Raw genomic sequence first — 62151 nt, 5'->3', positions numbered from 1 at the left:
AATCCATGCATGTGTATGAGGTCCCAAAGCAGGAAAGTGTATTGAGTGAGAATGATAGAGAACGGAGCAGAGACAGGTAAGGTATGGGAGGAGAAAGAAGAATCTACCAATGAGTCTCAAAAAAGACATCCAGAGGAAAAAGGGGAAACCAAAGGAGTTGCATAAATGAAAACAAAGAAGTAGGGAGTTTTCAGAAAGTGGGAGTGGTTAGAAGGAGATAAGATAATAAGGGCTTCAGTGATATGGTAGATGCATTGGGTTGAAGAATGAATAGGCAGTAAAGAATTGGGGGTAGATAGCAACAATCAGAAATCGTTCTTTCAGGAAGTTTGACTGTGCATGAGAGAGAATTATAGGATTTGTATTTTTATTTGTCCATTGTTGTCATAGAAGATTATCTGAATATAATAGTCCCTTGATACATACATACGCTGTTCTGATTGATTGAGCATCTTAAATTGGGCTACAGGTGAAGCTAGCAACAGATCCTTAATTGTACTGAGATTGCTTGCAGCCAGGCCATAATTTCTCTTGCCTGGGAGACCACAAATAGTATATATCTGCTGGTTCCATGGAAAGCAGGGCCACTGTACCTGTTCTGTGGTGGATCAGGTCAGTTGATGCCAGGGAATTTTACAGTCCATTAGTCAAGGGCAAATTTGTCTGGTCCTATTGAGTGGAGGGGTGATAATATACCTATTAAAAGTTAAGGGTTGTCACAACCCATCCCTGCTGAAAAATGTGAAGGTAGAGTAAGGCAATATGATAGACTAGGTTATAGCCTGGAGTCTGAGCTATCCTCAGGTTTATGAGTTTTTCGAGGGTCTAAAAGCATATTTGAGACCTCAAAGCAACCAAACACCTCTAAAATACCCAGTTCCCCATTGCCAAATTCCTGCAAAATCAAAGTAAATAACTGTTTAATTAAATGTCAACATAACATGCCACTTAGCCAATTATAATTCAATTCATGTATAAACTTAATGTTATTATACATATAAATATAGGCAATTGATGTGTATAGAAGGGTCCCCTGTATTGTCTATATTTAATTTTTTCTGTATATTATGTTTTGACACCTTAAAACAACATTTCTGGTTGGGGAGAGGCTGACTCTCCTGCGGCTAGCCAATTCTTAGTGAGAGCAAGGACTCAGCATGCCCTTGATATGTAAACTAACCAATCCAGAGCCATCCCTCCTCCGTTTGGCCTGTACACCCCCAAGAGTCAATATTCCTCTCCCTTAATCATCCCAGGTACAGGGGCCATCCCTATAGGTTAGAGCTCAGTGAAATTATTTAAACTAGCTAATCTTAAACTGTTTACCCTTTCTCCCTAGAAACCCCAATAAAGGTTGTGGCCTAAACCTTCTGCTCCCTCCTATCTTCTGCCTCCTGACTACTCTTCCACATGCTCCTGTGTGGCATGCTTCCTGTCTCTAGGACCTGGGAATATAATAAACTTTTTCTGCGTCTGTCTGTCTCCTTTTGTGGCTACACTTGACTGATCATCTCATAAAATAATATAACCCTCCTTCTCCCAAGGAAGGATTACCTCAGGCCTATAGGTCTTCAGGCCAACAGGTCTCCAAATAGTCCCTAGCTGTCTCCATGATCCATCACTCCAGATTTTATCATACATGTCTCTTTCCTAAGGCCATGAGTGCATTTAGTTAGTGAACCTAAGAATGCCTTCACCTGTCACCCAGGTCATACACTGCCCTGAGTATTCCTTTTAACCCTTGATAGGGTCTCTTCTTTTATCAAAGATAAAGAACTCTTGTCATTCTCAGGTTTAACATTTTCTGGTTGAAAGGGAGCAAAATATCCCTCTTCAAAATATGCCACTTTGACGTATTGATTCTTTTGAATTAAAGGTACTTGAGAACCAGCCAGTACAAAACAGACACTCTGACCCTCCCTTGTCTCCCTGAATGCAGGAGATAAATCTCCCATGTGAAAGCTATCCTCCCTGTACCAGGAGAATTCCATGTCACCAGACACGGAATGTAGTGTCCAGAAAGTTGTATTGTTGCGGAAGAATGACAAGGACCTAGAGACTCAAGCAGCACACAGAGATCAGGGAGAACACAGCTTTATTACGCCAGTGGGCTCAGTGGGATTGTTCCCAAAGAACTGAGCACTAACTGGGGTTGGCCACTTTGTTTTATATGTTTAGGCCTCCGGGTTGGGTGGGAAATCTGGTCGGGGTGCTAGGGAGGTCCGTCTCTAGCAGATGTGATCGCTCAACATTGTTTTGACAGGGAGGCCTCTAACCATAGTGCCGCGGGAGACATCTCCGATAAGGGGATGGAGGGAGACATCTCCGATAAGGAGATGGAGGGAGGCAGCTCCAATAAGGGTATGGAGCTCTTGGGGGGCGGGGAGGAGGCTGCAGGAAAAAACCGTCCCAACAGTATAAACAAACCTTGTTACTTCTTCACCAATTTATTCCCCAATCCCAAATCCCTTTTATTTTGTCAATTATTCACAAATTTATTGTTTCTTCATCTTAAAGATTTAAAAGCCTCCTTTGAGTCACACGTTTTTATGAGGCTCCCATACGTATGAAATTTGTTTTTCTCCTACTTATCTGTCTTACGTCAATTTAATTATTAGGCCAGCCATAGAATCTAGAAAGGAAGAAGGGAAAATTTTTCCACTTCTACATGGTTTTATTATTTCCTTAGAAGACTAAATATCTATGATATGTAATGCTTTTTATTTTGTTTGTGCATAAATTTTTAGGCTGGTGTAAAGGAAGCTTACAGCACAGAAACTATATTTCAGTATTATTTTATCGTTCTTTATTCATCATATAGGGGGTAACTTCTGTTTATTTGTGGAAAAAAGTACTTAAATGATATATAAAACTTTACTAAAGGTTGAAAAGTGTATTACTTTGTGGTATGAGGATATTCATTGACTCTCTGTGAAATGTGATTTGGGGTACAGCTAGGAAATTGCACAAACATTTTCATATTCAGGGACTTGGGTATTCAGGCAGATATAGGGTAATTTTTCTTATATTTTAAGACATATTATTTTATCTCTACTGCTTACCTGAATATATAATCTAACATAAAGCAGCCCTTTTATACCATCATTCTAGATAGCACTGTTCAAGTCCTCTACTTGATGACCAGTGAAAATCTGAGAGAATATTTCTGGCATTTATCCGTCAAAGAATATGGCTGACCCACCAACACTGCCTTTACAGAAATCACATAGTATAATTCACCCCTCTGCCAAGAGTATACCATACTGCAGCAGCTATGGCTTTATCCTAGCAACTTGCTCATATGTACTATCACAAGCCCAGAAGAGCTGCAGACCATCCACCAGCTTTTTTCTAAGGTACTTGGTAAATTATAGCATAAAGTGAATATGTCATATACCAAGAGACAACCCAAGCTAGAGATATTGACTGGTTTGCTTCCTGATATGTCTCTCCTACCTCCAGTCCAAACTGGAAGATTACCTTCCCCCATTTTTTTTTTAAAGCTACTTAGGGTGATAGAGTTAATAAACCCTTTAGATTATCATCTCCAACAACACCTCTCTATTCAGATATACCCTTCTTGGATCTTCTAGCTCACAAATCAGCATCCAGCCCCAATAAAAATGGAAAAAAGGTAGATGTTTCAGAGAGTACTGGCCTTCTTCTAACTCCTTAACCATCTCTAATATTTGCTGCAGTGGGAAGGGCATGGGACCCAAAGACAGGTTCTGGGTAACTCTGGGTACTCCATCGTTGGGTATACAAGAGTTGTACCTAGGTTCCATTCCATACAGGTGTCCAAGTTGAAGGGTGTATGATTTGTTCCTGGCTCTGTAAGCCATAGCAACTCACAAACACATGCATCCACATGCCAGTCCACAAAGATCATCATTAAATATAGCCAATGCCTCCAAAAGCTGGGAAGAGTAAGAATGTATTTCCTATAGATTTCATAAAAACATTTAGAATTCTGGCAGGAACAGATGACACAATTTAACTATTTACAAAGTGAGGATAAGGCTTAAGGGAGCCAAAAAAAAAAAAAAAAAAGTGAAGTGTTGTGGGGCTAGTAACAGCTCAGAAGCTGTCCCATCTTTAGGCCAAGAGGCCAGGGGCGGGTATGATTTCCAGGATCTGGGACAGCTCAAAACAAAACTTGTCTGAAGTCACACATCATCAGGGAGGTAGGCACAAAGGCTGGCTAACTTGATGCGTAGCAAACTGTTCTAGTCCTTGAACCATGAAATCTGCACAGCACAAACAACCACCTCTGAGTGTTAATCAAATAAAATCTATCCTCAGGGTTTTAAAGCTGCCGTGGTCCATGAAATTTGGTTTCTTTTTCCTTCTAATTTATATCTCATGGGGACTTCATGTACTTTTTATTATAAATGGGATCAAAATCCAAAATTAAGTCAAGAGAGAAAAAGTATATTGAAATCAATAATCTACAGAAGTTTGTGAAGGCCTTCATAAAAACTGGTGAAGTTCAACTAGAGTCTTAAAAACACAAAATCAGTCCATGGTAGAATAATAAAACTAGACGGAACCTGTGGTGATAACCTACTTGGAATACAAAATTCCACACTTTTTGTCCTAAGAAATTTTCAGTGGCTATTTATTCATAATGAAATGTTTTAATATAAACATTGGTTTATACAAAGATGACATTTCATAAGCATATACTGCAAAGTAAATATGCCAACAACGTATATAGCCATGGAAACTTGAGCTCAGAGTTCCATCCTGTGTCTCAGGATGGCACAGCTGTCCCATAATTTCAATTTATTCAAGTTCATGTGAATTGTTTTTTGGCACAGTTCCTGGTGCTTTCATTCAGGCTTCTCTTGACATTGACAATTCTCGGTTATAAAACAGTTACTTAAAATGATCCAGTATATTCTTACATGAAAGGTTGTGATTATCTCTGATAGTTTAAGAACCTAAGTTTGAGAAACACTGTCTTGGCCAGTTTCAGAGGATGCCAGTTCTCAGCAAGCATAGGGTCTCAGTGAAGCGAAGTGACTGTCATTTACACTGAAAGCATGAATAGAATTAGATTGTGGACAGGTCAAAATTCATCATCCAGGTCTGTACACAGGTAGACACATCTGTGTGTTCACTAGCTCTGAGTGCTGGGACAAGGAGTTTATTAGCTCAAGTTTGTTTGTTCCTCTGTCTCCAGCTTTCTCTCTGACTCCCGTGTGCCTGTTTAATCTTTAATAACAATTTCATTAGGCAATGAAGCAGGGCTGTCCGTGCCCACAGGAACTGTTCTGTCTCAGAAAACTCATTTTATGTCTAAAATGAGGACTATGTCTTTCATGATAAAAGATCAGATGTTTAAAACATTAGATAAGAAAACAAGTCACCATTAGGATTCTGATACCACATGTAATGAAAGGACATATTGTTTTATTAACTAGCAGAATAAGGGTCCACAGCTTACTTCCTCCAGAGGATGTTTCCAAATTGTAAAATCTGGAGGGAAATAAATCTGATATGAAAAGAAAGTTGTAAGAAATACTCTTTTGTCACAAACAACCACTTCCTCTTGGTGAGGCAGCATAGTGGTGTGACGAGCTTAAACTCTGGAGGCAGAGTGGTTTAAAACACAGTAGTTATGTGACCTTGGTCAAAGCATTTGAATCCTCTATGCCCCAGTTTTCTCATTTATAAACTGGGGAAATAATAGTATTTACTTGGTGGGGCAGTTAAGGTTAAATGAGTTCACATATATGAACCACTTCTAACAGAACCTGATACATAATGAGTAGTACCGTATATGTTTCCTTTTTATTATTTCTCCCAATTCAACCCATTCATGTAATCAAGTACATATAAAATTTGATTGCCCCATTTGTTTACAAGGATGCTCCTACTAATTATACTGAACCTTGTAGATTTCCCAAGCATCCCTGGTATATTTGGAGGAAAAACCACTTAATCTAAAACTTTGGAGCTGAAGAAAAACAGAATCAGGATTAGAGACATAGTTGTGGAATGACGAATAATAATAGCTATCATTTACTGAGTGCTGAGTACATTGTATCCAAGCTGTTTTAAATACTTCACATCTTTACATGTGTTATCTCCTTTGATTCTCGTAATAACCCTATGCATTAGGTACTTTGTTATCCCCATTTTACAGAAGAGGGAACTGAAGCACAAACAGATGAAGTAACTTGCCCCAGGTCACACAGTAGGAAGTAACAGAACTAGAATTTGAACAGTTTGGAGGTTCTAGTCTGTTCTCTTAACTACCAGAAATCAAATTATCATATACAACCATTTATATATTATATGTTGGGCAGATATTTAGCCAGTACAAGGGAGGGTAGCCAGACTCGTTGTCTGTTTGCTGCCCTGCTCTGATTTCATTAGTGCTTGAGGATATCAGCTGTTGATATATTATGACTATCACTCCTGATTACACGTGGTAGTTGAAGCCATGGAAATGGACGAGATCTCCTGGAAAGTGTCTTTATAAAGTATGAGAAAATGAGTATTTGAGCACCATGAAGGCAAACATATATTAATTTCTATATTCCCAGATTGGTTTTACTCAATCTATTGAATGAATAAATGAATGAATGAATGAATGATAATCTTGTAAAACACTGATATTTCAGGGGTGGACAGAATAAGAAAAGCCTAAGAAGAAAACTGAGGAGGGATCCAGGAGACAATCAATATGTCACTGATGTGAAAGAGTTCCTAGAATAATGTGGTCAAATACATGAAAACTGCAAATAGGTAAAGAAAGATAAAGATGGAAGAGAATCCATCAGTGTCCTTAGCAAAGGTTTTCCAAAGAGTTGGGGAGCAGAAGATAAGGAAATAGAATGATAAGTATACACCATTATGAACCTTGACTGGGAAGAAATGGTCACATGAGAGTTAACACATAATTGGTGAGTAAAGGGAGGGTCACCTTTCTTATCCGGCACGTAAAGTTTCATTAATGACACTTTGAAAATTCTGATAAATTTTTAGGAACTCCACAAAATTATTCTAAAGTTCATCAACTACAAGAAACATGAGAACACCACGAAAATTCTGAAAAAGAAGACCAATGGGGCTTACCTCTTAGTTACATCACCTCCTCCTTTCTACTTTTCTACTCTAACTCAGCCAGGCTCTCTTGGTCACACCCTCGGTGATGTTATAGCTATTTTTATTTCAAAATAGTTAATCCATCCTGTTTCTGACCATAACATACTATTCTTCAAGCTTGATTGTTTAAATACACCCACTACATCTATTTAATGATCTTATCAAGATTTCCAGTTCATTGGCTTTCTGACTTTACCCAACCCACAAACCCCCTCCTTTTTTCATTTTCTTTCTTAACCACCTCACAGATTTATACTCATCTGAAGCTTTTTTGCCTCTCATTCTTTTTATTGCTCCCATCTGCTAAAACCCTAAACATAGCTAACCCTAACCAACAGCACTCTCCATGCCTGCACCTTAGCAGCTCAGTGCAAATTAAGAATGCCACACAAGAGGGCAGATTAAAGACTATAAATGTATAAACACCATCCCAAATGGGCCCTTATAACCCTATAGTATTGTGAGTCTACGCTATTTCTCTTGTCAACTCACTCTCCCCACCTTGAGTGAGGAGGAGGTGGAGACACATGAATATATTTATACTCTGGTAGAGAGAAAAGTCTTTCTAAGCATTGTCAAATGACAAAAACGAGACAATTTAGTAACAAGTTTGATGTCCGCTATTCAAGGGAAAACAATTTATGGATTGGGGAGTACAGTGCCTGACAAGCAGTGAAGCATTTTTTCCGAGGGATGTTTGAGCAAGAACAAGTTTTACAGTGCTAAAAGCAGCAACATGAAAACAGGGCATGATTCCTAGGAGATCTGGGATTTCCTCTAGGAAAAGCCTATCAGGTTTTATTTTCAAAGTAAGCTAGAGCTGAATGGGAGGGTTGTGATTGGTGTATGTTATAATAGATTTCTTTGACAGTGAGGCATTTCCCATAAGTACAGGCTGACTTAGGTTTTGACTTTGTGATGTGGGCAAGCCTGCATTTTGTGGGTCTCTGAATTAGATTCTGGACCCAATTCTGCGGTGGGGTCTAGTTTCTCCCCCATACCACCAAGTAATGCTTGGGACACCAGCAGGGTATCCCACAATTCAGCACAATTCAAACACTGTCTACCTGGAGATAGCATCAGATTCCACAGGTTAAGGGTTCAGTCCCATAAAACTGTCACCCCTGCCCCACCTTCAAACACTGATCACAAGCACAGGTTATTACCTGTGCCTCTGACTAACCAGCTACAAATGGAGATTCCAATTACCCCTCCAACTTAAGATGCCAATCGCAAGTCCAGGTTGTCACCTGCATTTCTGACCACCTGGCTATAAATCAGAGGTTCACACAACCACCTCCTCAGGATTGAATCATTTTCTAGAACAACTCACAGAACTCAGAGAAATATTTTACTTACTAGATCACTGGTTTAATTTTAAAAGGTATGACGCAGGTACAGCCAGATGGAAGAGAGACAAAGGGCAAGGTATGGGGAAAGGGCGTGAAGCTTTCATGCCCTTTCCAGGTGTGCAACTCTCTCTGCATCTCCACGTATTCACCAACCCAGAAGCTCTCTGAACCCCACCATGTTAGATTTTTGCGGAGCCCTCATTACATAGGCATGATTGATTATCATTAGCCATTGGCAACTGATTCAACCTCCAACTCTTCTATTCTCCTAGGAGGTTGAGGGCTGAGACTGAAAGTTCCAACCCTCCAATCACAGGGTTGGTTTCCCCAAGCAACAAGCCCCCTTCCCTGGGTAACATAGGGGTGTTCCAAAAATTACCAGCAAGTCATATGGTGGAGTAGGAAGAACCTGGGCTCACCTCCTCCTTCAAACACACCAAAACTACAACTAAATATAAAGCAGCTACCTCTAGAATGATCTGAAGACTAGCAGAGCAGATTCTATACAACTAAGTATATAAAGAAAAAAACACATCAAGACAGGTAAGAGAGGTAGAGGTGTGGCATCTCACAAATGGGAGAGATATCACAACTGCAGGGAGACCCCCGAGAGCAAGGCCTTGGAGACCCAACTCAGGCTCCCCTGCCTGGGGGACCTGCATTGGGAAGAGGAGCCCCCACAACATCTGGCTGTGAGAACCAGTGTGGCTTACCCCCCAGAGAACTGAAGAGCTATGGGAAACCAAGAATCACCCCTTAAAGGGCCCACATTCAAACTCACTCACTCCGAGTCCCAGCACAGAGCAGCAGCTTGAAAGGTGCCTGGGTCATACGTGAGGGATATATATTGACTAATTTTAGGCCATGTGCCAGAAGGATCTATTGAGGCTTTCTCTGAGGCACTGGCAGTTGCCAATTTTTCTTTGTTTGCTTTGCCTTCCCTCCACCCAGCCAGCCCAAACTGGCAGGTATCGGGTCTGACACTTTCCACTAAGTTGCTAATTATTTACCTTCCCAGTGTTCCCCTGAGGACCTACCTAACCCAATCTCTTTGCCTAGGTCAGCATTCACCCCCCAAAACTACTCCCTACCCTCTACCATCCAGCAGGCATCCTGGTCATCCTCCAAAGTGGCACCCCACCCTCCAGTACCACACAGGTGTGCCAGCAGGCCTTTAAAGTGGTACCTTGTTCCCCAGTACCCAGTGGGTGGCACCAGAGTGCCCCCAACATGGGGTTGGGGGCCAGCTCCCACCCACAAGTGTACCTGCCACAGTGGCAGCCAGGCCTTACAGCCAGGAGAACAGGGGCCAGCCAGGTCCAATATTGTACTCACACTCTTGGCCCAACCACTACAGGAAGGTATACACATCCCACACTGGGGACACCTCTAGAATACCTAGCCCTGGAGACCAGGGAGGGTTGTGGTACTGGGCCCCACAGGATGCCTTGTGCATAACGCCACTTTTTCAATACTGTGAGATGTAGCTGACCTGCCTAATACATAGAAACAAACACAGAGCCTTAGGCAAAATAAGGAGATATAAGAATATGTTCTAAATAAAAGAATGAGGCAAAACCCCAGTAAAAGAACTAAATGAGATGGAGAGAAACAGTCTACCCGATAAAGAGTTCAAAGTAATGGTCATAAGGATGCTTGAACTCAGAAGTATGGATGAACACAGGGAGAAGTTCAACAAAGAGATATAAAATATTTTTAAAAATCAGAACTGAGGAATGCAATAAATAAAATTTAAAATACAGTAGAGGGAATCCACAGCAGATTAGATGATGCAGAAAAATGGATCAATGACGTGGAAAACAAGGTAGTAGAAACTACCCAGTTGGAATAGCAAAAAGAAAAAACGTGAGAAAAGTTTAATAGACCTCTGGGACAACATCAAGTGCACAAACATTTGCATTATAGAGATACCAGAAGAGAGAGCCAGAAAGGGAATACCTGTTTAAAAAAATAATGACTGAAAACTTCCCTAACCTGGAGAAGGAAATAGATATAAAGGTTTAGGAAGCACAGAGAGTCCTAAAAAAGGTGAATTCAAAGAGACCCATACCAAGAAACCACATTATAATTAAAAGGCCAAAACTCATGGTTGCCAGAGGAGAAGGAGGTGATGGGACGGGCAAAAAAGGCAAGGAGAATAAGAGGTACAAATTTCCAGTTATAAAATAAACAAGTCACGGGAATGTAATGTACAGCATAGAAAATACTGTAAGTAATATTTTAATAACCTTCTATGGTGACAGATGGTTATTAGACTTAGCATCGTGATCATTTTATAAGGTATATAAATGTTGAATAACTACCGTATGTTGTACACCTGAAACTAATACAATATTGTATATTGACTATATATTTTTTAATTTTTAAAAACCACAATAATTGCCTCATTAACATAACAAAAGACATCTTTATCTCTCTCTTACCACTTAGGAAATTCCAAGTGTTTTAGAAGCTCTACAAATGGAGATGAAGATCAAATATATATTTCTTATTATAATTCAAATTTTAATTCACAATATCACAATTCTGATATATGAGTTACCTTTATCAGCATGATATAGGAACTAGAAATCATATATTTAATTACAGAAAAATTTTAAATTTCTGTTAAGAAAAAAAATCATAAAGTCAAAAGACTGGGGAAAATACCTATGATGGGAATGGATGTTTTCTCTGATGCACAAAGCTCTCTTACAAATTAATAGAGGAAAGATGACAAACCAATAGAAAAATGTGCAAAGGATAAATAGTAAAAGACAATTCCCAGAAGAGCTGTAATTAGTTAATGAACACACAAAATGCTGAATACAGCAAATTAAAGAATTTGAAATTAAAATAAAATGCCATTGTTCAGCCATCAGATTGCCAAAGATTTAAGAGATTGATCATACGCCATGTGACATTGTGACTTATAATAAGAAATATGTATTTGGTTATTTGGTCTTTATCCCATTCCAGTCATAGAGATCCTAAAACCCTTGGAATTTCCTAAGTAATGAGAGCTATTAAGGTATCTTTTGTTATGTTAATGAGGTGACTTTTGGAATGCCCTTAGGTAACTTAAGGTTAGAGGCTAGTTGTCAGGGGGATCCACCACATGAAGAAGGTTGGAACTTTCAGTCCCAACCCCCGCCCACCCCCATCTCAGGGAAGAAGGGAGCGATTGGAGAAAATTGAGTTCAGTCACCAATGGCCAATGATTTAATCAACCATGCCTATGTAATTAAACCTTCATTAAAACTCAGAAAAACGGGGTTCAGAGAGCTTCTATGTTGGTGAACCAGAATTATCCATGTCCCAGGATACATGGAGACAGAAGTTTCTGTATTTGGGACCCTACCAGATCTTGCCCTATGTATCACTTCATCTGGCAGTTCATGTGTCACTTAATATCCTTTGTAATAAGCTCGTTATCTAGTAAGAAAATTGTTTTTTTGGATTCTGTGAGTTGCTTTTAGCAAATTAAACAAACCCCAGTAGTGGGTCATGGGGTTTGTTTATAGCCAGTCAATCTGAAGCACAACTAACAACCAAGATTTTCAATTGGCATCTGAAATGGGGGCAGTTTTGTGGGACTGAGCCTTTAAACTGTTAGATCTGACACAAAATAGTGTCAGAATTGAGTTCATTTTGTGAGATGCCTGGTCAGTGTCCACTGAGAATTGATGAATTGCTTGATGTGTGGAAAACCCATACATCTGGTACCTGAAGTGAAGTAGCATGGTAGAGCAGTGTGAGAGGAAAGGAGAGACACAGGTATCTCCAGTGTTGGCAAGGATATGGGAAAATGGAAAGTTTACATTTTTTTCTTAGATACATTCTTTCTGAATCTCTTTACCCTCTTGCTCCAAACTAGATAATTACTTACTGAAACTACTATTGTCCTGGGATCTCTCTTTGCTATCAGCCTGTGGATTTTTTCTTTTATCTTCTGTGTTGAATTACTTGTGCTCTGGATTCCAAGCATTCTTCCTTTAAGGTTTAGTCCCTCATTTTGGTGTAATAAACCCTTCAGTTGCTTGCTGAGAAGGCATGGGAAATAATTCTTTTTTCTTTTTAATATTTTACATGTTGAAAATGTCTTTATTTCCTATTCACCCTAGATGGTTTGGCTGCGTATAAAAGTAAGCTGAGAAACATTTTACTTTGAGAACTTTAAATGCATGGGTCAAATGTCTTCTAGATTTCAATGTTGATCTTGAGAAATCTGACTGATATTTTTATATTTTGTATGTAAGATTTCTTTCCCCTCTCAGGAAGCTTTTAGGATTTTATTTTTAAACCTGTGTTTGAAATTTCATGTGGATGATGGGCATTAGTATGACTTTTTTCATCTAATAAGCTGGACACTAAATGTATACTCACACTCAGTCTGTAAAAACATTTGCAGCTTTTGTTAGTATTTCAAATATGCATCATTTCTGCAGGAAGTGTATTTTCTTAGGTTTTTTAATTTTCTTACAGATGTTCTTCATTTCTCAAACTGTGTTTGATGGAATTCTATTTTCTCATGAGTTTTTAATACCTGTACCTTTTAAAATTATCTTTAATTCGTAAGTTGGGAAATTCTGCACAGAATCTCTGTAAAGTTCCTAATGTGTACTTAAAAAACTAATGTCCATGATGAATCTTTAACAGAGTCTAGTCACCATAGAATACAATTTAGCAATTACAGATTTAGAAATAACTTTTTTTTTTTTTTAAAGATTTTATTGGGGGAAGCGAACAGGACTTTATTGGGGAACAGTGTGTACTTCCAGGCCTTTTTTCCAAGACAAGTTGTTGTCCTTTCGATCTTAGTTGTGGAGGGTGCCGTTCAGCTTCAAGTTGTTGTCCTTTCAGTCTTAGTTGTGGAGGGCCCAGCTCAGCTCCAGGTCCAGTTGCTGTTGCTAGTTGCAGGGGACACAGCCCACCATCCCTTGAGGAGTCGAAACCGGCAACCTTGTGGTTGAGAGGATGCGCGCCAACCAACTGAGCCATCCGGGAGGCAGCTCAGCTGAAGGTGCTGTGTTTAATCTTAGTTGCAGGGGTGGAGCCCACCATCCCTTGCGAGACTCGAGGAATTGAACTGGCAACCTTGTGGTTGAGAGCCCACTGGCCCATGTGGGAATCGAACCGGCAGCCTTCGGAGTTAGGAGCATGGAGCTCTAACTGCCTGAGCCACCCGGCCGGCCCCCTAGAAATGACTTTTTTATATTTTATATTTATTTGATAGGAATATCAAATATTTATTTGATAAAGATATCAAATAAATAGAATGTCAAATAAATATTTATCTATATTCACCATATGCCTTATATTAGTGAACATCACGGTGATTTCACTAATATTTCAATTGCAGAATACAAGAGTCATCTTGGAAACCTCCTCCTGCAATCCCCATGTTCAATCCATTTCTCTCCTTTAGTTTTACATCTTAACAACTCTTTTGATTCCATCCCTTTCTCTCTATATCCACTACCTTAGTTTACTATCATCTCTTGACCGCCCTACAATGGAGGGAAGGCAGGACATGAGAAGGAAAGAGAAATTTCTAGACAGCTCAGTTTTTTTGTTTACCAAGTAGATAGTGAAGTCATTTTATAGAATCCAGAATATTTACTTTTTAAAAATTGGTTGTGAGTTGCTTGGGCCTATATGAGTGCAGATGTTTCTCAGGAAAGAGGCCTAACTAAAAGTACATATTTAGAAGATGTCAACATAAAGATGGTAGTGAAATATAAAGGTGTAGACAAGAATTCCTAGTGAAAACACGAGGTCAGACAACTAAGTTCGCGAACTTGTTACAACGATGTTGCTAACCGTTTTTGATATCAGAGGGATTATTCATTATGAATTTGCACTAACTGGACAAACAGTTAATCAAGTTTACTATTTGGAAATGCTGAAAAGGCTATGTGCAAAAGTTAGACAACCTGAACTTTTCTCCAACAATTTATGGCTCTTGCATCACAACAATGCACCAGCTCACACAGTAGTATCTGTGAGGGAGTTTTTAGCCAGTAAACAAGTAACTGTATTGGAACACCCTCCCTACTCACCTGATCTGGCCCCCAATGACTTCTTTCTTTACCCAAAGATAAAGGAAATATTGAAAGGAAGACATTTTGATAACATTGAGGACATCAAGGGTAATACAATGACAACTCCGAAGGCCATTCCAGAGAAAGTTCCAAAATTGCTTTGAAGGATGGACTAGGCATTGGCATTGGTACACAGCTTCCCAAGCAGAGTACTTCGAAGGTGACCATAGTGATATTCAGCAATGAGGTATGCAGCACGTTTTCTAGGATGAATTTGCTAACATACTTGTCCGATCTGGTATACTGCAGTTAGCTGTCATGTTATGAAGACACTTGGGCAACCTGTGAAGAGGTCTGCATGACAAGGAACCTAGTCATCTTTCCAACAGCAATGTGAGTGAGGGAGCTTGGAAGCAGATCCTTAGCCTCAGTTCCGCCTTCAGATGAGCACAGCCCCTCTGAATCCTCTCATGTGACTACATGAGAGGCCCAGAACAAGCACCACCCAGCTAAACGACTCCCAAATTCCTAACACAGAAACTATGAGATAATAAATGTGTCTTGACTCAGCCATGAGATTTTGGGGTAATTTTTCATACAGCAATAGGTAGCTAATATAATAGAAAGAAATAGAAATTTCTGGCTTCAATTTTCCCTTTCCATAAGCTATCTATCATCATAATCTTTTCCCTTTCTTTAAGTCAGAATCATAAAAATTTTGATGATAGATGAGTAAATTAAGGCCCAGACAAGTTAGTGTGCTTGTCCAAAGTTATAATGTTGTTAAGGTGATAGAGCTATGAACATTTTTAAGTTTTCTGACAAATAAACAGTGCTCCTTATACCTTCTCATGTTGCTTTTCATAATTCTAAATAATTAATTTATATAATTAAGTGACTACTATGGGCAAGCTGTTCTTATAGCTACTAATCCATGCACTGAGGATATAAATGTGAATGAGGCAAATCAAGTGGATTTAGTACAAAGCAGAACTGTGGGATAATGGAATACTGGAGGGATAAGTCTGATGAGAGTAGTGGATATGAGAAGGATCAGATACAAAATGACATAAAGTAAAGGCATCAGAATGAGTCTACTTTGGCAAGAGGGAAGTTTTAAGATTGAGAAGATTTGTATCTACCTCAGAGATTAGTCAAGAGTCAACTCAGACTTATCCTTCTTCTAGAAATATGTTGATCATAGGCATATAATACTTAATATGTGATCTATTTATTTAAATTTTTAGGTCCTTACTATATGGTTTCATAACTTTATTACATAGTTTTTATATTGCTTACCATTTACATTTTTATGACATATCTATACTAACTTCCCAAATCACAAATATGATCGTTCAAATTAGCAAAAAATCTTTAAAGCAAGGATAAAATGACTAGAGTTAAGTAACTGGGGTGTGGACTATGCAGGAATAGGCTCAGTATATAAGACAAAGTAACAAATGTGTATAAAACTTAGCTCTCAGCTTCCTGAAAACCAAAACATATGAGACTTTTAAAAATTAGTGCTTTACACTATTCTTCTTGTATAATAAAAGAAAATCATGTATCAGTTCATGTGAGAAACTGTCTCCTATCTTTAAGAGGTATTTTTCCTAATATAAATTTTTATAGTAATTAATAAATGGTACCTTTCACAATAGGTTAAAAGTGCACAGATACTCTTCATATAGACATCTAATAAGTTCCCAGCCTATATGCCCCAGAAAGAGACTGCCTTATTCTCATGCCAATCCAGGAAGGCAAGCCGTGATCACTAAGCTAGTCTGACTCCATTATGAAAGTTGGTGATATGTTGGTTACTGTCATATCTTGAATGCCTCAGGGGACCAAAAAAAGGCACATTGATTTTTCATTCCACTTCTGCCATGATACTCCCTATCTGACCCTGGTCAAGTTGCATAATGTCATAGTGTCTTAGTTTCCTCATTGTGGCAGGCACTTGATGTGTTATCAAACCCCATTTTTATTTCTTCTTGGGCACAGAGCTGAACTGAGTTTCTCAGCCTCCTTTACAGTTAGGTAGAACCACATGACTGATTTTGGGTTAGTCAAATGGGGGTAGAAGCGATGCTTGCCATATCTAGTCCTTGATTCTAAAAACATTCTTTCATACTATTTAATGTTCTCTCTCTCTCTCTCTCTCTCTCTCTCTCTCTCTCTCTCTCTCTCTCTCTCCCCCCCCCTCCCCTGTGTGCTAGATGAATATAGGGAATTCAGTAGAGGACTCCAAGGCCATGGGAGATGGTGGAGTCACCAGATAAAAAGAATTTCAGTCCCTGAATAACGCCACAGAGCAATTACATTCCCACCCAACTTGCCTTTAGGCTGCAATTGATCAAAAAATAACCTTTTTGTGTATGTGTGTTTAGCTACTCAAGTTTTGGGTGTTGTTAATTACAACAACAAATCATTCTATAAATTCTGACTAATAAATCATCTATTAAATCTCATGCTTCTGATTCAGAAACAAATAAAAATAGATGCTACTTTGCTCTTTGTTTCCCTTTAGCTCCTTCTTAGAAATTGGCTTCATGTAATTATTTGTTCTAAAAACACAGTGGAAGTCCTTACATGTAAAATCCAAGATGGCCTCCAATGATTGTCATCTCTGGGATTCAAGTCCTTGTGTAGTCCCCTTCCACATTGAATCATGGCTGGTCAGTGTGACCAATAGAATACTCCAGAAGAAATAATGTATGACTCTAAGACTAAGTCATTAAAGACACGGCAATTTCAACCTTGGTCTCTTTAAGACCACTTACTCTGTAGAAGCTTGTTGCAACGTCATGAAGACATTTAAGCAGCCCTGTGGAGAGGACTACATGGCAAGAAACTGAGACTTTTCACCACCCACTAGCATCCATTTGCCAGCCATCTGAGTGTACCACCTGGGAAGCACATTCTCTAGCATCAGTCAAACCTTGAGATGACTGCAGCCCTGGCTGACTGTTGGACTGTAACTTAATGAGAGGTCCTGAACCACAAATACACTAAATTGCTCCTGAATTCCTGACCCAGAAAAACTGTGACATAAGAAATATTTATTGTTGTTTTGAAGCCACAAAGTATTGGGGGTAATTTGTGAAACAGCAGTAGATAATACAATCCATGATATTGCTGTTTGTAAAAATTTCTAGATTCATTTGTTTTAATTTCTCTCCCCTCCAGCTTTATTGAGATATGATTGACATATAACATTGTGTAAGTTTATGGTGTACAACATAATGATTTGATATATCTATATATCTATATATCTATATATCTATATCTATCTATATCTATATCTATATCTATCTATCTATCTATCTATCTATCTATCTATCTATATATATATATATATATCAAAATGATAAGGTGAGTTAACACAGTCATCACCTCATATACTTACAATTTATTTTTTTTGGTAAGAACATTTAAGATCTACTCTCTTAGCAAATTGCAAGTATACAATACAGTATTATCAACTATAATCACCATGCTATACAATACATCCCCAAAACTTATTCATCGTAAAACTGAAAATTTGTGTACTTGGACTACCTTCACCCCTGCCTCTGGCAACCACTAATCTTCTATTTCTGAGTTGGGTTTTTTCCACATAAAAGTGAGATCATACAGTATTTCTCTCTCTCTCTCTGTCTGACTTATTTCAAATAGCATAATGCCCTCAAGGTGCATGCATGTTTTTGCAAATGGCACGATTTCCTTTTTTTGGCTATATAACATTCCATTTTGTGGCTCTATCTACCACATCTTCTTTACCCATTCACCCATTGGTGGAAATTTATGTTGTTTTCATGTCTTAACTATTATAAATACTGTAATGAACACAGGAGTGAAAATATCTCTTCAAACAGTGGTCTTGGGGATATAGGGAATAGTATAAGGAATATAGTCAATAACATTGTAATAACTAGGTATGGTGCCAGAGAGGTACTAGCTCTATCAGGGTGATATGTGGGAATGGGGCTGGGAGCAGGGTAAGAAAGTTAAAGTTATTAAGAAATACAAATTGGTAGTTAATACAGTATGGGAAATAGAATCAACAATGTTATAAAGATCATGTAAGGTGCCAGATGGGCACTGGACTTATCAGGGAGATCACTTTCATAGACTGTGTGATGCCTGACCAATGCGCTATACACCTGAAGCTGTAGAATAATATTGAATGTCAACTATAACTAAATATATATGCATATATAGTCACAGGATGTGGAGTACAACTTCAGGAAGATAGTCAATGGTATTGTAACAGCTATATAAGATGTGAGAGAGGTAGTAGCTTGGGGTGATCACTTTATGAGGGGTTTAAATGTCTAACTATTACGTTGCTTTGTACACCTGAAATTAATTTTTTTTAAATGTGAAAAAATAAAAAGATACCTTTTCAAGATAGTGATTTCCTTTTCTTCAGATATATATCCAGAAGTAAAATTGCTAAATCATGTGGTAGTTCTATTTTAATTTTTTGAGGAACCTCCATACTGTATTCCATAGTGACTATACCAATTTACATTCCCACCAACTGTATACAAGTGTTCTCTTTTCTCCACATCCTTGCAATACTTATGTCTTGTCTTTTTGGTGATAGAAATTATAACTGTGAGGTACTATCTCATTACAGTTTTGATTTGCATTTTTCTGATGATTAGTGATGTTGACCAAATTTTCCTGTAGCTATATGCCCATTTGAATCTTCTTTGGAAAAAATGTCTATGCAGGTCCTTTGCCCATTTTTAAATCTGATTATTTGGTAGGTTTTTTTTGCTATTGAGTTGTGTGAGTTCATTATGTATTATGAATATTTGCTCCTTATTACACAGGTGGTTTACAAATATTTTCTCCCATTCCATAGTTTCCCTTTTCATTTTGTTGATTGTTTCTTTTGCTATGCAGAAGCTTTTTAATTTGATGTAGTCCCATTTGATTATTTTTGTTTTTGTTGCTTGTACTTTTGGTGTAATGTTTACAAAATTATTGCCAAGACTAAAGCCAAAAAGCTTTTTCTTTATGTTTTTATCTAGGAGTTTTAAGTTTTCACGTCTTACATTTAAGTCTTTAAACCATTTTGAATTAATTACTGTGCGTGGTATAAAATAGGGGTCCCATTTCATTCATTTTCATGTGAGTATCAGGTTTCCATCACCGTTATTGAAGGGACTACCTTTTCCCCATTGACTATTCTTGCTTCTTTGTCAAATATTAGTTGACCATGTATGAATGGATTTATTTCTGGGCTTTCTATGGTGCCCCACTTGTCTGTTTTTATGCTGATTCCATACTGTTTTGATTACTATAGTTTGTAATATAGTTTGAGATGCAGAAATGTGATGCATCCAGCTTTGGTCTTCTTCCTCAGGATTGCTTCCATTATTTGGGGTCTTTTCTTGTTCCAAATGAATTCTAGAATTGTTGAGGGGGGTGGTTCTTTGTGAAAAATACCTTTGGAATCTTGAAAGGTATTGCATTAGATCTATAGATGGCTTTGGGTAGTATGGACAATATTAAATCTTCTAATGCATGAGCATGGGATACCCTTCCATTTATTTGTGCCTTCTTCAATTTCTTTCATCAACATCTTATAGTTTTCAATGTACAGATCTTCCACCTCCTTGTTTAAATTTATTCTTGTGCATTTTATTGTTTTTGATGCTGTTGTAAATGGGACAGTCTTCTTTATTTAATTTTTAGATTATTTATTGTTTGTGTATGGAAATGCAAATTTCTAGATTCTAATGGCACTCACTCTTTAGTGAATCATCATTGCTTGTTCTTGAAAGAGTATACACAAAGAATCATTCTCTTCATCTCCAAGTCACAGGAAGTTGTATCAACCCCGTACATAAAAGGATATGGGGTGGAATCCTTTGGTAATGGCAATTTTGAAGAGTAAGTCTGAACAATGTAAGCTGTTTCTGACTTCTTCTTGAAATTATTAAACAGGAAGGGAGACTCTAGAATAAAAAAGTTATGATAATATTTTTTTAAATACTATTATCCCCACAAACATTTTAAAACATCAGTTGGAAGACCATTGAACTACTCTTAAGAGACTACAAATGGGACACTACATTTCTTCAAAGAATGATACACACCAATATGGGAAAGGAGAATATCTGCAATTCTATAGAGCCAGTATGTATTATAATAATAATAACAATGAAATCTAATTAACATAGTATCCACATATATCTTAGACTAGTTTAGTCTTCCCTTTTTTCAGTTATTTTTCACAAAGAGATTGTCTTTGTTCTTATATTTTCTTAAGATAAGTGATGTAGCTAAATAACTAAACCTGAATATAAATGACAAATGGTGAGGAGAGTACATGTCAAAATTATCAGGAAAGAAGTTTGAAGAAGTATGCGTCTTTTTGCATCAGAATCTTTGTCCCTTAAAATAACTTACTAAAATTATGCAGTGGAGTTCCAGTGCATATAGCTTCATCAACAGAGGGGGATATCTCGGCCAGTGAGCTTCTTTCCCAGGTGGGTAGTTGACAAAATTCCTCCAGCAGTGGTCATGCTCTAAGGAAACAAAACTCCTGGATCATTCAAGAAATACAACAGAAAGTTACTTAAAGAAAGCCCAACTTAAAAATATACCATATATAAAGCCCTTTGGTTTATTTACTGCTGGAGGTGGGCTGGACTTTCCCAGAATCCCTAAAACAAACAAAGTAGATCATTTGAAGATGGCTGAGCAGCCATAGTGGCAAAGTGAAAAAAGGAGTCATATTTTTTATATTTCCCTGCTATAAATTTCAGACCTGGTCCTTTATCTTATCCACTCTGAGATAATCCATCTCCTGGCCCAGAAACATACCACCACCACAGTCTTTCATAAATACTTAAGATTCTTGGTTTTGTTTTTACCTGAGGGTCTCATGATCTGGATAGTCACGCCACAATTAATGAGGTCCCTGAGTCCTTGACGGTTTTGTTGATCCATGTGCCAATAAAGTCGTGCTGCATAAATAACTAAAGTCACACCAGGTCGTTGACTCAAAAATTCTCTAATAGCCTTGGAGCATTCCCAACAGGGACTCCAGGACAAGAACCAGATGATGGAGCAGCTGATGGATGAGCAAAAACGTCTTTCTGAAGTAAATTTTTCTATAAAATTGAGTTCAACATGCTTTGTAGTGTTTTTGCTTGAGTTTCTCCAGATCTTGTGGCTTGTACCCCACTTGATTTCATAGAGCAGACAGGCCTCTTTACGGAGATCTCTGGGGTCAAAGAACATTTCAAATTCCCATGGTTCAATTCTTCTCCTGAAATATAAAAAGCACTCCCATGTTGTTATGCAATTTTTAGAGAAAAACTTAGAAATAACTTTATGCGCCCCTCTTCTATCAGGCAGGCCTAAAACATGACATCTCAGGAAACTTTTTTTGTTTTTTTCTGTTCTATGTCTCAAACGTATCTGGGCTGGTCCACTGGAATTATCAGAGTTTCTGTTACCCACACAGTGAAGAGATTTTTCCCAACTCATGTTATTTGGTTACCACTCTCTCTGTACCATTGCTTGGTAGTCTTGAATTCAGGTATCAATATGTCCTTTTTCTCATTATAGTCTAGTCTTTCTATCTCACACATAGAGGTGCCATGTCCCAATTGTTAATCTTCACTATTACTCAATGGACCATAACTAGATTTTCTCAGGTGTAGAAGCCTTGAATTGTCAACAAAATTCTATTGCCAAGTCTAAGAACAGAGTAATTTAGCTTCAGAATTCTTCCACATTAAATTCTGTATACTAATATCTCATAAGAAAGAAATTCAAATTGCTCTCAATGGCATCTTTAGATTTAACACTCTTCGTGTGTCAAAGCTGTGACTCAGGAAACTCACGATTGTACTGATGACTCTTCTTTCCAAAATGGTTGAGTCATAAGCTTATTACATTCTAATATTTCCCACTCACCCCTTAAGTATTATTACGTAGATCAAGCTTTCCACCCATCATGAGATATTCTATTCCTTGACAAAAGTCCCCCTGTTATAATGATGTTTGGGAACTGGGCATATAATATAAAATATTAAGATAAAATCAAAGTGACAAATAAGTTCCCTGGACCTTTCACTAATGGCTATAAAAATATGTGATTTAAAGAGAGAAGAGCAATAGTAAGACAATAACAGAACAAAACTGGAAGATAATTTATTTAAACAGGAACCAAAAGACATAGAAAGCAATAACCATAGAAAATGAAGTTGGAAAAGAAAAAAAGAAAGAATGGGAGCACAGTAAAAAAGAAAAGGAACAATAAGGTAAGCTATAGTCCTCCAGCTCTTAAACACTCACTTATTCTTGTTGAATTAAATGCACAATATGATAGTACTATTCTTACCTGGAGGTGGGATCGCCAGCTGAAGGACCTGTTAACCAAGAGATAAGTATGTCAAATAATACCCATACACAAATTGAGCTGCTGAGAAAAAAAATGCTCTATTCTTCAAACTGCAAACCATATCAGAAAATGGAGTTTAAAAAATTTCTTCTGGATTAATTGAATTAGAGCAGGTCATTGTATCAAGAAAAGCAAGATTTTTAAGGACCATACTGAAATCCATTTGCCCAGTTCTAAACCAGGTAATCCTTCAGGCTTCAACAAGAATGAGCGAAATGGAAAAGTCACTTTTCAGAGGCTTCTGGGTATAATTTCTATGCGCCCCCACGGCATCGTGTACTTCCTTCATCATAGCAATTATCATACTCCCAGATGGCTCAGTTGGTTGGAGCGCATCCTCTCAACACAAGGTTGCCGGTTTTACTCCCGCAAGGGATGGTGGGCTGCACCCCCTGCAACTAGTAACGGCAACTGGACCTGGAGCTGAGCTGCGCCCTCCACAATTAAGACTGAAAGGAAAACAACTTCACTTGGAAAAAAGGCCTGGAAGTACACACTCTTCCCCAATAAAGTCCTGTTCCCCTTCCCCCAATAAAATCTTAAAAAAAAAAAAAAAGAATAGATACTTATTGAATAAATGACTGAATGAACTTCATTATACAACTACTCCACTTCAGAATATATACTGGGGGTGCCAAAAAAATGCATACCATTTTAAGACATGTTATCTATGTGTTACTTTTCAAAGTTGAATTGAATTATATAGCAATGTGTAGTATGGTGTTCGCTCAAAAGATGGTGTTAATGAAATGAATGCTAGCATCATTCATTGTATTACAATTTTAATACAGTTTTTTCCTTCCTTAAAACGTGTACACATTTTTTTTGGCACCCTCTGTATATATGTACATTATATATATATGAGAAACTGGATTTCTCATACATTGCTACTAGAAATGTAAATTGGTACAGCCACTCTGGGAAACTGGCAATTTCTTAGGGAAAAAAAAGAAACAAACAACTGAAAATGAAGCTACTTTGGGGCGGCTGGTTAACTCAGTTGGTTAGAGCGCGATGCTCATCACACCAGAGCTACCAGTTCGATCCCCACATAGGCCAGCGTGAGCTGCGCCCTCCACAACTAGATTGAAACAACTACTTGACTCGGAGCTGATGGGTCCTGGAAAAACACACTTAAAATAAATAAAAGTAAAAAAAAAAAAAGAGAAAATACAGCTACCATGCAACCCAGAAGTTGCACTCCTGGATATTTATCTCAGAGACAGGAAAACTTAGGTTCACACAAAAGCCTGTATACAAATGTTCATATCAGCTTTGTTTGTAATATCTAAAATGTGGAACAGCTTGACATCTTTCAATAAGTGAATAGTTAAACAATTTGTGGCACATTTATATCGTGGAATACTACTCAGCAATAAAAAGGAACAAACTATTGATACATGCAACAGCTTCCCCAAGTGAAACTGGGGAAATATGAGTAAAATTTGTGGATTGTGTCAATGTTAATATCCTGGTTGTGATATTACTCTGTAATTTTGCAAAATGCAACTTTGGGGGGAACTGAGCAAGATGTATAAGGAACCTGTATTATTCCTTGAGGCTACATGTTTTAAGCTACAATGATCTCGATTAAGATTACAATTTACAGAGAGTATTTCGTAGTGTGGAGAGAAGCTGGGACATCTCTGGCTTAGTAGACTCCAGAAGGAGGAGAAAAGACATCTGCATAAGTGATGAATAAAAAAACCCAAAACATTTGCAAAGAGCATATAGAAAGATATTACTGAACAAGCAAAAAAGAGAACAAAACTTCAGTTGGAGCTCAGTGGTTACTGAAGGCATTGACAGCAAAATCTTGCTACATAAAGGATCTCAAAGGTGACAAAATTCTCTCTTTGAATCATGTTAACCTGGAAGGAGGGAAAGAAAGAAGCCGCAATGACTGCCCTTAGGAAAAGGAGAGAATAGTAGGGTCAGCAGCAGGACTGGGAGCTGGGAACTAAAAGTTGATGTGGTATGATTCAGTCACCTGAGTTCCCAACATGCAAGGTGTCAGGGAATGGATACATTATTCCCCCTTTATCTGGGGGGAGAAGTTCCAGGACCCCGAGTGAATGCCTGAAACCTCAGATATACCATACCCTATATGCTAGTATTTTTTCCTATACATGATACCTATGGTAAAGTTTAATTTATAAATTAAGCACAGTAAGACATTAACAACAATAACTAACAATAAAATAGAAAACTATAACAATATACTATAATGAAAGATATGTAAATGTGGTCTTTCTCTCTCTCAAAACATCTTAATTGTACTGTACTCACCTTTGTACTTAAAGGAAGCACTTTATTATGGCTTCTCTTTGGCATATTCAAATAGCCAGCATCATTACTCTTGAGCTTTGGCCATTATTAGGTAAAATAAGGGTTACTCAAACACAAGCACTATGATACCATAACAGTCAATCTGATAACCAAGACAGCTGCTAAGTGACTACCCTGTTTCCCAGAAAATAAGACTTAGCCGGACAATCAGCTCTAATGCATCTTTTGGAGCAAAAATTAATATAAGACCCGATATTATATTATTTATGTTATGTTATGTTATGTTATGTTATGTTATGTTATGTTATGTTATGTTATGTTATGTTATGTTATGTTATGTTATGTTATGTTATATTAAAGACCGGGTCTTATATTATAATAAAATAAGACCAGGTATATTGTATTATATTATACTATGTTATGTTATATTATAATATTATATTAAAGACCCGGTCTTATATTATAGTAAAATAAGACCGAGTCTTATATTAATTTTTACTCCAAAAGACGCATTAGAGCTGATTGTCCAGCTAGGTCTTATTTTCGGGGAAACACAGTAACAAGCAGAGAGAGTATACAGTGTGGATACACCAGACAAAGGGACGATTCATGTCCTGGGTGGGACAGAGCAGGAAGGCAGTAGATTTATTAGATTTCATCATGTGACTCAGAATGGCATGCAATTTAAAACTTATGAATTATTTATTTCTGGATTTCATTTAATATTTTCAAACTGCATTTGAACTGCAAACTGCAGGTAACTGAAACCATGGAAAGTGAAACTGTGAGTAAGGGGGGGGACTACTGTAACCCTGATCCCTCCTTCAGTCAAAAGATGCCTAGAATAGCCAAGAGCCTGGTTGGTCCCTACCCTTCAATTTGCTATCACACAGGAACAAAATACCCAGAACAGCCAAGAAAAGGGTACTAGTGACCAGCAGATAAGTCACCCCTGGAACCTGGCAAACTACAGTCTGTATGGGATGTAGGGGATTACTTATATATCCTTTCAACAGGTGTTAATTGAGAGCCTACTAAATATTAGGCACTCTTCTTAGTACAGGAACAAGGAACAAAACAAATCCCTATCATTACATTTACAGAGGGAGAGAGACGATAGGTAAACAAATACATATATTAATTCAGTAGTGACAAGTGTTATGGAAAGTATCGTAAAGAGATCAAAGGTAATGGTGCGACAAGGGTACCTTGCCAGAGGTTGGTCATGGAGGGCCTTTTTGAAGAGGCATATTTAAGAAGAGAATTGAATGTAAAGTGAAGCAAGACACGTGGACATCAGGGAGGGCATTCCAAGAAAAGGGAACAGCAAGTGCAAAAGTGGGGAGGTCTTGACATGTTCAAGGAAGAGCAAGGAGTAGGCTTGCTAGGTCAGAATGATCAAGATATAAAACGATAGGAAATGAGCCTGACCATATAGGGTCTTCTAAGTCATGGGTTTTATTCTAAGTATAGTGGGAAGCCATTAGAGAGTATAAAGATGATTCAAGTAAAAGTACTGGATTTTAGAGGCCGTGCCTCTCAAGACTCAGAGCTTTGGGGATGAAATGGGCATTGACCTGGCCTGGATTCAGAACAGCCATGGTGCAGAATTCTAAAACTTGGAGAGCAGAAAGACAACTCATTTGTTTTATTTGGGGGAATATAGGCATTTATATTGGCAACAAGAACTCATGTTAAGGATTTACCCTCTGCTTATTTGGAAGCCAAAGTTTGTCTGGGGAGGCAGGAGAAAGGGATCACATATCAAAAGGCAGTTACCATCACCAGTCTCTCTTTTCCAAGAAAGCAGAGATCCATGAAGTTTGAGACACAGAACATGAGGTTTCCCCCCATGACATCCCTTCTCAGTGGGTCAGAGAGAGAGGAAAAAAGTCACTCTTACCTCTGAAGGTGAAGTGGCTGTGTGGAGATGTAGGCAGGAGATTCAGTCCACCCTCCCAGCCAAACTTTAACTCTGAGATGTTATTTTTGAACCAAGAAGAGTCACAATATCTGGGAGACACTTCCTCCAAAACAGGAGGTGCTCTGCCCAAGGCTCCGTGTGTGTGTGTGTGTGAGTGTGTGGTGTGTTTGTATGGGTGTTGTGGGGTCCAGAATGTGCTACTGAGGCATACAAATTGCTTTGAACTGGAGACATCTGAAAATAGACATTTCCCCCTGAAATTCTTTATATTCCTAAAAGCAGAGCTTCCCAAAAGGACTCAAAATAAATAGAACACAAAGAACTCAACCCTGTTGCCAGTGGTAAGAGTCAATCCAGCTCAAATCCCACCTCATCTGAAAATTATTTTCTCCCACAGCCTGAAGTATTCCCCCTATCCCATGAATTCTTTAAAGTTAAGAAACTAAACCTTAAATAATTAACGTGCCCTTGTGCTATCACTACTCTTGCTATCTTAAACCGTTATTTAACAGTTGTATATTTTACGTAATTTTTTTATTATGGTGAAACAAGCATCGATTTAGTGTCATTTGATCAAAATCATTTGTGGATGAATAGTTAGTAATAACAATAATAAATCTTATTTAAGAATAAAATTAATATATGAATAAATAGGAAAGTTGGAAAATGCCCAAGGAGACACACACACACACACACACACACACACACACACACACACACACACAGGGTTTCTGCACTTTTCAAGAATATGGAGCTTATTAGGCCCCTCATCCATTTTACCTTGGTCTGAAGCCATGGCGCTGTGTCACTGGACTTTTCCCCCTGCAGCTATATATGGTGCGATTGCTCCTGCCAGCTACATGTCTGAACATTGTTTCTTGAGGTGTGACCACTGCCACAGGCTTGGGCAGAGGATGACTCATTCCTGAGTCTCAGGCAGTTACTAGGTTTCTAGACAGTAAAAACAGGTAGCAGATTAAGAGGGAAGTTAGAGTGGGATTTTATATCCGTGGGTTGATAAGAAGGCTTATGATGAAAATAATTAATCCTATCGAGTAAATCACTGGGGATATCCAAATTACAAAATTCTTTCCCGATAACATCTGAATTTAGGAACATTTCCCTTTCCATCATTCTTTTGGCGAGAACAGAGGCAGAACAGAGAAGGGAGAATTGACCTGGTTCTGTAACTTGAAGCTTTCCAATGTTACCTGGGGAAGACACTGTGGACTTGCCCTTTGGCAATTCCCTTATTTCTAACTTCCTCTTATTTTGCTCTTTGGCCCTAATCCTGTTGGAAAAGGGAGGGGCACTGATAGATGCAAAATCAGAAGGACTTTGGCTTCTGAGTCAGGTAATTAGGTCATCTCTCTTCCTTCTTGAAGCTAAGGCTGTGTATGGCCAAGTCCATTTATGCTCTTTTATGCTGGCTCTCGCTCCTCTGAGTTTCAATACACATTCTCAGAATGGAGGTCACTCTCAAGACCCTTTTTGGCGCGGTGTCTAGCTTCTTGGCATCACAAGTAAAAAATTAAACGAGACACAGAAATATAGTGGTGAAAGAGCAGTTTATTAGAAGTGAAAGTACACTCCAAAGAGTTAGGAGCGGGCCGAACACAAAACAGTGGCTCAAAAGGCTCAAAGGGCTCAAGGGTTCAAGGGCTCATTATTAGAAGAAAAAGTACACTCCAAGGGTTTGCAGCGGGCCCCCGAGCAAAAGCAAGGCTCAAAAGGCCCTGACTGGCGAGGACTTAGGAGTTCTTATTTCCTTCTCTTCTAGAATGGCCTACTCCTCTCTAATTGTGGGGCTGCTTTGTTGATACCTATGATTGATAATGGCTAATGGCTATGGTAAACAAGGGCAAGTTTGGTCAGAGAGGGGAGGTCTTTTGGGCGGTAATTTTCCATAGACTATGTTGGACATGCAGGAATGTTACGTGATGTATCCAGGCATCTCGGAGACCCAATTCCTGTCTCTAACTGCCTGCCTTATGTCCCCCTTGAGAGATGTGATCCCCATAAGTCTCTATGGGAAGTTGAGGGACAGATCTCCTCTCCTGTATCTGCTTCCTGCTGAATGTGGCCGCTGTCCCTGCCTATTGGGGATTCATAGAACTCCCATCCTATCTGATCTTAGATGAGGGGAAGGGGTCTCGAGATCTGCCTGGAGGACCATGCTGACCTCTGTGGTCGGAATGTACTGGAAGTCACTTGTATCCTAAGGGCTCCTAGATGAGGAGAGATAGATTTTAATTAATAGAGTTAAAAGTGTTGGCCCAAGAAGCAGGATTCAAAGCCATTGACGAAGGGTGACTGCTGATGAAAAATTGTTCAGCTTCATGGAGCCTGGCCTTTCTTCTGGTTTAACCAGTCATTCAGTTATTGTTCACCTGGGAGCTAGGCCTCGAAAAAACACTGTGCCACAATGACCATAGTCAATAGACATTAATCACAAACTTGAGGGTAATTACCTAAAGCAGGGGGTAGGAGGTTTCTATGATTCAGGTTAAAAACAAGCTATTATTTACAGTAAAGAAACTGATTTGAAAAAATGATTATAACCAAGGGCTACAGAGCCAAAACACTAGAGATAAGAAAATTTAGAGTTTCTATAGTGAGAAGCCCTTTCGTTTGGACCATATCACTAAAGTTCCCTCCAGGATCTCAAATCTAGAGCGCCTAAACTTCGAATCTCAAATCCTATGAACCTAATATCTGAACCTTAAATATAAGACTTTCCTTAATAATGAAAGACAAGCTGGAGACCCCACAAAATGAAGCAGTTGTTTGGAGTGGCAGTTGAAAGTTTTGAAGAAGGAGCAGAAGTGCCACACCATAAATGAAGATGTTCCTTCAGAAGCCAAGAGCTTCAAATTTAGGTATGAGTGGTGGGGAGAATAATGGCCCTCCCAAAGATGGTCACCTCCTATTCTCTGGAACCTTCTAAAGGCAAAAGTGACTTTGAAGATGTGATTAGGGTAAAGAGCTTGAGGTAGGGAGATGATCCTGGATCATCTGGGTGGGCCCAATCTAATCACACGGACCCTTATAAGAGGGAAGCAGAAGAGCCAGTCAGTCAGAGGACATGTAAAGATGAAAGTGGAGGCCTGAGTAATGTAGTAACTGGCTGGAAGGGTGCCATGATTCAAGGAATGAGTACAGCCTCTAGAAACTGGAAAAGGCAAGGAAATGGATTCTTCCCTGGAGCCTCGAAAAAGAATACTGCCCTGATGACATCTTGATTTTAGCCCAGTGAGACCCTATTTTATACTTCTGACCTCCAGATCTGTAAAATAATTTATGCTGTTTTACACAACTAAGTATGTGGTAATTTGTTATGGCAGCTATAGGGAACTAATACAGTGAGACATATAGGAGGCACATATGCAATAGTTAAGGTGGTATATCATTTGAGTTCGTTTCTAGTAGAATTCCTATTGAATGCTTGATCCATCTTCTGTTTTGTTTTAGAAAACTCAGATCTATCAGATAAGATAGACTGCCATGACATTCATTATTCGTAAAAGAGGTCGAAGACAGGTCAGTGTCCTGTTCCTGGAAATTTATGAGTTTTAAAAAATGCACACATATATTTATGTAACCATTCCACAATTAGGATATTTAAGATTCTCATCACCCAAAAAAGTTCTCTGTCTGTTTGCAGTCAGTCCTCCCACTCCCAGTCCCAGGCAATCGCCGATATTTCTTTCACTATAGTTTGCACAGTTCTATTAGATTCAGATAAATGGAATCATATAATGGTTTTGCTCAGTAAAACTGATCTATGTGTTTAGATGTATCAGTGTCATTTCTTTTTATTGCTGGGTAGAATCCATTATATGAGTATACTACACTTTGTTTATTGATTCACCCACTGATGGACACTGGGTTATTTCCAATTTTAGGTTATGTATAAAGGTGATATAAAAATTTGTGTACAATTCTTTCTGTAAACATGTTTCTTTTTCCTTCTTTTGGGTAAAGAACCTGGAAATGGAATTGCTGGATCAAACACGTAAGTATATATTTAACTTTAAAGAAAATGCCAAATTGTTATACCAGTTTACAGTCTCCACAGGAATACATGAGTTTCAGTTACTCCACATCCTCACCAACACTTGGTAATGTCAGCCTTTTTAGGTGCAGTCATTTTTGTGGTTGTGTGGTATTGTTTAAGGGCCCATCAGCTCCAAGTCGAGGTCCTTCAATCTAATTGTGGAGGGCGCAGCTCAGCTCCAAGTCCAGTCGCCATTTTCAGTCTTAATTGCAGGGGGCACAGCCCACCATCCCACGCGGGAATTGAACCGGCAACCTTGTTGTTAAGAGCTCACGCTCTAACCAACTGAGCCATCCAGCCTCCCCTAATGGTGATTTTTAATTGGCAATTTCCTGATTATTAATGATGTTTAGTACCTTTTCATGTGCTTATTATTTATATGTCTTCTTTTCTGAAGTCTGAGTATTTTATCCATTTTTTATTAGGTTGTCTCCTTACTGAATTATGAAACATCTTTATATATTATGGATACAATTCCTTGGTGATATCTGTATATGTATGTTTCTCAGTCTCTGGCTTGGCTTTTCATTTCCTTAATGATGTCTTTTGAAAAACAGTTCTCAATTTTAATGAAGTTTAATTTATAAATTTGATTTTTAAATTTTTGTTAGTTTCAGGCATATAAAGCAAAATAATAATTAGACATTTACACCCCTCACAATCAATTTGATTTCTTTTTTGTGGTTAATGTTTCTTGGATCTTGTCTATAAAGTCAATTACTTACTCAAAGGACACGAAGATGGTTTTGATTGTAAGTGATACTGGTTTTTAAATTTTATTTTCTAACTCAGAAAGATAAATTTTACATTATTCCAACATGGCAAAGGTAATGGTTGCAAAATTCGTGATAAATTTTTGTCCAAAAATAGTGTACCAGCTTGCTAAGTAAACAATTAAACACACACAAAAGGGTGATAGAAGACTATCTGCCCATTTAAACCACTTAAAATTAGGGAAAAGAGGCAGCCGGATCAGTTGGTTAGAGCGTGAGCTCTGAGCAACAGGGTTGCCAGTTCCATTCCCACATAGGCCTGGGAAAACCACTGTTCCCCAATGAAGTCCTGGAAATACATACTGCTCCCATTCCCCAATAAAATCTTTACAAAAAAAAAAAAAAAATTAGGAAACGTATTTATGGTTGCATGTAATCACTGCCAATGATTTCTGCACCAAAAAAAGGTGATAAAAGTGTTTCGGGAGTCTCCGTTCTTCTTGCTGACGAGGTGAAAAATCTGGGTGGGGTGAGGGAGTTACATATTGATTTGGTGGGGGAAAATGTGGTGCAGTCTCTTTCACAGGAAGGTATGACCTCCTAAGCTGGGTGGCATCTGTTGATTCAGATCCTTATCTTGCTCCAGACTATCTCTTGTCATCTCTTGTTGTAAAAACAGGTATGTGGCTAGAGGCAGTTAAAGCTATGAGCTTTTTCTGTAGGCACTATGGACCTCCTCCCACCCCTCCTCCGTCTCCTACATTTCCTGACCTGTACCTAACAAAAGCAACAGATCTTTGCCCTTTCCTATTAAAGCAAATGCCTCTTTTTGGTCACACGCTCCTCAAAAATCAAGATTCAGATCTTAGACATGAGCTTCAAGTATTCCACTCACAAGCAAAGCACAGAAACCTTTATGATAATAGTTGCAGTGCTTAATACTGTTTTGAGTAGAAAATAAAGGGGTGAGAAAAAAATCTTTAGTGTCCTGATATTTATGCCTCACTTCTTATTTTAAAAGCAACAAGTTTAGGCCTGACCTGATTTGGGGATGCGTCATTTTGCAACAAACTCTCCTGAGGCAGAATCTGTGCCTTCTTTCTTTAATACCTTTCAAAGCATTCAATAAATGTCCAGTTGGGTGGCCAGTTTGTTCAGTGGTTAGAGCGCAGTGCTCATAACACCAAGGTCGCTGGTTCATTTCCCACATGAGCCAGTGAGCTGTGCCCTCCACAACTAGGTTGAAAACAATGACTTGACATGGAGCTGATGGGTTCTGGAAAAACACACGGTTCCCCAATATTCACCAATAAATTTTTTTTTAATAAAAAAAAAAATGTCCAGTTGAATTGAATTGATGGTGAAATTTCAAATCAAACTGGCCTGTGAGTGGGCACACCTGCCATTAAATACCACGAATGTATTAAACACAGACCCCAAATTAAAATCGATTTGTTAGAGTAAGGAAATCTGTCGGTAACAATTCAGTTCAATTTAGAAGTAAACTTAGCAATGCAGGAATTGTGATCAGGAATTATGATCCGTTGGGCTTTTGATACACACTTGCAATAATGGAGAAGTAGCACCACATTGTTATCAGTGGCTTTGTAAGGAAATGGGATTATGTGAGAACTTTCATGATCGGCTTTATATATTTCTATGTTTTAATATTCAATAAGCGATATTTTGTAAACTAAAAGAAAAAAACACTAAAAAATGATGCATTTAACAAGGCAAGCGCTTTTTAAAGATTAGTTTTGTGTTCAAGAATGTGTATTCAGAGTTGCTACAATCTCTGTAGCCTCTTCTCCATTCTCCTTACAAATTGCCTATATTCACCACTGCCAGACACTGAAGTCCCAGCTAGACAAATAGGAGAGTGAGCTTATACTTTTAACACTTTAATTCCATGACTGAAATTTTTCCAAGGAGATATGCACACTACTCCACCACGAAGTGCAAACAATACAATGGCCAATGATTTTCTTACATAAATTATGTGTCTAAATAATCATATATAATACAGCCATTAAATTAACTATGTAGATGTTGGTCAGATGAAAAATAATTTCTATGATCATTAAGGTTTTGTGTGTGTGTTGTGTGTGTGTGTGTGTGTGTATGTGTGTAATTAGGGACATCATCGATCATGAAGGATTTTCCAGGAAGACAAATTACAAATATAAATATATTGATATTCCAGATCCAACAGGTCATAAACCAGATAGGTAGTTTTATTTAAAGCTTTACCTTAAGAACACTCCGATTCCCTTTTCTGACAGCTTACCCACACCCACATTCATCAACTACCATGTCTTCATAATGTCGTAGAATGACATTGTCATCATTGTCCTGATAGAGCATGGAAATGGGGGACAGTTTGGTGGGAATGCAGACAGCCTGGGGAATCGTTGGGTCAACTACATGCATCAGTGCTTGCATGAAAGCATAATTGGAGCTATTGAGGGCGGTGGTCATTGAGAAAGGACAATGTCCGTGGCAGTAATTTGCCATGAACCCTCTGGGGGCAATGATCCACTTGTGCCAACCCAGGTCCCGGAAGTTGATGAATAGCTGGTGAGGATGGCAGAGGTTTTTGCAAGAAGCGTTAGGGGCAGGGATGGCTGCCCTCCTTCTTCGGGAAGAAGAGTGGCACTGCTCTGGATTAAGGGTTACCACCAGCAGGGAAGCATGAAGACGGCTCAGTCTGGCACAGGTGGCCTCAAGCTGAAAATTCACCCCAGGGTCTCTGTCTCCTTTGACCAGTATCTCTAGGAACAAACCTAAGTTCTTCTGGGGGTTATTATTCCAAACCTTAGCGACATCCAGCAGGTTGAAGTAAAGAATACCCTGAGGCCATGGTACTGACTGCAATACAAACATTTTACCTGGTTTAGGGATAGACCGGCTCCACACATGAGGCTCCTGAACCAGGCACAGAGCTAATTCCAGTTCTGGTCCCAGGTTATAGTAAGTGTTGGGCCCCAAGTCCAGACCCAGAAGGGCCATTGTTAACTGCTCCGTATCTTTGACTGCAGACAGATTAAAGTAGAGGAGCTTCTGTAGGCAAGAGGAGTCCTTGGGAAGATTGTTGGAGTAAAGAAAGAAACCTAGATGGGAACAGAGAAGTAAGCATCACATTTATTTATAAAAAACAAATATATTTTACTTCATTTTTATCTATATGATATAAATGTCACGTGTAATCTGTATACCCACATATACAAAATAAGGGCAGAAAATAATCAGTTATACTCAAACCCTGCCATTTCAGAGGATTCATTTTACTTCTTTAAAGCCAGAGGTTCTTTTTAAAAATTGATTTTTATTATAGCTGACATACAAAACTATATTAGTCAGTTGTACAACATAGTGAGTACACATTTATAAACCTTATGAAATGACCACCACAATAAGTACCCATCTTACATCATACATAGTTATTACGATATTATTGACTATATTCGCTATGCTGTACTTTACATCCCCTTGACTAATTTTATAATTGGTACTTTGTGTTTCTTAATCCCTTACAAATATGAAATGCTTCACAAATTTGTATGTCATCCTTGCACAGCGGCCATGCTAATCTTCTGTGTATATTTCCAATTTTTAGTATATACACTACCAAAGCGAACACAAGGCCAGATATTCTTATCCTCACCTCCACAGATCCCCAAGGGGTCCTGGACAGAATTCACAAGGCCCATGATCATGAATGGGAAAAATAATTACATCTTTATTTTTTCTAAACTCTAAATTAAATTTAACATTTCTTTCAATTATGAATATAGGTAATGAATCTCAATATTATCAGAGCCATGACACTGTAAACAGTAAAAATTGTAGGTATGCTCATGTATTAAGTTGTTGCAAATATCTTAAAACACTTATCGGGGCCGGCCCGGTGGCTCAGGCGGTTAAAGCTCCATGCTCCTAACTCTGAAGGCTGCCAATTCGATTCCCACATGGGCCAGTGGGCTCTCAACCACAAGGTTGCAGGTTGGATTCCTTGACTCCCACAAGGGATGGTGGGCAGCGCCCCCTGCAACTAAGATTGAACACAGCACCTTGAGCTGAGCTGCCGCTGAGCTCCAGGATGGCTCAGTTGGTTGGAGCGCATCCTCTCAACCACAAGGTTGCCAGTTCAACTCCTGAGTCCCGCGAGGGATGGAGGGCTGTGACCCCTGCAACTAGTAACGGCAACTGGACCTGGAGCTGAGCTGCGCCCTCCACAACTAAGATTGAAAGGACAACAAATTGACTTGGAAAAAAGTCCTGGAAGTACACACTGTTCCCCAATAAAGTCCTGTTCCCCTTCCCTAATAAATTTTTTTAAAAATAAATAAATAACACTTATGCTCATACTACTTGAATTTATGATAGTTATAGTCCCTTCCCTAGATCTTGTTATTTGTTACATTAATAAGCATCATATATGTTACTATATACACAATTGTTTTTAAAATATTTTTATAAATATATTTCAATGTTTAATTAATTTCTTTTGAAATTCTAAATATTTTATTTAAGGCATATAAACCATTATTCTGTGAAGGAGTCCTTCGCTTCAACAGAATTGCCAAAGGGACCTATGGAACAAAAATGTTTAAGAACATCCTAGGCTATCAGGTGTTGCTGGCCAAAATACAACTACTTAGACTGACTTCAAAACAAACTCTGATGGTTACTAGATGGGAAGGAGATTGGGAGGCTGTGTGAGAAAGGTGAAGGGTTTAAGAAGTACCAATTTGTAGTCACAAAATAGTCACAGGGATGTAAAGTACAGTATGGGAAATGCACTCAATAATATTGTAAAAACTATGTATAGTGTCAGATGGGTACTAGACTTATCGGGGATCACTTCATAAATTACATAAATGTCTAATCACTACACTGTATACCTGAAATTAATATAAAATAATATTGAATGTAACTATAATTTTTTAAAAATAGTCATGGGGATATAAAGTACAGCATAGGGAATATAGTCAATAACATTGTAATAACTATGTTCAAAGTCTGATGGGTAATAGACTTATTGGAGTTATCACTTTGTGAGGTACATAAATGTCTAATCACTGTGTTGTTTTGCACACGTGAAACTAATAAAAAACAAACTCCTGTCCAGCCAAAACTGGTCCTCCAGAAATCCCTTATTTTTTACCTTAGGTAATTCCTTATCTAAAACTCACAGTTGTCAATGTCAACAATGTCTAGTGCTACATTTCTGATGATCTGTCTGCCACCTCACTGAATCGAGAGGTGCAATGTGATTCTTCAGTTTCACCCCCTTCTCTGTATCTTTTGAAGTTGTAGATTTATTCTCCCTGTTTTCAAAGCTAACTTCGCTGCCCAGATTTTCAAACCTCACCTATTCCTCTGGGAAAAGACCCAATAGAGTATACTTTTACTTTTTTTTTTTATATATCCTCAATTTCTCCCTCTCCACAAATAACGTCTTTGGCCTAACACCATCATTTTGTTTGGTAATGTGTCTCCACCCTTAGTAGGAATATTCTAAGGTGATTCAGTTTGTGGAGAAATTAGAACAGAAACCCAAACATTCTAACCATCTCACCACAATGCCTCTTCACTTTCAAGTCTCATTTAAAAAAATAACAAAATTAAAAAGCATTTAAAATTACCTAGTTTCTCTTCAAGCCTACCCTATCATCTCTCCCTTTCTTTGCATTGACCATGTTTTTTAAAAATCAGTCTACATTTGTTGTCTCTACTTCTTACCTTATACCCTTCTGTTATTTCCCAACTCTTTCACCCTTTCTACTCCAGGGAAACATCTTTCTTAAAGGTTGTTAGATGCAGGGATGTTTTCACAGTACTTATCTTTCTCAACCTCTTTGAACGGTTGATTTCTCCTATTTATAGCTCTAATTCTAATATACTGGTCTTCCTTTTTACTCACACCTCTAAAGCACATTCCTTAGGCATGAAAACAAAACTCAAAAGCTGGAATGGAAAATATGAACAGATTTGAAAGCATGAAAACGAAAAACTTCTACATTCAAAAGAACACCATTAACAAAACTAAAAGTGCAAAGGATAACCAAGAGTACTTGTAATGTGCATAATGAATTAAAACCCATGACTATACAGAGCTTTTCCCATGATAAGAGGCCATACAAGTCATTAAGAAAAAGAAGAATCCTCTAGAGGAAAAGGGTCATAATGTATAGGCAATTATTTGAAAAATAAAGATGAATGATTCATTATCCATTTGAGAATTCATCATTCTACCTTATTAAAAAATTAAAATTAAAACAATGAGATCATGTTTTGCTACCAGATTAACAAAAATTAAAAACTATTGGGTTGGTGCAAAAGTAATTGCAGTTTTTGCAATTTATTTTTTATGCTTTTAAACTGCAATTACTTTTTTCTTTTTCTTTTTTTTAAAGATTTTATTGGGGAAGGTGAACAGGACTTTATTGGGGAACAGTGTGTACTTCCAGGACTTTTTTCCAAGTCAAGTTGTTGTCCTTTCAATCTTAGTTGTGGAGGGTGCCGTTCAGCTTCAAGTTGTCCTTTCAGTCTTAGTTGTGGAGGGCGCAGCTCGGCTCCAGGTCCAGTTGCTGTTGCTTGTTGCAGGGGGCACAGCCCACTATCCCTTGCGGGAGTCAAACCAGCAACCTTGTGGTTGAGAGGACGCATTCCAACCAACTGAGCCATCCGGGAGCTCAGCGGCAGCTCAGCTCAAGGTGCCATGTTCAATATTAGTTGTAGGGGGTGGAGCCCACCATCCCTCGCAGGACTCGAGGAGTTGAACCGGCAACCTTGTGGTTGAGAGCCCACTGGCTCATGTGGGAATTGAACCGAAACCGGCAGCCTTCGGAGTTAGGAGCATGGAGCTCTAACTGCCTGAGGGGCCAGCCCCTGCAATTACTTTTGCACCAACCTAATAAGTGTTGTTACTTAGTAGGTATCCAGTGTAACATGGATAAGTAAATACTTTGTCATACCTATAATACTAGAATAAAATACTATGCAGCAATAAGAATGAACTACGCACACACAAAACATGGGTAAATCTCACATATGTAATGCTGAGTGAAAGAAGCCAGACACAAAAGAGGATACATTCCACATTTCCACTTATATGAAGGTCAAAAACAGGCAAAACTAATATGTAATGTTAGATGTCAGGATGGAAGTTACCCTTTTAAAAAAGTAGTGATTAACCAGAAGGGGACATGAAGAATTCTCTGGGGTGTTGGTCATGTTGTTTCTTGATCTGGGTGCTGGTTATTCTGTGAAAATTTCTTGCACTGTGCTCTATGATTTACGCACTTTTCTGAATGTGTGTTATACTTCAATAAGTTTCTATTTTTAAAAATATTGCTGTCAGTTGTAGGGAAATGAGAATTCTCATACACTCATGGTGGGGTATAAATGTTGGAGGATATTTGCTATATATCAAAAGTATAAATGTGCCACTCTTTGATCCAATAATCCCCTTCTAAGAATTTATCCTAGGGAAGTAATAGAAAAAATGCACACACATATAAAAAAAAGTGGATGTGAAGCTGCAGTATTTATTATATGTCTATGCCCATCAACAGAGCATCAGTTACAAAAATTATAGCATGTCTATACAATGGAACAGCATGTAACTGTTACAACGAGCATACATTGGCTATTTGTGTTGACTGTACAGATGTTCGTAATACTAGAGGAATGTATAGTATGATCCCATTTTTTTAAAAATGTTACAAGTTTATATGTACACAAAGAAGACAAGTCTGGAACAATATACGTCAACTATTAATGAGGGTTTTTCTCTAGGGGGAAGGTTAGGGAGGGATGAAGGTGAGATTATGTTCTCACCCCCCCCCACCCTCATCATTTGTTAGGATTATGATCATCACAAAAATCAAAGGTTTTTCCATTAGGGAGGAAGGGAAGTAACCTCAGCTGTTTTCTACTCTATCCATGGAAAACCCTTTAAACTAGCTCCCCTTACCTCTTAACCTTCCTCCAGAAAATTTCCCTGAACCCCCACTCCTAAGGCCCTGAGCCTCTAATATAATACTTAGTACGATGTATATATGGAAGTCATCTGTTGGTCTATCTCCCTTCTATAAACTCTTAAAGAGCAGATTTTTTTCTTTAATCTCTATATTCTCATGGCCATACACAGTTCACAGCACACAGTAAGTACCAAATAAATGGTTCTTGGACAAATAAGTATTTAAATCTTAACTTCCAATTACTATAAAACTAACCAATCAGGGCTCTCAATTCTGCCTCCGAACCCCCTAGGAGGCTACATAGAAATGCAGATTACAACACCCATCTCTGACTTTAAATAAGAATTCGGTGGTAGAGTGAAAGGCAGGAACAGGTCTGAAGAATCAACTTTTACCAGGTGACCTGGGTAATTTTGGTGGGTGGTCAGTTTGGCAAATTATTAAATAGTATTCACTCAGATCTTTATATAAAGAGTATGACAATGGCATATATTATTGCCAAGTATTCGTATACCAAGAATAGCCTTTTCCATCCAACAAAAGCAGTGGGGAGGTATGGAGAAGAGAGGCTAGACTCGGACAAAATTTTTATCCCCTGCTTGCCATACCAAAAGGCACCAGGATGCCCAAATTATGGGCTAGAGAGTGGGAGACTGACCCCTAATTCCATCCTCACTCCTCCCACCGACATTGTAGCACAAAGCTGTTGGTTCAGAAAAAAACCTATTTTGCATCCTGACTGTGTTCACACACTAGCTGTATGATCTTGAATAGGTTACAAGTTATCTACTGTGTGAGCCTTCCTCTCAGGATTGTTGTTGGGATTAAATGAGATAAAATACATAAAATACCAACATAAGGCCTTCTTTGAACCGCTCAGTAACAGTTCGTGCCCCTTCTTTCCTTTCTCCACACCATCCAATGCCAGATTTGTCTCTAGGAAACATTCCAATAGCCTTACCTTGATCAGGGAGAAGTCGAAGTATGTTCCCACGGACTCCCAGCTCCTTAACGGAGCATAAGTCTTGGGAGACTCCAGTGGTGGCTGCTGCCTCTCGATCCTGGAAAATTTTCTTCATGATATAAGGCACAGGTTGGAATTTCTGGGGTGAAGGCATCTTGTCTAAGCCCAGAAATTGGAGAAAGACATGTTCTTGAAATTGGAATGTCTGGCCCAAGGCCAGAGTTAACAGGAGGCCAAGAGCCAAGACTGGCAGGGAAGGAAGCATGGCCTCTGAACTGAGACAAAGCTGGCTAGTAAGACTTCTAAAGAGAGCTCTAGCTCCTGACTTCCTAGCAATTCAGGTGCTGCTAATTTATCTGATGTCAGATAATCAAGTGTGAATTGCTCTCTTCCCAGCTCCTCAAAGGCAATTGGATGTGAAAAGACAGAATTTTTTTCTCTTCCTTAGCTCTATAGTTCCAGAAAAAAAGTTCAGAAAACAAAGATTATTAGTGCATGGACCTAACTCTACAACATTCTGAGGTTTTTCAGCAGTAGACAGAGTGGAAAGGAGACATGCATTTATTCATCTCACAAACATTTATTAAGCACCTATTATGAACATAGTAATAAGTAATTCAAAGTCTTGTCATTCATAGTCTAATTAGACAAATATAGGTAGATTTCTATTAGACTATATCCACAGCGATATAGGAAACCAAACCAGGGAGAAAGAACTCCTCCCAAGGAAGGTGATCTACACTCTCCATCAGTTTTCAGCTCTAAGAGGAACTGAATTTTTTTCATCTAACTTTACTTTTATTGACCAAAAGTCAAAAGTCAGACTGACGGGGTTCACTCTGGTTCCATTACTTATTGACTATCTGACATTGGGCATGTCACTTAACCTTCTTAAATTTTTGTTCTCTCAACTGGAAATAAAAACTGATCTAATTTGCCATCGGAATCTGATAAGATGATGTGTTTAAAGTGCTCGACATAATGCCGACCAAAAAGTGAGCACACATAGAGTTTCCAGAGGAGATAGCTTCAGAGTTTAAGTAGACATTTTCAGTAAGGCAATCAGGCATTCAGGGCTGAAGGAACTATGTGTTTCACATAGGAACTATGTGAAAGGCATGGAGGTTATTGAGAAGTTTAAGTAGGGCAGCATATATCAATTTTTGTTTTTGTTTTTTGTTTTGTTTTGTTTTGGCCAAACTAGTACAAGATTTTCAAATGCTGTAGAAGAATTAGCTTGTCTATTGCCTAAATAGTTTTCAAACTTTTTGAGACTAGATACTTTATCATTTTAATTATTTTATACCACCTATTATAAGAACTTGTTTCCCCCACAGGAAAATCAAAATGTCATATCAAATATATAATAGTTTCCTGTCCAATCTACAGGATAAAATCTAAACTTAACCTGGAATTTAAGGACCTTCTTAGTTTGGCACCCATATTCCTCTCCAGCCTCATTTCCTACCTCCCACCTTCATCAGTGTTAATGTTCTAATGATATTGACATAGTTCTCCTATGAGCTCATTTCATCTCAGAGCCTTTGTACAGATCAAGTTCAAAGGTCACTTCTACTGCAAAGACTTTCTTGACTCTCCAAAATAGATGTAGATGCTTCCTCTTTCTCCCACTGAGCCTCGAGGGGGCATCCACTATAGCACTTATCATAGTGCATTACACTGTGTTTTGCCTATGTTCCTCCCAGACACTACACTTGTAAGGACTGGAATCATGACTTTTCATCTAAGTATCTCTACTGTGTCTTTTCCTCTAAGCATCTCCACTGTCGAGGAAAGTAGACATTCAATAAATATATGTGCCGTAAATAAGAATGAATTGGCATTATTTCCAGAAGTCTTACTGTACTAGATAGCCAGGTTTTCTCTATTCCCACTTCTCCTATCTTCTCCTACTTGCATCCTAATGTACACTTTTAATCTACAATCCCCACCTGTTTTCAACAATAAGTGCGGGCTGCATTTTGATTTTCTTTATTTAATTTTCCTGACATAAAGTCAGAAATCAGACTAACTGGTTTAAATTCTGGTTCAACCACTTATTAGTTGGTTCTTGGGCAAGTCACTCAACTATAGATAGAGAATAAAACATTCTTTGCTAAGGTGCTGAGAGGATCTGATGAGATAATGCATATGCAAAGCTCAGGACAATGTCTGCCAAATAGTAACACTCAATAAAAGTTAGCTAATATTAATTATTAATATCATCACTATTATTTATTAAAGTAGCATTTGATCAAGGTAAAGAAAGCAATAATTGAGAGTGTACAGTCACCTAATACAACAGAAAAAGCACCAGATCAGGAATTGGGGAATCTGAATTCATTTAGGCTCCTCCATGTGACTTGGGGCAATTCACTCAGTCTTTTATGATACATGATCAGGCATGGGAAAAAAATTTGTTTTTTTACAGTAGTGAAAGAGCAGTTTATTAGAAGCAAAAGTACACTTCAAAGAGATAGGAGCAGGCCCGCGCAACAGAGTGGCTCAAAAAACGTCGTTATTAAAATAGAAAGAATACTCCAAAGGGGTAGGAGCAAGCCTGAGCAAAAGTATGGCTCAAAAAGGCCAGAAATTTTTTTTAATAGAAGGATTTGAATGGTCTGAGATGTCATTATGGGCCTCCTTTGGGTTTCCCTTTCTTTACCTAAAACCACAGGGTTGAATTTTATTTTCTTTAAGGATTCTACAAACAAAAACATTGTAATTCTGGACTTTCAGGCTAAATTAAGGAAATCAAAGTGAGGCAATATGACTAAATAGTATAGAACTGGTTCTGAAGTGAAGGTCTTAGATTAAAATCCTAGCTCTATCACTTACTGGCTGTGGGGTCTTGGACAAATTGTTTTTTGGGCTTTAGTTTTCTAATCAATAAAATGAGAAATATAAGAGTTATAATGAAATATGGAAATATAATGAGTCCATAAGAGTTATTGTGATCATAAGCATCAAATATATTCAATAGTAAAAAAAAAAAGGATTTCTTTGTCTATCCAATTAACAAAATGGAAAAAAAAAAGACAATAACTTGTACAGATGAGGAAACAAGGAAACAAGTATTGTTATACTCAACTCTGGTATGCATTAATATAACTTATCTGGAGGAAAAGTTTGCAATATATATTAAAAGTTTTTAGGGGCCAGCCTGATGGCTCAGGCGGTTAGAGCTCCGTGCTCCTAACTCCGGAGGCTACCAGTTCGATTCCCACATGGGCCAGTGGGCTCTCAACCACAAGGTTGCCAGTTCAATTCCTCGAGTCCTGCAAGGGATGGTGGGCAGCGCCCCCTGCAACTAAGATTGAACACAGCACCTTGAGCTGTGCTGCCGCTGAGCTCCTGGATGGTTCAGTTGGTTGGAGTGTGTCCTCTCAACCACAAGGTTGCCGGTTCGACTCCCGCAAGGAATGGTGGGCTGAGCCCCCTGCAACTAGCAAAGGTAACTGTACCTGGAGCTGAGCTGCGTCCTCCACAACTAAGACTGAAAGGACAACAACTTGACTTGGAAAAAAGTCCTGGAAGTACACACTGTTCCCCAATAAAGTCCTGTTCCCCTTCAAAAAAAAAAGTTTTAAAACTATTCACATCTTTCTTAAACATAGTCAAATTCATAGTGACAGAAAGTAAAATGATGGTTGTCAGGGGTTGTGGGAAGAAAGAAGGGGCATAGGGAGTTACTGTTTTATGGTTACAGAGTTTCTGCTTTGCAATATGAAAACAGTTCTGGAGATCAGTTGTGGTGATGGTAGTACAATGTGAATATACTTAATGCCACTGAACTGTACACTTAAGAATTATTAAGATGATAAAGTTTATGTTACGCGCATTTTGCCACAATTTTTTAAAATAAATTTTAAAAATACTCATGTCCTTTGATCAGCAATTCCACTTCTAGAATGTTATTTTAAGCCACTAAAATATAAGCTACAAAAGGACAGGGACAAATGATGGATACTTCATAAATATTTGTTGAGTGATTTAAGTAATGGGAGTGAACAAAGTATTATACATTGATTCATTTTAGCATTATGTATTATATATAAAACAACCCAATTGTATAATAATAAATACATTATAGAACATCCATAAGTTAGATTATTACTTGGTCATAAATAATGTTGTAAAAGAAATGTTTAGGGTGGCTGGTTAGTTCAGTTGGTTAGAGCATGGTGCTAATAACACCAAGGTTGCTGGTTTGATCCCTCCATGGGCCACTGTGAGCTGTGCCCTCCTTAAAAAAAAAAAAAAGAAAAATAGTTTAATGATATGGAAATTTATCCATGAATATTAAGAAAAAAAACAGATTTTAAAACAACATATAGAAAATAATTCAATTTTATAAAAATATGCGCAGAAAAAAATTTGGAGATTGGTACCAAAACATTAACAATGGCTATTTCTTAGTAATTTTTTGCAAATTTCTATATTTTTCAAAATTATCATAATTACTTATTATTTTGATCATCAGAAACAAGTTAAATAGAAAAAACAATATAGTCACGACCACTGAAGCATATGACTTAAACGCTCCTGCGAGTCAATGAACAGAATGGATCCATAATGAGTGTCATCAATGCATTAACAATTTAAGGATGACATAACTGTCAGCCTAGAGTTGGCACAATTGTTACAGAGAGGTCTTGCTAGTGATAAGAAATGGTGGTGGCTGATAAAACACAAAAAATTGTCTTTAATAATTGACACACACACTCACACAACCCCTGACTGGCATGTAAGTCACGTGCTCCATCATCTTTAAACATGATAGTAAGCCATAGCCCTAATGGGGACATCTTAAAATGCATCTTTAAGATGCAGGGTAGCATCTTAAAATATTTCTGACTCTGATCTCCTTCATCCACTTGTAAAGACCTTTGTGATTATATCACTTCAAAACAGGAAAATCTTCCCATCTCAAGACCCTCAACTTAATCACACCAATTAAAGTCCCTTTGCCATGTAAGGTAACATATTCACAGGTTTGGGGTTTAGGATGTGGACATCTTTTGGGAGGGTGCTATTCAGCCATAGTTTCAGCCTCCAAAGCCACATTCTTAAATCCTCCAGAGAGCAATAGGGGTTCCTGGTTACACCAGACAGACTTGTTTTCCACAAATACACATGTCAGACCATGGTCCAAGTGGTAAGTATTTACATAATTTGGTCCTGGATGGTAAACAAACAAATAAAAAACACCTGTTGCTTTTCATGAGTTTTTTTTGCTTTGCTTTGTTTCGTTTTGTTTTGTTTTTAGCTGTCTCAGGTGCTACCCATCAAATCATCTAAAATCACTTTATCTATTTGCCTGTCTGGAAAAAGTTGACGAATAATACTAGAGGAAGATATCACACCACCACCATGTAACCCAAAGCCAAAAAGTTGTGGGAACTCTTATCAGAATTTACCAAACTTCATTACCATTTCAAGGGGTTTTGTGTGTGTATGTGTCAATTATTAAAGACAACTTTTTGTGTTTTATCAGCCACCACCATTTCTTATCACTAGCAAGACCTTTCTATAACACAATGTTATACTTTGCATGTCCACACCATTCAACTTCTTCCTGATTAGAGCTACACAAAGTCATCTCTGCCCTTACTTAGTATCAGTCTCTCTATTCATTGTGATTCCCTTTAGTTTGAAGTTTATTTTTCAAGGACCAGCAGACACTAAATAAGGTAGTAATTCTCATCTGACATTTAGATATTTTTTAAACAATTTTCACAATTACAAACAATGCTGGAGTAAACTACCTTATACATGTCATTTCATATGTTTGACTCTCCCTCTCTGCCTTTTCCACTGATGGTAGTTATGAGGACCAGAGTTGACCTTTGAGCAAGGGGGCTCAGCAGATGCCTAGAGCCAACATATACTTGCTCTGTCCAAGACATACAGGGGCAAGTACACCTGTCCACAGCTATGGCTACCATTTAGCTGCTGGGGCAGAGCTCAAGTGGAAACAGAATGGAACCATAATGGGTGTCATCAATGAGTTAACATTTGAGGATAACAGCTGTCAGCCTAGAGTTGGCACAATTTCTATGTATACTTGATCTTTCCATCCCCTTCTAACTAAAAGCATCATTTTTGTTTGTTCCATTATATATGCCATTTATTCTATGACCTTTAATACGTCTTACAGGTTACAACTTACTTGATATTTAGCATCTAATGAATTCTGCCTATGTCTCACAAGCCTCTTATTTATAAATTATGTACATATAACACTTCCTGTGAGTCTTGTCCATATCTCATAAGCTATTATAAGTTATACTCACGTATACTTAAATTATGTACTGTAAGTTATTTATAAGTTACTATCTGGTGATTGGGTTCGGGACATGCTAGCCCAAAATATGACAACTTGGTATATTGAATATTTTAAGTTGAAGGAATTTGAGAAAACAGCAGAAACAGGAAGGTCGTTCTGACCTTTCCCCATCTTCCCCCAGAAACCGGTCATAAAACCCTTATGTGAGAGGTCTCCTCCCTATACATGGAGGAAAGGAGCATCCTTATCTCCAAAGACACAGGGACACCAAGAAGAATCTGAACAAACAGGCCTTGCTCAGTTTCCCCCAGTTAACTACACGTACCTCATACTCCTTAACCTGTCATATATACGCCTTCAACCTTAGCATAAAAATACTCAGGTCTATTTCTTCAAGTCTTTGTTTCCTTATGAAGCCTCCTGTGTCACGTAAAACTTATATTAAATAAATTTGTATGCTTTTCTCCTGTTAATCTCTCTTTATCAGTTTAATTCTCAGACTCAACCACGGACCCTAAGAGGACAAGAAAATTTTTTCCTCCCTTACACTCTGCTTAACACTGCTTATTGGTTTCATCCATCCTAATATTTTTTTCTATAACACAAGTCAATATTCTCAAATAATATAGCACTCGTTGCCAATCTGTCTAACAGTACATTTAAGTGCCGTTTTCCCTCACCACACACACTAACACTGCTTCACCAATCTTGCTTTTGTTTGGGGTTTTCCCCCCAATCCATTAGAAAGACATGATTGTTTTTATTTAATTTTATTGAACATTTAACACATTCACACTTTTTCGTATATTTCATGGCTATTTGAACTTCTTTCAGAAATTCCTTTACCCGTTTTTGACTCAGATTATTCAGCTTTTAAAGTTTAAATTGAGGAATAATTAACAACCTCTTTAGATATTAAGAACTTTCACCTGTCATATTTGTAAAAAAAAATTTTTCCCAGTTTAAATCAATCTTTCAACATTGTTTAAATGGTTTTTGCCACTCGGGAATGTTTAATTTTTATTTGGTCAAGTTTTGAAAACTTTTATGGTGTTTGATTTTTGCTTCATGCTTAGACAAGACTTCTCCCACCATGAGAATATAGATTGCCACCCATATTTTCTTTGTAGTGTATAGTTTAATCTAGTGTGACATTAAGCAAGTTAATTAACAGCTCTGTGATTCAACTTTTTCATCTGTACAAAAATGAGAATACATCCTCATAAAGTTAAGAGAAATAAATGTGTTGCTCCATTAAAACACTTAGAATAGTTTCATTGAACTCAAGTGCACAATCAGTGTTCATTATCATTACCCCTGCACCAACATCACACAATTCTGACCATTTCAAGTATCCGAGTTGGGTTCTTGAAAGTAAATATTGTTTAAAATATATTCAAACCATAGAAAATAGGAGAATAAAAATAACCTCACCTGCAAAGATAACCACTGTTAGCAAATTAGTGATTATTTCTCCTATACTTATATTCCTATGGTAAATAAATATACAAATAAAAAGAATTGTTATTTGATTTATATAAAAATGGAGTTATATTACCGTGTTTCCCTGAAAATAAGACCTAGCTGGACCATCAGCTCTAATGCATCTTTAAGAGCAAAAATTAATATAAGACCCGGTCTGATACTATATTATATTATGTAAGACCCGGTCTTATATTATAGGAAAAGAAGACCGGGTCTTATATTAATTTTTGCTACAAAAGACACATTAGAGCTGATGGTCTGGCTGGGTCTTATTTTCGGGGAAACACGGTATATATATTGCTCTGCCTCCAATTTTGTTACTTAACAACATCTCTGAGGCAGCTCTACCCAAATATTTAGTTCCTTCTCTTTAATGGCAATATCTTATTTAATTCAATAATTTATTTAACCATTTCCAATTTTTCATATTACAAGTCTTTGTTTCTTAACAGAGACCTCAAGTGGGTTTTGCTGCATGGGAATCATACTACATTTCCCAGGCTAGGTCCTCTCCCACTCTCCTAACACATTTCCTTCTTTCCTCAAACTTCTAACATCTCCTCGCTTATCCTTACTCTCAGCTTGCTTCCTATTTCCCTGAGAAAATTGAATCAGTTAAGAGAACTTCCAAAGTCTCCCATAACCACATCAACCCACATATGCACCCACATACTGGGCCTTCCTATTACTGTAAATGAACGATCTAAAGCCCGTCTCTTGGCTTGCATACTGACTGCATCTCTCTTGCTTATCCAAGTCATCACTCAGCAACTCTCTCCCTTCAACCTCACTCATTTTTCCCTTTTTACTGGATCCTCCCTAGAAGTAGACAAACATACTCTTATTTTTCCAATCTAAAATATTTTTTAATTCTTTGATTCCACTTCATAAATTGCCTACTAATCCATTTCTACTCTCCTTTGCAGAAAACTTCTTAAGGTAGTTGATCATATTTACTGTCTCCGGTTCTTATTCTTTTATTCTATAACACTGCTTTTGCCCAGGTCACAATGACATTCACCCAGTTCTCAGCTTTCATCTTACTTTACCCCTCAGCAGCATCTGACATGGTTGATCACTCATTCTTACTTTCTATGCTTAATTAGCTTCCAGGATAGTTAGTTCTTTCTCTTGGTTTACCATCTATCTCAATGGTCACTCATTCACAGGCTCCTTTTCTTGTTCCTCTTCTCACTGGCCTCTTACAGTTGGGTGTCCCAAAATTCCGACCAAAGGTCTTTTTCCTTCTCTAATTAAATTTGCTATCTTGGTGAGCTCATTTAGTCTATGGTTTCAAATACCATACATATGCTGATGACATTCAAATTCATATATACGGTAGCTCAGACGTCTAAATTGCAGAACCCTTTACTTAGCTGTTTATTCATCTCCTCTTCGGTGTCTAACAAGCACTGTAAAGGTTTATATTCTCCCAAAAGGAATTCCTGATCAACATGCCTCACCCCTCTGCATCACTACCTGCAGGCTTATCTGAGTCAGCTAATGCCAACCCTGTGCTTCCAGTTGTTTAGGACAAACCCTTGGAATTATCCTTGATTCCTTTCTTCTTTTCATACCCCATATTCATTCATCAGATAATTCTATTGGCTCTATCTTCAGAATATTTTCAGAATCTGTATTCCATGGCTCCCACTTTAATCTGAGACACTATTATTTTTCATCTGATTTAAATCGTAAACTCTAAACTTGATGGAGAAACTGATCTAAAATGGTTCCCTGCCACGTGGAACTGACCTAAAATGGTGGCCCAAGCGGAGAGAGAAGTCCCCAACCTACGCCCCAGCCCACTTCCGCGTAACCCCCTCCAAGCCACACCCCGAGCCAATCACCAGATGACACCTACCCCTTTCCCAACTCAAGGAAGTCCCCAACCCATAAAAACCTGCTCAAAACCTTGCAAGGGGCTCAGTCTTTTTGGAAGGATCCTGCTGAGACCGCCGGCATAATAAAGCTGACTCTCCTAACTCTCTGAGTGCCGCTTGGGTTCTTTCCGAAGGTCCTGGTATCCCTGGTATCCGTAACAAACTGACCTCTGCTTCCAACCTTGGCCCATCCCCATCCTCACTAGTCTATTTTCAACACATCAGCCAAATTCTTTAAAAGTATCAGTTAACTCATTCATTTATCTGCTCAAAACCCTCCACTGGCCCTCTATTTCATTCAGAGGAAAGGTCAATGTCTACACTATCCTATCTGTTCCCTCACCTACTAATTTTGCCCCTTGCTCCTCTGTTCCAGCTGCACTGATTTTGCTGCTACTCCAATTTTTCATTCATAGCAAGTATCTTCTAACATACTAATAATTTCATTCATCTGTTCAACAAATATTGGTGCTAGGAATTGTTTTAGGAATTTGGTATGTATAAGTGAACTAAACAGATAAAAATCCCTGACCTCATGTAACCTACATTCTAGTAGATAAGAAAGTCCGTATACAATAAGTATAATAAATAAGTAAATATTATTTATTGAATAAATAAATGGATATATCTTTGAGCACTTATAAAAGTACTTTTATAGAACAAATTTCTAGAAATGGAACTGTTGGGTCAAAGAATATGCACATTTTAAGGTTTTGTACAATATAACCAAATTGTTGATCAATAACTAACATGAAAAATTGGTCTAGCAAACTTACGTACACATACATATATGCATATATTCATTCATAAGTATTAGTCATATGAGTAGCAACTGTCTTTTCTGAGTGTGACCTGTAACTTAATCTGAGAACATTCTTTTCTATTTTATGAAGTGCTGGTGAGAGTAAATGGTGGTATTTTTTTCATTAATGAGCTTACTGGGGGGAAAAAAATTGTAATTTTTTTGTGGAGGGAAATGGAAAATGCTATTGTCTAAGAACCACTGAGACTTTGAGAACCAAGTCTGAGAACCACTGACTTAGAATATTTGGTATTATCATGTTTCTCTTTCATAATTAGAATGGATTTTAAAAATTAAGACTATTTAATCTTATCAAAGAAATTGCTACCTTTCATCTATACATTTATATACTCAGATTATTTTCATAATCAGAATAGCCTACCTCAAAGTATTAGACATATGTAAAAACTAATTCAGGAATAAAAATACACATAAGCATATAGCAATAGAATATTATATACTCTAGACAGGGTAAATAAATTATAAATAAAAAATATTTAACACAGTAAAACAACTGCATAACTTAAAATTAGGTGAAAGATAAAATAGTATTACATTATAAAACTTTGTATTTAATATTTTATAAATTATGATTAAGAAAGTTTCTTCAATGGCAATTTAAATTTTAAATAAATGTTTGTGAACAATTTCTCTTCTGGATAACAGATTTGTAATCTTGGCTTCTCCAAAGGCAGAGATAATAAAATATTAATGCTTAAACATCCAAGTTGTCCATCCTATCTAAAAGACTACCCTTAAAGTCAGGGCCTAGAGCAGGGGTGTCCAAACTTTTCTCAACGGGTTTCACCAAGGGCCATATGCGGTAAAATACACAAACAGCCGGGCCACTCACTCGAGGAAGTAGGATTGCCTCACCTGGTTTATTTAAGTAAACTAAATATATTTTTGGAATTTGCTGCGGGCCAATTAACAATGGATTACCAGCCCAGTTGGCCCAGGCAGCAGTTTGCACACCCCTGGCCTAGAGCAAAACTAACAAAAGTTCTCCTTTCCTCCAAGGGTATAAATTTGCAGTTGATAAGGATTGGTGGGTCATGTGTATTGCCTTGGATAACAATGTTTTGTAAGTCTTGCATTCTCAGATAACAAATCTTAAAAGTATTCTTGTTTAAGAGGGTCAGAGACAATAGAAAAGATGTTGCTCAATGACCTTTACTCCTGGGATTAACTTCTTTCACCACTTCGGATTTAGGAGCTCCAAGTTTCTCTGCTATTTTAAAACTAGTGGCAGAATTTACAAGTTTTTAAGGAAGAGGAAGAAAGAACAAAAACCCAAACAATCATGGAAACAAATGTACTAATTCTTTCTGAATACTTGTGACTTATCATATATGAGAATATAAAATATACATGCCCAAGTGGCAACAGAGGCCACTTCCTTTCATTGATGGTTTAGTCTCTTGAGGTTCATATGCACCCCAAGGTATTTTATAGCTAGTGATGTGGAGCTACAGCACTTTACTTCAAGATATATATTTTAACCACTTGTTCCCAAAGTCATAAGTTCAATATTGACATTCTTCCTGACCTGAAATGTATTCACATCCTAGCAAAATCTCTAAAGTACAGGACTTCACTCATTAGTGAGCTACCATTGGCTGAATGGAAGATGAAAGATATAATAATATATCCTATGGGATTCTGAGTCATTATATATACATATATGTGTATATATATGTATATATGTATATATATATACACATATAAAATATATGTATAATATATACATAATTATATACATCATATACATATATAGTGTGTGTATATATATATATATATATATACTATATATATATATATATATATATATATATATATATATATATATTAGGGTATCAAAGACTAACAACGCACGTATGCTAGATGGATGATCCTATCTTCAGGGAAGGTAACCACTATAGGGCCTCCTATCTATTCTCTCATATTATTCTCCTATGGTCCATAACATTTGGCTTCTTAAAAGGCCAGCTTAGTGTTGTACATAACTTGGGTGTTAGAAAACCTAAATTATCTCCTTGAGAGGGGGTTTCGCTTGCATGGTATTATTACAAACCCCTATACGTATTGTTAACTGGTTCTTTAACCCATTTAAACAAAACTCATAATGCTTCTGTACCATTAATATGATTTTTCTTTCTTTCATTCTTTCTTTTTTTTTTTAATAAGGAGGTCACAGCTCACAGTGGCCCATGCAGGAATCGAACTGGCAACCTTGGTGTTATCAGCACCACATTCTAAACAACTGAGCTAATCAGCCATCCCTAATATGATTTTCTAATAAGGTCTCAGATCAATATGTTCCCCAAAATGTTTCAGACACAACCATATATAAGACGTATTAGTTTCCTATTGCTACTGTAACAAATTGTCACCAACTTTGTGGTACTTTATCATCTTATAGCGCTGGAGACCAGAAGTCCAAAATGGATCTCACTGGCCTAAAATCAAGATTTCAGATAGGCAGTGTTCCCTCTGGAGTCTCTAGAGAAGAATCTGTTTCCTCATCTTTTTCAGCTTCTAAAAGATGTCCTAATTCCCTGGCTTATGGCTTCTCATCCCTTTGCCTTTTCTTTCTCTACTATTGTCACATAGCCTTTTCTCTGCCTGACCCTCCAGCCTCTCTTCATAAGGACTATTGTGATTACCTTGGGCCCACCTGGATAATCCAGGATAATCTCCTGATCTCAGGGTTTCTAATTCTGTCAATGTAAGAATGTCCAAACTTGTAGAGAACTTTTATAAAAATGTATTTGAACCAAAACAGAGGACACACCTGGAAGCAATATCTCAACAAACTGAGGAAAATGCTTCTGAGAATGGCAGCTTGCAGCTTCTTGTATGCATTTTGAATTAAGCAGAGAACATAAGGAAGTTACATGAAGATAGGAGAAAGCAAATTGGGGGCTGGATTACAGGATTGTTAACAAAATTATGTGCTCTCTTAGGATGATTATTTTGAAAAAGAGGCATTTCAAAAGCATGTTAACCGGGGCCGGCCCGGTGGCTCAGGCAGTTAGAGCTCCATGCTCCTAACTCTGAAGGCTGCCGGTTTGATTACCACATGGGCCAATGGGCTCTCAACCACAAGTTTGCTCGTTCAATTCCTCGAGTCCTGCAAGGGATGGTGGGCTGTGCCCCCTGCAACTAGAAAACGGCAACTGGACCTGGAGCTGAGCTGCGCCCTCCACAACTAAGACTGAAAGGACAACTTGACTTGGAAAAAAAAGGCCTGGAAGTACACACTGTTCCCCAATAAAAGTCCTGTTCCCCTTCCCCAATTAAAAAAAAAAAAAGCCATGTTAAATAACCTAAATGCACATAAACAATGGACAGGGCTTGCTTAGGGCAAAGATAAACCTTTTACTAAAAAAAGTTATAGGCGGGTGTGACTACCCTCCCTGATCTGCTCAATTAGGAATTTATGATGGATCACTTATGTGAGGTTACTTTCCATACGGATATCTTTGGAGAGCCATTATTCAGCCTACCACGTGACTTCTGAAAAACCTCTTGTTCTGCAAAATTACATGTGTATACATGCACACACACACACAATCTTTATGGGGAATATATGATTAAGAAGCAAAAAAAACAAAGCAAAATGCAGTCAAAATCTATGCATCTATACACAACAGTAACCATTCTAATGTAAACATACTAGCACTGTTAGAAAGACATACAAAATTCCTATTAAAGGTAAAGGTAGCTTGATGAAAGAGAACTGTAGAGAGGGCTGAGGCTGCTGACTTTCTATATAAAGGGACAAAATGCAAAGGTCACACTACCAAGAGTTGGAGCCTGGAAGGAATAGGCATTACAGACTTTGCTGTAAGATGCTGTTTCTTGGTGGTGCAAAACATTATTGTGTTAGGAAAAAACTGCATGGGAAGCAACTTGATTAAAATTTTATTCTGATCCTATTCCCTTATTTATTATTTGCTTATGATATATCTTCCTTTTAAGGGTTTTTTTCTATTTTTAAGATATATTTTTTAGAATAGCTTTAGGTTTACAGAAAATTTGAAAAGATAATACAGAGTTACCATATGCTGTACACCCATTTTCCCCTATTGTTATCTTACATTAGTATGATACATTTGTTTAAATAAATAAACCAATATTAATATATTATTAAAGTCATAGTTTATTTAGATTTCCTTAGTTTTTACCAAATGTCCTTTGTTGACATAAAAAATATCCAAACATGTATAGAATTTTTATAAGAGTTTGTTTGAGCCAAACTGACAACATATGCCAGGGAGCAAGATCTCAAATGCTCCCAAGAGTAACAGTTTTGCAGCTTATTTTATGCATTTGACAGTAAGGAGGGAACATAAGGAAAATTACATGGAGGTGGGAAAAAGCAAGACGGGGATTGGATTACAGGATAGTTAACAAGTTTATGTGCTCTCTTGAGGGTTAATACCCCTTTCAAGGGCTATCATTTCAAAGGTGTGTTAACCTAGATGGACAAGAACAATGGACAAGGTTGGCTTAAAACCTCTTCCTAAAGAAGTTATATGTGGGGTGCATGACTACCCATCATAACCTGCCCACTTAGGAATTTATGATCAGATCACCCTGTGAGATTACTTTCCACAGAACCCCTTTTTTGGTCCACAGGCTGAATGGGAGGTTTTTCTCCAAGAGAAGCCAGGGCAGTGAGTCAGAGAAACAACGATACACAGGATTCCTTTGCTCTTTGGACTGGATTCTCAGAGCCCCCTTGGCAGTGCCCTTCCAGCATTACCTACTTACTGTATGTTCTGCAAAACCCTACATATAAATAGAAATCAAGTCTTTCCTGAAATCTCATCCTTAAGCAAACCTGGGAATGCTGACAATATTTGCCATTCTGTTCTGATAAACCTAACTGACTAGTTAACCAGTTTCTTTCTGACTCCAGCTAGCTTTACTCAAACAGCAAACTTTGGGAAATTTGTCACCCATGCTTCCCATCAGAAACCTGTCCAGCACGCTAATCTCTAGTGGGCTGTCATATTGCAAAGTCATTAAATGTTTTCCACTAGCTATTAAATAATTGGTAATACAGGCAGGATTCAACCCCTGGGAGTATTGAGTCTTCATTGTGAGATTTCAAGAACTAAGGTGGATACCCAGAAAAAAAGGCACCTGTCAGTATTGGAGCGTGGAGAGAAGAGGCCAAGCAAGAAGTGGTTCTCCACAACAGCCTCGTGGGGCTGTGGCAACTTGAGCCCCACAGTGCCAGCAAGTACAATCCCCAGGCTGCACGCCACACCCTGCTGGTGGGGTTGCACAGCCGAGAAGCTAGGGCAGATGGCCCTGGAAGCCTGGGGGTAACGTCCTGCTGGAACAGCACCAGACATCGGGTGTGAAGGGCACCCAGGGATGGGGTGGGTCCGCCAGGGGCAGAGGGACCCAGGTCCCAGGAGGACCACTGTGCCAGACATGGTCAGAGAACAATGTGGGGAGCGTGAGTGAATCATTAACCCAGCACCTGGGGGAATGTTCCAAAACAGCAGCCCTCCTCTCTTCATTGCCAGGCTTCACCTCTCTTTGGAATATTTTTCACTACGCTATTTTGGATCAATACAGGGTATTGTCTGTCCCCACCAGAACATATGGTCCTTGAGATCAAAACTTTGATTTTGCCTGTGGCTCTCTCGATCTGACCTGAAGCCAGCCAGGTACTGTCCAATGAAAACATTTCTAGAAAAGGCACCTGGAGAGAAAAGGTGGAGTCCGCAGATAAGAGAGAGAGAATCAAGATTCCGAAGTCATCAGTTTACATCTCTGGGGCAGATTAAAATTTTAAAAGTACATTCACTGGATCTTAAAGGCTTTACCCACCTTCAGCCTCTAGCAGATTAAGCCATTTCACTGCTTAACATTCCTGAAGAGTAAATTTGGCTAGAGAGTCAATCGCACAGAGGTTAGTGGAGAGTTAAGACTACACCTAACTTCAACTGAAGTTTTAAAACTGCCTTGTATTTTGTTCCTTTCTCCCATTCCTGCCATTTCTTGATGGGAATGGCTCCTAGTCCAGTCCATCTGACAAGGATTCCGACTGCCCATTGCCAGAAATGAGTCTGAGCACTTGAAGTTCTGTGCATAGTCAACAGTTTTCACCCTTATGGATGTTCACTTTGTCTTCCTTTTTTGTCACTGGAGGGAGTACACTCCTTCTTCTTCTGCTTTAAGGAGGTTTACTTAATTCTATTCCTCCTTTAAGGGCTGGAAATTAATACAAAGAATATGGATTTCCCCTGTCGTCAAGAAGGGAGTTACGTGGTTTATCTCTGTCTTCCTAGAAATTTTCTTCCCTAGTCATCTGGGAATACTGGGGTTCAAGGTTGGGTAAACTCCTGTGGTAGGTCCAGGGAGTCTAGTCAGTGTGAAACTCTTCCTAGATGTTTGGGTCTGGACAGACAGGTACCATTCAGGGCTTCCAAATTGCTTCAAGTAGGTCTGAAAAGAATTTTAAACCAATTAGAGCAGGGGGAACTGCTCTAATTCCTACCTCCTTTTAGCCTATCAAATAAATCTATCTGCCAGCCATTTAAAAATAAAGGAACCATTGACTGAAAGAATTAGGTGGGTGGATATTGGGATTGAATTAGACATGATATGGTTCCAATTCTATTCTCTAAAACTACACTTTCTACAATTGTGTTGGAAAATTTAAAGAGCCTACATATCTTTTCTAGTTGTTTCTTTGCCATTGCTTAAAATCTCCCTGATTTGCCAAGCTGAGCCTGAGTGTTCTCGGGCAAAAGGAAGAATAATGGCAGTCTCCCCAACACACAAAAAAAGTTTAAAGTGTGGAGGTATCTCAAAAAGTTGAAAATAGAACTACCTTATGACACAGCAATTCCACTCTTGGGTATCTATCCAGAGAATTCCAAAATGCTAATTTGAAAAAAAATCTATGCACCCCTATGTTTATTGCAGCACTATTCTCAATAATCAAGACATGGAAACAACTGAAATGCCCATCAGTAGACGACTGGATTAAACTATGGTATGTTTATACAATAGAGTATTATTTGGCCATAAAGAAAACAAAATCTTACCATTTGCAACGATATGGATGGACCTAAAGAACATTATGCTAAGTGAAATAAGTGAGATAGAGAAAGACAAATACCATATGATCTCATTTATATGTGGAATCTAAAGAATAGAATAAATGAACGAAAACTAATCAGAAACAGTCTCAGAGACCTAGAGGAAAAACTGAGGGTTGCTAGATGGGAGGTGTGGTGGGATAACAGAGAAGGTGAGGGGATTAGAAAGCTCAGCCAGTAACCACAAGATTGCCACGGGGATATGAAAGTCAATTTGGGGATATAATCAATAATGTTGTAAAGATTTTATAGGGTATACGATGGACACTTGTCTTATTAGGGAGACCACTTCAGGGATGATGTAGATGCCTGATCACTGTGCTGTACACCTGAAGCTGAAGCTGAATAATAATGAATGTCCACTATAAAAAAAAATAATAATAATAAAATTAAAAAAAAAAAAAAAAATATATATATATATATATATATATATATATATACACACACACACATATATATGTATATATATATACATATATATATATATATTCATATATAGTGGAGACCAGCATAAGGAATAAAGACAGTGGAAATGTAATGGCTGTGTGCGATGTCAGAGAGGTAGTAGATTGGGGGAGGGGGGTTATCACTTTGTGAGGGGTATAAATGATTAATGTCTAACTATTACAGTGTTTTGTACACATGAAACTAATTTTAAAAAAAATTAAGTGTAGAATTACCATATCCCAAGCGTAGAATCACCAATCCCTCTCCTGTGTATCTATCCAAAACATCTGAAAACATTTATCCATACAGATATATGTTTCACTGCAGCTTTACTTATGGTGGTCAAGACATGGAAACAACCAAAGTGTCCTTCGACAAATGAATGGATAAAGAAGTTGTGGTATAGGGGCTGGCCTGGTGTCTCAGGCGGTTAGAGCTCCATGCTCCTAACTCCGAAGGCCACAGGTTCGATTCCCACATGGGCCAGTGGGCTCTCAACCACAAGGTTGCCAGTTCAACTCCTCGAGTCCCGCAAGAGATGGTGGGCTCTGCCCCCTGCAACTAAGATTGAACACGGCACCTTGAGCTGAGCTGCCACTGAGCTCCCAGATGGCTCAGTTGGTTGGAGCCCGACCTCTCAACCACAAGGTTGCCGGTTCGACTCCCACAAAGGATGGTGGGCTGTGGCCCCTGCAACTAGAAAAAATGGCATCTGGACCTGGAGCTGAGCTGCGCCCTCCACAACTAAGACTGATAGGACAACAATTTGAAGCTGAACGGTACCCTCCATAACTAAGACTGAAAGGACAACAACTTGACTTGGAAAAAAGTCCTGGAAGTACACACTGTTCCCCAATAAAGTCCTGTTCCCCTTCCCCAATAAAATCTTTAAAAAAAAATAAGAAGCTGTGGTATATATACACAATGGAATACTATTCTGTCATAAGAAAAGATGAAATAGTACCATTTGCGACAACATGGATGGATCTTGAGATTATAATGCTAAGCGAAATGAGAGAAAAAGTTGAGAACCATATGATTTCACTGATATGTGTGTGGTATATAAAACTGAAAAAACAAAAGAACAAGACAAACAAATGAAGAAACAAAAGCTCATAGATACAGACAATAGTTTAGTGGTTACCAGAGGGTAAGGGGGAAGGGGAGTGGTATATGAGGGTAATTATATTGTTGCTTTCCACATTTTGAACTCTTTCTCCTCAAATCTTCCATATCCTTCAAGGCCGCCACCTCTCCGAGCCTGCTAAGTGTGAAAAATATTCAGTTCTATTTCTTTCTTTGGTTTCTCAGTGTGCCACATCCTGGTTAAATGGAAAAAGGTGCAGGAAGTCTCACTTAAATAGCTTGAAACCGGAAAGTCTGCATGGTAAGGAGCTTCCTTCCATGATAGGCGTCACCTATGGAATCCATGATGACTGCTGCATGTTGGTGGACTTACCTCATGCAACCCCTCTTAGGTGGGCTTCCAATTATTTCAGAAGCCACACTTCTTGGTCCTGTAAAGACCGTCTCCCATGTGGCTTCTTCTTTATCTCCTTAGTTACAGGAATTCTGTCCAGCTAGTCTTCAGGTGGTTCTTAATGACGGTTGTTCTATAATTTAGTTGTAATTTTGATATGAGCACAGTAGGAGACAAGCTCAGAGTTTAAGTTCTCCACCATTTTGACTCTGTCCCATGTTCTTTTTTCTGTTGTCAAATTCTTAAACAAATAATTTTCATTACTCACCCAGACTTCTGAATATAATATTCTCCATGTTGATTTCCCTACATTCATTTTTGCTCTTTTTCTATACATTTTGCATCAGACTACTTCCCCCCTTTAAAAAAAAACAACATAAACACATATACCTATTCTGTAAAGTGGCAAACAGTTCTAGATTTGTTAAGACAAACACCTGTCCCAGATGCTGTCTTCTGCAGCCCTCCCCATTTTCTTTTTCCCAGAAACACCCATTTTAGACTTTCTTTGGCTGATTTTTTTATGGTATTTGTCTCTGCATTTTAAAATAGCAAGTTTATAATGATACTTCTTGATTTTTTTTGTTTTTATTTTTTGGTTTTAGGCCTTATTCACTTCCAATGCAGAGATCTAGCTTTTCCTCTCCCCTACTACATACTCATATATTTCCAATCCCCTCATCCTTCTAATTTGGTTATTTCCATTTTAGGTAGATCAATATTCCTGGTGTAGGCAAAAAAAGGGGGGGTATTCTATGGAAAGAAACCTCACAGGGTAATCTGATCATAAATTCCTAACTGGGCAGGTCATGGGGGTAGTCATACACCCCAAATAAAACATCTTTAGTAAGGTTTTACTCCAGCCCTGACCATTGTTCTTGTCCATCTAGGTTAACAAACCTTTGAAATACCAGAATACCCTTTAAAGGGGTTATTAACCCTCAAGCGAGCACATAATCTTGTTAACTATCCTGTAATCCAATCCCTGCCTTGTTTCTCCCACCTCCATGTAATCTTATTTACTTCCTTTCTTAATTTCAAATGCAAAAAAGAAGTTGCAAAACTGTTGTTCTTGGGAGCATTTGAGAACTTGCTCAATGGCATGTCATCAGTTTGGCTCAGATGAACTCTTATAAATAGTCTCTACAGGTATGAACATTTCTATGTCAATGCTGGTAAAGGGTATAATGTGTATTTGCAGTGTTTTTTGAGAATATTCAATTCTGCAATAGAGGGGAAAACAACTGGGATGGATGAAAGGTTTAAGAAGTGTTAAGCATAGACAATAAACTCCTAGCTTATGAGACAGAGGTGAAACTCATAGTAAGTGTGGATATTGAGTAAACAAGCAGCAAGTGACACATAGGCAGCATTCATAATGTGTTTAAATATACAGTAAGTAAAATAGTAACCTGTAAGCTAGAAAAAAAGTTATTACTTACAGAAAGAAAAGGATGGAAAGAACAAGTCATGATCATATTGCCTGTGGACTGACAAGTCTGTCACCCCTAAATCAATCACCCATTAGTGGTACTCACTAATCCCATGTGGGGCCCATCTTAGAAATGCAAATGAAATTTATGGTTGTTCACCAGGCAAATTAGCAAGCTACAGCTAAGGCCAGGACTATTTCACTGGTAGAATCAATGTGTCATTGGTGCCTCCCACTTTCTGTCTGGGGGCCCCTTTATCAAACCTGCACTCTGGTCCTCATAACCACCCTTCAATGGGGAAGGATGAAGCAGTAGCGAGAC

At 38.1% G+C, this 62151-nt stretch overlaps 2 protein-coding genes and 1 non-coding gene across 3 annotated transcripts; all 3 read right to left on the bottom strand.

The window, feature by feature from the left end:
• Positions 1–20260: 20260 nt before the first annotated feature.
• APOBEC1 (apolipoprotein B mRNA editing enzyme catalytic subunit 1) lies at positions 20261–27955 on the bottom strand. The gene is made up of 5 exons (XM_019713467.3): positions 27940–27955; positions 22887–22914; positions 21409–21806; positions 20942–21060; positions 20261–20487 (listed from the first exon to the last, which is right to left on the bottom strand). Exons 1-5 carry the CDS (start codon positions 27953–27955, stop codon positions 20338–20340), a joined length of 711 nt encoding a protein of 236 aa, XP_019569026.3. The 3' UTR covers positions 20261–20337.
• A 6257-nt stretch (positions 27956–34212) lies between these two features.
• On the bottom strand, positions 34213–41146 carry GDF3 (growth differentiation factor 3). Its single transcript, XM_019713489.3, has 2 exons — positions 40879–41146; positions 34213–35039 (listed from the first exon to the last, which is right to left on the bottom strand). Exons 1-2 carry the CDS (start codon positions 41144–41146, stop codon positions 34213–34215), a joined length of 1095 nt encoding a protein of 364 aa, XP_019569048.3.
• On the bottom strand, positions 35462–35565 carry LOC141570229 (U6 spliceosomal RNA). Its single transcript, XR_012494240.1, has one exon. It is a non-coding gene; the product is annotated as a U6 spliceosomal RNA (small nuclear RNA).
• Positions 41147–62151: the final 21005 nt, after the last annotated feature.

The sequence above is a fragment of the Rhinolophus sinicus genome, chromosome 1, assembly GCF_057876585.1.
Source record: "Rhinolophus sinicus isolate RSI-liver-muscle chromosome 1, RSI-T2T, whole genome shotgun sequence".
Taxonomy (NCBI): domain Eukaryota; kingdom Metazoa; phylum Chordata; class Mammalia; order Chiroptera; family Rhinolophidae; genus Rhinolophus; species Rhinolophus sinicus.
The sequence above is the reverse complement of the archived record's forward strand: the minus strand, read 5'-3'. Positions and strand labels throughout refer to the sequence as shown.

What these genes read in the sequence shown, in the direction of transcription:
- APOBEC1 (XM_019713467.3), bottom strand. An exon ending in CCAGATCATGAGACCCTCAG is followed by an intron (nt 21,061 to 21,408) that starts GTAAAAACAAAA and finishes TTGTTTCCTTAG; the next exon opens with AGCATGACCACTGCTGGAGG. An exon ending in AACTCCACTGCATAATTTTA is followed by an intron (nt 20,488 to 20,941) that starts GTAAGTTATTTT and finishes TTTTTATTCTAG; the next exon opens with AGTCTCCCTTCCTGTTTAAT.
- GDF3 (XM_019713489.3), bottom strand. Translation starts at nt 41,146, where the DNA reads ATGCTTCCTTCCCTGCCAGTCTTGGCTCTTGGCCTCCTGTTAACTCTG. An exon ending in TCGACTTCTCCCTGATCAAG is followed by an intron (nt 35,040 to 40,878) that starts GTAAGGCTATTG and finishes GTTCCCATCTAG; the next exon opens with GTTTCTTTCTTTACTCCAAC.